The sequence below is a fragment of the Mustelus asterias genome, chromosome 2 (genome assembly GCF_964213995.1).
Source record: "Mustelus asterias chromosome 2, sMusAst1.hap1.1, whole genome shotgun sequence".
NCBI classification, from domain to species: Eukaryota; Metazoa; Chordata; class Chondrichthyes; order Carcharhiniformes; family Triakidae; genus Mustelus; species Mustelus asterias.
In genome coordinates this window covers 75,496,284-75,551,659 of record NC_135802.1, presented here as the reverse complement: position 1 = coordinate 75,551,659, position 55,376 = coordinate 75,496,284, and the positions used below count along the sequence as shown (strand labels likewise).

At 42.8% G+C, this 55,376-nt stretch overlaps 1 protein-coding gene across 1 annotated transcript; it reads left to right on the top strand.

Annotated features, from left to right (window-relative positions):
- Positions 1-32,231: 32,231 nt before the first annotated feature.
- On the top strand, positions 32,232-54,467 carry LOC144509126 (charged multivesicular body protein 5). Its single transcript, XM_078237508.1, has 8 exons — positions 32,232-32,425; positions 46,343-46,447; positions 47,303-47,349; positions 47,445-47,538; positions 47,756-47,827; positions 50,075-50,183; positions 51,938-52,053; positions 53,928-54,467. Exons 1-8 carry the CDS (start codon positions 32,357-32,359, stop codon positions 53,976-53,978), a joined length of 663 nt encoding a protein of 220 aa, XP_078093634.1. The 5' UTR covers positions 32,232-32,356; the 3' UTR covers positions 53,979-54,467.
- The last annotated feature ends 909 nt before the right edge of the window (positions 54,468-55,376 follow it).

Below are 55,376 nucleotides of genomic sequence, written 5' to 3'. Positions count from 1 at the left end.
TTTCTGCAGTTGGTCCAGGCTGGGCTTTGCTGCTTGTAAAAAGCTTTGTGCTTTTAATGTTACAAGTTCTACATTTGTACCTGCCGCGGATGTCCCTGGAAAAGTTGTTACATCCAAGCTCGATGGAGCTAATGGTATTGTTTTATCTACACTTTGTGGAAGACTTGTACCAGATATCTGCAGATGGTTCAGCAATGCCTCATAGTTTCTTTTTGTTCCTGAGATTGTTGTTTCACCTCTCCTGGTTGAATCCAGATGATGGTCCTGTTTCTTTTCTGTAGGATGTGCAATGTCCTCTACTTTAAGTGTCATAGGGTGAAAATTATTCTCAACAGTGGTCATCTCTGTCAATGCCGTATTGTCTAATCTTGACACCATACTTTGTGAAGATGGCAGGTGCGTACTGGCTGTCAGAAAAGCCTTTTCCAAAATCTTGTTCTCTTTGGTACTAACTGTATCTAGTTGACCTGTTTCCCCCCCAGTATAATATCCCTCTATTTGAATAGTAAAATCTGATTGGTCAGTTTTGCTAATTTCTGTAATGGACTTCTCCAGGTTTGACAACGAATGTGTATTGTTAATTGCATCAACATGCTTATTCTTCCAATCTAGATTGCTTGAGTTTGGTAAAGAGAACTGGCCTAATGTGTTCAAAAGGTTCCCATTGGGTTTTGTGACAGATTGACGATGTGGATCCTTTGTGCCATTGATGCCATTCTCTAAAGGTAGCCCTGATGTTACAGTGCTAACAACAGATGAAGATGTCTCAGTTTCAAATGTATTTGTCCCTGGTTTTCTTAATTGTTCATCAGCTTCTATTGAGCCTCTTTTAACTGATGGTAGTTGAGCTGGAGATTTTTGTTTTCCTGTCACCAAATGCATGTTCGGCTGCACAGTTTGACTTGTTATCGCAGAGTTGGCTGCATATTTAGCAGATTCAAGAGTCACCAATGAGATATTACCCACCATAAAATCTTGCTGGTCTTCATAAACTGATGAAGAATGTTTTAATATTGGTTTGGTAAATTCTGTGGATGTCAATTCATTCAAATTATCATATTTGCCTTCAAATATGGATTTATTCTTCTTATCCGTGAGTAAAAATGCATTTGTTAAGTCTGAAAGATTATAGCTTTTGTTTGAAAGATCTGGACTTCCTAGATATGCCTCTGTCATATTAACTTTACTCGGGTGAGTATGATTAGGGAGTTGATGTCTAGCAGTTGTCACTTCATGCTGATACAATGTATTCATAAAGGGAATACCTCCTCTATCAGAGCTGTTTTCGTATTTAAATGAAGCATTTAAGTCTTCATGCCTTGAATCATTTTCTCTTTCAGAAGTTTTTAGAGGTTCATCAACAGTTGCAGTCCAAATCTGTAACATCTCTGCTGTTATTTCAGAGGGAATCACAGTTGAATTGCTTGTCACTTTAGAAGAGTATTCTTCTTTGGCTTCATTGCTCAGGTTATTCATTATTTCAAATTTGGACCAATTTACATCTGATCGAGAAGCTGCAATAATTGTATCTCTTCCTTCTGCTTGTAATGGATACTTACTATTTGAACTTTTATTATTGTTCTCAGTCAAAAACAATTCCACTAATTCCTTAACATTGTATTTTTCTGAACTGTTGATGGAGGAGACAGTTGAATTTTCTACAAAGGTGGCATAAGCTGAAATTAAAGTTTCAGAGTTATGTAGATCTTTAGTATTTTTGCTGTGATAGCTGGATATTACTGCATTTGGGAATGGAGTTGTTTTGTTTTGGATCTGGGTCAGATTTGCTTCGGCAATTTCTTGTTTCTTGGAAACATTCTTCCAAGAAGGCATTCTTGTTCCCACTAACAGATTGATTGATTTGCTGTTAGAAGTTTTGTCTTCCAATTGTAGTGATTTATTATAAGCAGAACAGTCATCATCAAGTTTATAACAATACACATCCCATTTTTCCAGAAGGTTCTTCTTGACTCCATATGATATAATGCCGACTCTGTTTTGGCCACAGTTCCAGTTTCTGTGTATCCTGGGATAAGCTACTTCTCTGGAAGAAATCCAACCTGCTCTGCATCCCTCCAGCCCAGCAAGGTAGGCGGTGTAAAGTTGTTTCCTGGTTGCCACCGCAGCTCCAAAGTCCCGCTCACAAGCCAGTTTAGCAGCAGGGAAAGTAAGTGAATATCGAAGTTGTTGATCATAATGAAAAACACCACTTAGGCGCCCTACAGAAAAGAAAGCATCTGGTTTAAAAATATTAAGGCTGAGAAATTGTTCTAGTTTGGCACATCTCGAGGGGGCATTTACTGTCACAAGATTTTCATGATTGTGTTTTACAGTTAAGTCTTGTCAAGGTCCTGATTGTCTTGTTACACGCATAACTGGGTTTCAACATTAGCAATGAGGAAACCAAGGAAAAAGTCAAATGATGTATAATAAATACACATCTTTAAATAATAGACACATAATTAGAAATACTGTTCTTCTTACAGAGCCATACTGATGTAAAAGACATATAGGATTCTTGTTCTTGTATTTAGCTCAGGATAAGTAACAGTTTAAAACTCATGAGTTGCACAATTGTAAAGCAGTTCATGACAATCTTGTTCCAATGTGTGAGATAGAACATAGAACATAGAACAGTACAGCACAGAACAGGCCCTTCGGCCCACGATATTGTGCCGAGCTTTATCTGAAACCAAGATCAAGCTATCCCACTCCCTATCATCCTGGTGTGCTCCATGTGCCTATCCAATAACCGCTTAAATGTTCCTAAAGTGTCTGACTCCACTATCACTGCAGGCAGTCCATTCCACACCCCAACCACTCTCTGCGTAAAGAACCTACCTCTGATATCCTTCCTGTATCTCCCACCACGAACCCTATAGTTATGCCCCCTTATAATAGCTCCATCCACCCGAGGAAATAGTCTTTGAACGTTCACTCTATCTATCCCCTTCATCATTTTATAAACCTCTATTAAGTCTCCCCTCAGCCTCCTCCGCTCCAGAGAGAACAGCCCTAGCTCCCTCAACCTTTGATGGCAGTGTTAAACACAAAGTGTTCAATTTATATTATTCAATGGTAATATTTTTTAGTATTTAATTCCCCACAGTTCTGCCTTTGCTTTTCAAAAATAGAATGAGTGCATTAATACCTTATGGGATGTCAGGGTATATTTTGTTGAGATGAGACCTGGGGATTCTTGTCATACTTTTATCACATCAACCTGAGTAAGAAATCTATTACAAATTAGGTAAGTTCACTCAAAGGGCTGGATTTTCCTGAAAGGCAGAAGTCCATCGCTGAGGATGAAAGCAGGAAGCAACACCACTTTGGTCCCATAATGGGACACAGAGAGCCACTTTGCCAATGGCAACCAATTAAGAGGCCACTGCTGGACCGACCATCCAATTAAGGATAGCAACCTGTCCCAAGAACTTCTAGCCCAATCAGAAAGCTGGAAGCTATGCATGCATCATCACTAGTGGTAGCCATTGCTGAGGCTGCATCTGCAGGGAGAGGATGTCAATGGCCAAGTGCCTCAAAGAGGGGTAAGCATTGTTGCTTACCCCTCTTTGGCACCTGGTTTCACTGGATGGTCTCCCCACATGACAGCAGACCCACTCACATGGGCAAAATGCCCACAGAGGTGGGAAGTGGCCCCTAATTGACCACTTAAGAAGCTCAATTGGGCTCCTAGAAGGGAGCCAATCTGCCAACTTTTTCACCGCTGGCAATATGGCATGGTGGCAGTAAGTTGTTGGGCAGCCACACCTCATCCCCCAAAACCTTCCATGGCCATTTTCCCAGCCTCCCACCTCCATCCCCAAAGGGCTCAGTAAATTCTGACCTTTGCACCATATATAGATAGGAAAATAATAATTGCATTGGTTAATAAATTACTTGTTAATTAATAATTTGATAAATTGATGAGGCTAAATGCTAAACTTAGATTGTCACAGATGGCAGTGTAATAATTCTTAGGGTGAGGCATTGTCAAGTAAAGATTTGTTTAGCATCAAAGAATGTATTACGTCTCTTGTTTTCTTTAATTTAGTTGTAATCGCTGAGATCTCCAATGCCCTAAAAATACACAAATCTTTCACTAAGTAGCATCTATTTACATTCTTTTCTGTCCAATTCTAATTATACAATAGAATCTGGGAAATTACTATTCCATTATAGACTAAAGAAGCGCAATGCAGTTATAATTTTAACTTTAATGCCAGCTGTTCTGCAGACACCAAAGGGTTTTATTTTTATGAAGGCATGTTGGGTTTGGAATTTTTGAATTACATAGCAACAGCTACAATATTGAAAGGAAAACATTCAAGTAAAAAGATCATGAAATAAAATTAAAGGTCAACATAACTCAATACATAATATCTATTTGATCTTTGCTTTCCAAATACACCTGTCACTTCCTGTCTCCTCAGTGATGGATTTTGGGTCGTACCCCAAAGATTTGCTGGGGAATGCCTTTCAGAAGTTTCAGGTTAGCATTTGCATTATAATTGTCCAGAGCACTAACATCCTCTGGACAATTGCACTAATCTGGGAACCATCCGACAAAGCAATCATAACTTCAGATGGTTCAGCTAGTATTACGCTAATGGTTACTCTGAAAAAGAAATAAAACTACTTCTAACTTCAGTGTTGTTATTTTAAATACCCAGATCGATTCTCGCACTGGACTCTCCCCACATTCCTGACCCCACAGGGGATTCCTGCTCCCTCCAAAAAAGAAGAATCCCCCACAATATTCCCCACCTCCACCCTTTATCTCCACTGGATTCCCCACCCTTGCCCCGACCTAACCACCCAATCCGGTTAGATTCCACCTCCCTTGACCAACCCAACCTACCCCCCCCAACCTGACCCCAATCTCCCCCTACCCAGCCTGACCCTCTGTCCTGAGCTGGCAATGAGCTCCTACATGTACAATTCAACAAATCTGATTAGCAGTAGTCTCAGGCCCAGGCCCAGTGTTAGCTGCTAACCTGGCTTGTGCCACTCTGTCAACTGTTCTAAATAGCCAAACCAAGCGGTTATATCTATCAGAAAGCAATGGCACCCATAATTCTCAGGCTGCTGTTTTTAGTTATGCACCTTTCATAAAATGTGATGTTTGGTGTATGAATCATAGAATCCCTACAGTACAGAAGGAGGCCATTCAGCCCATCGAGTCTGTACAGACCAGAATCCCACCCAGGCCCCATTCCCACAACCCCACACATTTACCCTTCTAATCCCCCTGACACTAGGGTCAATTTATCATGGCCAATCAATCTAACCTGCACATCTTTGGATTGTGGGAGGAAACCAGAGCACCCGGAAGAAACCCAAGCGAACACAGGGAGAATGTGCAAACTCCACACAGACAGTGACCGGAGGCCGGAATTGAACCCAGGTGCCTGGCGCAGTGAGGCAGCAGTGCTAACCACTGTGCCATCGTGCTGTCCTAATTTTTAAAAATGTATTTTATATATTTCAACACTTCTATTAGGAGTTAGGCCAAAATGACCTCACTGAATATCAAAGCAATGTGAGATTTCACAGAGTATCTCATTCCTTTACAGGAAATTACTTTTCCTTTTCCCAGGAGATTACTTTTTCATCTAACACAGAACTCCTCACTCATTATATACACTAACGCCAGAAGGAAAAAAAACAGTTTAGAATTGTCAAATTCCAGTAAGAATCAGTAATACTGGAGTTCTACTTTAAAGTGGAGTGGACCAGTTTACTAGTATCCTTCGTTTTCAAGTTTTACTATTTTTCTTTTAAGAACTTCTAGTCGTACTTGCATTCTTTTAGAATTAATTCGTGGCTATAATTGTAACAACAACTTAGGCACTAATGTGACCACACACATTGAGGGGAGGGGAGGATGGATAAATAAAAAATATTTTCCATTTGAAAAACCATGGTGTATCCCGAAAACGGGCTTGGAGTGAAGCTACTTACTGCTGAGGTAGAAAGCACAGTTCAGCTCCAGGGGGGAAACGCAGCAAGTGAGGAACGGCAGCACCCACACAGCCAGGAAGAGCAACATTTCTAGTGGAGGAGAGCAGTTGAATTAGTGACCGGCCACAACGTGCGGGAACATCAGAGATCATTCCTTTTCACTGTCTGTATCTTGAACAGATGCTCTTTCTTTAAGAAATGTGAAGCGGCAAAGGTAGACTCCTGAAATAGTACTGACCTGAACAATTATTGTGTACAGGGTCAATGTCCGGAGAAACAATCGCCAACAGCTCGGACTCCACTCATTCACAACCGTGCTGAACTGAAGGAAGGAAGAGGCAGACCCCCTCAATACAGGATCATCATCCTGATATGAACTCGGGAGTTAATGCGCTGTATTCTGCGAGCAGGAAACAGCCCTCAACTTGAACTGACACTCACTCGCTGCACAAAATCAAATATGATACCAAGGAGAGCAGGGGGGTAGTAAACTATCCCAGCCACAATAATTAAGACTTTTTTTTAGAGCAGAAGAAATTGAAAATATTCCTTCAGAATTGTATTGGTTTGTTTAGAATAATAGTGACAAAGGAACTATGGACATGGTTCCTGTTGCAGTTTCCTATAAACTCTAACCCTGGAGGCAATCCCCTCCAACCCTCATCTAAAAACGGAGCAAGGTCCCAGCAGCTAAATCCATACCCATGTCCTGTGTGTTCTGCTTAATTGGCTTTGTTTCACGAATTGATAACTCATCAAAGGTCCTGAAGCAATTTTTCAAAGGAGATGGTAGACTGTGTCATCGCTGTGGTGCCCTCAATGTTCAATGGCCTTGGACCCAGCAGTTATCGGGGCAATTGTTGGGATATAGCCCGGATTCAGTGGCTTCTGCCCTGTTTAAATTCCTCTGTGGATTCTGCCAGAAGTGAAGATGAAAGGAAGCCAGACCCAATCTTTCAAATTAAAAGGTTAGAGCCGAATGGTATAATTTTTCCTAAATGCCATCATTTACACCTTAGTAATTATTGATGTAAGATGTTAAGGGCCTCTTAGAACGGCAGCTGGCAAAAGTGTATACCAAATTTTAAATAGTCCATGTTTTATTGTGGTGTTGGAAAGTTATTAATTTTGAATTTTAGAGTCTCTTTGCATGGTATTTTTGAAGGCCCTACATTCATTTAGGTAATCTCTCCTCAGACTAGGTTTTTTTGGGTGAAATTTGCATACAGTATTTGTCAGAGCTGTGGTATAACTTTCCCAATGGGAATTCCTCTCTTTATGATATGTATGTTGCAGGAAGGGGAGGAAGAATAACAGAAAAAAAGAAAAGTCTAGCTCATACATCATCAGCACAAGAGACCCAGACCTCTCCTGCAGATACCCAATTACTCAGGCGTATCGGCCAAACGATCTTATTTGAAAATATTCTGGAGATGTACAGAAGCAGCTCCGGAAAAGGGAGATTTGGAAACCTTCCCAAGAACCATGACAGTGCTTACCGTGGCTCATAAATTGATACATCACTTATTTTCCTGGCCAATAGACCATTTCTTGGGAAATCAGTTTCTGCTCGGTCACTCAATTTACTATTAATTTTTAAGCAGTAAGGGAATCGGGATTATGGGGATAAAGCAGGAAAGTGGAGTTGACAATTATCATATCAGACCAGTCATGATCTCATTGAATGGCAGAGCAGACTCGATGGGCCAACTTAGCTCCTGCATCTTATGGGCTATCGTCTGTTAGCTGAGAGCACAAGTCGTGCCCCAGGATGAAGTGCATTGCTCCTGAATGTCAACAGCAGGGATTACATAGAGTTACAAAAGATTTATAACAGAGACCCAGGACATTCAGCCCAACTGGCCATATCAGTTTTTATGTTCCCAAGTACCTCCTCCCACCCTCCTTTATCTAGTTCCAGCAGCATATTCTTCCATTTCTTTCTCCGTCATATACTTAGCTAGCTTCCCCTGAAATGTATTTGTGCTATTCACCCAAACTTCTCCTCGTGGTAATGAGTTCCACATTTTAATCACTCTGGGTAAACAAGCTGTTTTGAATTCCTCATTGGATTTATTAGTGACTATCCTATATTTATAATGCGTTTTCTTTTCAGTTCAATTCCTCTCACATTGAATTCCATTGATTTGCTTTTTTTTGGCCTTGTTGATCTTTGTTACGACTCTTAACACCTTGTGAATCTATACTCTAGATTCCTTTGCTCCTCCATCCTATTTAGACTCACAAATAAAGACAGAAGATGCTGGAAATATTCAGGTCAGGCTGCATCTGTGGAGAGAGGAGCAGAATTAAGGTCTCAGGTTGATAACTTCTTAATCAAAACTGGAAAAATAGGGGTCACAGGTTTTAAGCAAATACCAAGACAGGGAAAGGGGGAAGGGAAGAAAGAACAAAACAAAAGATCTGCCTTAGGGTGGAAGGCAAAAGAGATTAAATGTCTAAAGGAATGATGGTGAAATGCAGAAGAAAATATTAATGGGAAAAATAAAGAAACAAAGGATAGTGCAATTGGGTGGCACAGTAGCACAGCGGTTAGTACTGCTGCTTCACAGCTCCAGGGACCTGGGTTCGATTCCCGGCTTGGGTCACTGTCTGTGTGGAGTTTGCACATTCTCCTCGTGTCTGCGTGGGTTTCCTCCGAGTGCTCCCGTTTCCTCCCACAGTCCAAAGATGTGCGGGTTAGGTTGATTGGCCGTGCTAAAATTGCCCCTTAGTGTCCTGCGTTGTGTAGGTTAGAGGGATTAGTGGGCAAAATATGTAGGGATATGGGGGTAGGGCCTGGGTGGGATTGTGGTCAGTGCAGACTCGATGGGCCGAATGGCCCCTTTCTGTACTGTAGGGTTTCTATGATTTCTATGATGACTATCAGAATCTTTGCCAACAACTGCTCTCTGACAAAATAGGGACAGAAGATATCATCTGAATTTGTTGAACTCAATGTTGAATCCAAAGATTGAAAGTGCTGTTTCTCAATCTTATATTGAACTTCATTGGAACAGGAAGATCAGAGTGGGAGTGAAGCAGAGGATTAAAATGGGGGGATTTTAACATGGTTGGGATTGTGTCTGAATGGAGGATTAAATGAACAAAAAATTCCAAGTGCATCAGCAAGCCGGATCCGACCTCTGCTCCAAGGCAGGGCAAGAAATGGGCAGTCAACTTGCTCCAAGAAAGCAAGTTAGCATTTGACAATTCCAGTGACGCTGACAGTCTCTTCCCAGCTTCATCCACAAATCTTTTGACGCCCTCCATCACTTCAACTATTTCAACTTTCCTGTTCCTGTCCCTTTCCTTTCACCATGGCCAGAAAACCATGGGTGGAATTCTCCCAAAAAAATTCTAAGTGCCGAATTCGCGTAAAAACTGGAGTAAATCCCGCTGCTTTTTTCAGCTGGATTTTCAAAATGAATTTCCCACACTCTGTACATCACAGAGAGCCCTATCGTGAATCATCCCAAAAATCAATGGGCAGGGCCTTTTCCTGCAGGAGAGGCCGGCAGCATAGCGCTGAGCAGGCCACTGCGTATGTGCTGATCTGTCAGCGCAGAGATCAGCGTATGCACAGCAGCCCGCACTGTCAGCCTCCCAATTGCTGGCCAACTCAATTGCTAGCCAGCAGAGCAACTCGCCATCGCTGGTCATGTGACCCCCCTCCCCCCCACTTCCTGAACGCTGTCTTCTTGGATGTGTCCGGGCCAGCCCTGATAACCCCCCCCCCCACACACCCCCACACACCCCCACCACCCTCCCAGCTGCCTCGATCTCCCCAAGCATGCCCCCCCCCCCACAGCCCCCCCTTACAGTCCCAATCTCCTAATCCCCCACCCCTAGCAGTCCTGACCACACCCCCCCACCCCCCAGCACAGGCCCCCCCCGGCAGGCCAAAGCCCCCCAACGCCCACCCCGATGGCTAGCTCTGATCACTGGCCTCCCTCCCTCTTTCATCAATCGGGAATGCAGAGTGGAGCGGGACCCCTCACCCCCACTGATCACCCCAAAAGGTTCCGCCCCCTCTGGCCCGGCCACCTAAGCACTGCCTGTTGCCCGGTGGGCAGTGCCAGGGAACCAGGCTGGCACTGCCAAGTTGGCAATGCTGAGGGGGCACCCCCCACTTACCCCCAACCTATTGGGGGGCATCCATGGCCTCCCTTCAGTCCACCGAGGTTGGGCCTCTAGCTCCCTGTTAGTGGGGTGCTGCTGTAAACCCCGCTGGAGTGAAACACTCCTAGCAGGTTGTATGTTGGGGGGGGGGGGGGGGGGGGGCGGTGGAGGGAGGCTAGCAGGCCTGGAGGCTTCAGTCCTGGGCCCGCTAATGATATTAAAATTAGATTTTAAATATTTAAATCAGCTCTGCACCAATTTCTGGCGTGGAGCTGACGATGCCGGAAATCCGGCAGACGAAGACGCGTGGAGGCCATGGCGCCCAGCGGGAAGCGCAGCTGGCTGGGAGAATCGCCCTCCCCATATACTTTATCACAAGACCCAACCAGAATCTCCATCCACCACTCCTAGTTCCACCTGGATGAACTTGTTCTATTATTGAACAACTTCTCTTTTACGTCCAAGCACTTCCCCCAAGTAAAAGATTTTCCTTGGAAACCTATTTGTTTCCTAGCTATGCATGCCTATTTTCATGAGATATGTGGAACATTATTTGTTCCAGGTCCTCTTCCTCACCTCTTTTGTCGGTACGTTGATGACTCCGTTGGTGCAGTTCTGATTCCAAACTGCAAAATTTCATCGACTTTGTACCAAATTTCCAACTATCCCATACTTCACATCATCTATCTTTAACTATTTCCTTCCCTTTCTTGATTTTTCTGCCTCCATTTCTGTGGATGGGCTATCAACTAATAATCCCATATGGTTACCTGAACTACATTCCTTCCTACTCCACTCCTTGCAAAATCATTATTCCGTTTTCCTGGTTTCTCAGTCTCCATCACATCTTTCCTAACAATGTTGCCTCCCATACAGGCATTTCAATATGTCTTCCTTTTTCCTCAACCTGGGATTCCCCTCCACTCAGGTTGATAAAATCCTCAACTCTGTCCACTCCATTTCCCGCACTTTTCATCCCTTACCCCTCTTCCAGAATCATGATAGGGTTTCTGAAGCAAAAACAGAAAAGGCTGCAAAATCTCAGCAGGTCTGACAGCATCTGTGCAGAGAGAATAGGGCCAACGTTTCAAGTCTAGATGACCCTTCATCAGAGCTAAGAGCAAAGAAAATCAGCAGAGGTTTATACTATGAGGGTGTCGGGTGGCTGGAATTGGACAAAGGGAATGTAAATGAGAATGAAGAAGGTTGAAAAAGGTGCTAAAAGTGTCCATTGGGTGATCAGAATGGTAGAACAGAGGTACAGATGGGACTGCCTGGGGATTATGGCAGTTGCCCTGAAAGGGCAAAGAGGGAGGGGGGCAAGAAGGAAAACTGGAATAGGGTTTCTGTTGCTCTCAGACCAGTGTCCACAAACACAGGAGTTGCAATTGAGTTACCTCAATTGAGTTACCAACTTCCAGGGCCCCAAGTTTCAAGTGAAACAATTTCTTTGTACTTTTAAAAATTCAATTCAATGTTCATGATGTGGCGTCCTCTACACCGGGGAAACCAAATACAGACTGAGTAATCTTATGGTTTAGTCCACAAGTGACCTCAAGCCTCCAATAGCCTATCATTTTAATTCTCCAACCCACTCCCGCTCTGACCTCCCTGTTGTTGGCCTCTTACACTGCTTCAATAAACCTCAATGTAAGCTCAGGAATGAGCACCTCATGTTTTGATTAGCCATTTAGAGTCTTCTGATCGCAACAATATAGTACTTGCCTCCATTATTTTGGATGGCAGCTGTTGGTAATGTTAGAATTTTATAAGTTTCTATGAGATCCCCTCTCACTCTTCTAAATTCCAGTGAATATGTGTCGTCCACATACTATATTGGATCCTTGGCATCTGCCTGGTTAGTGTGGTTCATTAGTTTTGGTGCAGGGTTAAAACATATGGGCCATTAGGTTTTTTTTGTCAGATTTCTGGCTTCCTGCAAAGGTTTCGAGCAATAGATTTTTCTCATGAACCTCTAAATCAACCTGAACCAATATGTCACATACAGCTGCAATGTGTGAATGCAACCATTGGTTACTCATGTCTGCACTCAAACTAAAACAGAATAAGCCCAGGTAATGCTGAAGGAAGAAGTTTTTACTGTTGGTTAGATGGGTTTGATTTGGCTCCTTCTATATCTTCTGAGCGTTGCTTCAGAAACAGGTGAGGTTTGCTTCATGGATTCCACTCTTCAGAGAGGCTTGGGAATTGAGATTCTTCAGAAGATAAAGGAGACAGGAGCTGAATCCCCTGGGACAGAGAAACATAGACATGAGGAAGACACAGCAAGGTCACAGACTCCTGCTGAAAGACCAGGAGGCAAACTCATCAGACAGGCTTTCAGTAATGTCTGATGATTCAGTGGCTAAGCACCAACTATAATAACCAGGAGGCTTCACATCATTTAAATCTATAACCCTTCATCAATGAAAGCAGATGTTCTGAGTTCACAAATATCTTTTTCAGCCCAGTGAAAAGTCATATTTTCAACTAAGAAACCTATGAACATTCCAAAAAAAATGTTGGCAACAGGAATTATCAGAAAGTTTCTGAAAATTTATAACTGCAAAATTGATTAGACTCTGTATACTTCCCTTCTGACTTTTTGAGACTTCTATTTTAACACTTCTTTTATCGAAGGTGCAGGGTCTTCGTTATGGTCAATGTACAGTCATGAATCTCTCAGCCCTTGGGCAGCATGATGGCACAGTGGTTAGCACTGCTGCCTCACAGTGCCGGGGACCCAGGTTCGATTTGGGTCACTGTCTGTGCGGAGGGGGTTTCCTCCGGGTGCTCTAGTTTCCTCCCACAGTCCAAAAGACGTGCTGGTTAGATGCATCGGCCATGCTAAATTCTCCCTCAGTGTACCCGGAACGTGGCAACTACGGCATTTTCACAGTAACTTCATTGCAGTGTTAATGTACACCTACTTGTGACACTAATAAATAAACTTCCAACTCCTTATCTGTACTGACCGCTTGCAGATTAATCCAACACGTTATATCCATGGGCTTGAACTCTCCAAAGCACAGCGGTAACATGGCCCTTTGTGAACCCAATGTTTTTATCTTCTTCTGATTAGTTAATCCACCGTGATTTTCCTCATGCTCTGCTTTTTACTGTATGTATATATTTTTATTTAAAGAATATCTTTCTCTATTATTTCATTATTTATCATGCTGTGTGGATCTACAAAGAACAAAGAACAATACAGCACAGGAACAGGCCCTTCGGCCCTCCAAGCCCGCGCCGCTCCCTGGTCCAAACTAGACCATTCTTTTGTATCCCTCCATTCCCACTCCGTTCATGTGGCTATCTAGGTAAGTCTTAAACGTTCCCAGTGTGTCCACCTCCACCATGCCCGGCAGCGCATTCCAGGCCCCCACCACCCTCGGTGTAAAATACGTCCTTCTAATATCCGTGTTAAACCTCCCCCCCTTCACCTTGAACCTATGACCCCTCGTGAACATCACCACCGACCTGGGAAAAAGCTTCCCCCTGTTCACCCTATCTATGCCTTTTATAATTTTATACACCTCTATTAGGTCACCCCTCATCCTCCGTCTTTCCAGCGAGAACAACCCCAGTTTACCCAATCTCTCCTCATACCAGGCAACATCCTGGTAAACCTCCTCTGCACTCTCTCTAAAGCCTCCATGTCCTTCTGGTAGTGTGGCGACCAGAACTGGGCGCAGTATTCCAAATGCGGCCGAACCAACGTTCCATACAACTGCAACATCAGACCCCAACTTTTATACTCTATGCCCCGTCCTATAAAGGCAAGCATGCCATATGCCTTATTCACTACCTTCTCCACCTGTGACATCACCTTCAAGGATCTGTGGACTTGCACACCCAGGTCCCTCTGCGTATCTACACCCTTTATGGTTCTGCCATTTATCGTATAGCTCCCCCCTACGTTAGTTCTACCAAAATGCATCACTTCGCATTTATCAGGATTGAACTCCATCTGCCATTTCTTTGCCCAAATTTCCAGCCAATCTATATCCTTCTGTAGCCTCTGACAATCATAGAAACTCTACAGTGCAGAAGGAGGCCATTCAGCCCATCGAGTCTGCACTGACCACAATCCCACCCAGGCCCTACCCCCATAACCCTACCCGCTAATCCCTCTAACCTACACATCTCAGGACACTAAGGGGCAATTTTTTTAGCATGGCCAATCAACCTAACCCACACATCTTTGGACTGTGGGAGGAAACCGGAGCACCCAGAGGAAACCCACGCAGACACGAGGAAAATGTGCAAACTCCACACAGACAGTGACCCAAGCCGGGAATCGAACCCAGGTCCCTGGAGCTGTGAAGCAGCAGTGCTCACCACTGTGCTACCGTGCTGCCCTATAATGTTCCTCACTATCTGCAAGTCCAGCCATTTTCGTGTCGTACGCAAACTTACTGATCACCCCAGTTACACCTTCTTCCAGATCGTTTATATAAATCACAAACAGCAGAGGTCCCAATACAGAGCTCTGCGGAACACCACTAGTCACAGGCATCCAGCCGGAAAAAAACCCTTCCACTACCACCCTCTGTCTTCTGTGACCAAGCCAGTTCTCCACCCATCTAGCCACCTCCCCCTTTATCCCATGAGATCCAACCTTTTTCACCAGCCTACCATGAGGGACTTTGTCAAACGCTTTACTAAAGTCCATATAGACGACATCCACAGCCCTTCCCTCGTCAACCATTCTGGTCACTTCTTCAAAAAACTCCACCAGGTTATTGAGGCATGACCTCCCTCTCACAAAACCATGCTGACTATCGTTAATGAGTTTATTCCTTTCTAAATGCGCATACATCCTATCTCTAAGAATCTTCTCCAACAACTTCCCTACACGGACGTCAAGCTCACCGGCCTATAATTTCCGGGTTATCCTTCCTACCCTTCTTAAATAACGGGACCACATTAGCTATCCTCCAATCCCCTGGGACCTCACCTGTGTCCAGTGACGAGACAAAGGTTTGCGTCAGAGGCCCAGCGATTTCATCTCTCGTCTCCCTGAGCAGCCTTGGATAGATTCCATCAAGCCCTGGGGATTTGTCAGTCTTTATATTCCCTAAAAAACCTAACACTTCCTCCCTTGTAATGGAGATTTTCTCTAACTGGTCAACACTCCCCTCCGGGACACACTATCCCTTGTTCTTCCAGTCCTCCCCCCTCCTATTTACACGTTTGCTTGTTTTTTCTATAATTGGTCATTATATTACTGACTATCTTCTGTATCCATTTCCTTTCCCCTCATCACAATCCACCTCTTGTCCCTTTTATTTTTCTGTTCCCCAAGAACAGGAATCCTCCCAGCCAGAGAAGGAAAAGGAAAAAGACAACTATGATAAAGAAACACCATCATACACTAGCAACCACCAGTTCAGGTGCTGATACTGTGCGCATTTAGAAGCTTAGATAGAGAAGGGATCTGCACATGGAGAACCTGGGTTGCACAGGAGACATGGCCGGTGTGTGTGTGTGGGGGGGCGGAGGGGGGGGGAGCATCATTCCAACATGCTGGAGTGTGAGGTCACACACTGCTTCTGCTGCAGAGGGCTCAGCTGAAGACTTCAGTGGTCCAGGCTACAGAGGAAAACTGATGGATGTACACAACCAAATGGTTTTTGTAAAAGAAACCCTGTCAAAATACCTGTTGTCATTGTCAAAAAGAATGAAGGAGTCCAGTGCCAACTTGTCACATGGTTTTGTGCAGAACTTGGGGCCCATCCTTTCTAACATTGAACTGATGCCCACCTTGTTAGGAATCCCGACTTATCTGATTCCTGAATGGAGACCGGAAATTACAAGTCTCATCATGCCCTGGAAATTTCCCTACATGCACGGATTAGGAGTGGGCTGCACCTGTGCAGTCCAGCATTTTAAAGATCTTTGGACAGGGGTCAAGCGTCCAAGGCACTTGTGTGATAAAATGGTTGAAAACCCAATCTTTGGACCCAAGCTACTTTAAATATATAAAAGGGAAGAGAGGGGTCAAAGTGAACATAGGCCCCTCAGAAAATGGGGAGATAGTTATGGGGAACAAGGGAATGGCAGAACAAGGGAATCTCACATAACAGAATAACTAAGTAAAGTTAAAGCACATGGAATTGTAGGTAATGTCTTGAAATGGATAGAAAGCTGTTTAGCAGATAGGAAGCAAAGAGTTGGCATAAATGGATATTTTTCTGATTGGCAGTCAGTGACTGGTGGGGTTCTGCAGGGATCTGTGCTAGGACCCCAACTGTTCACATTATGTATTAATGATTTGGAAGAGGGAATTAAATATATTATCTCCAAATTTGCAGATGATACAAAGTTAGGTGGGAGGGTGAGCTGTGAGGAGGATGCAGAGATGCTTCAGCGTGATTTGGACAGGCTGAGTGTGTGGGTATCTGCATGGCAGATGCAATATAATGTGGATAAATATGAAGTTATCCACTGTGGTAGCAATAATAGGAAGGCAAATTATTATTCAAATGGGTGTAAATTGAGACAGGTGGATACTCAACGAGACCTTGGAGTCCACGTGCATCGGTCGCTGAAAGTAAGCGCACAGGTACAGCAGGCAGTAAAGAAGGCAAATGGTATGTTGGCCTTCATGGTGAGAGGACTTGGGTATAGGGATAGGGATGTTTTGCTGCAATTGTGTAGAGCGTTGGTGCGGCCGCATCTGGAGTATTGTGTCCAGTTTTGGTGTCCTTATCTGAGGAGGGATCTCTTTGCTATAGAGGGAGTAGATCATAGATAGATCATAGATCATAGATACCCTACAGTGCAGAAAGAGGCCATTTGGCCCATCGGGTCTGCACCGACCACAATCCCACCAGGCCCAACCCCCATATCCCTACATATTTACCCACTAATCCCTCTAATTTACACATCTCAGAACACTAAGAGCCAATTTTAGCATGGCCAATCAACCTAACCCGCACATCTTTGGACTGTGGAAGGAAACCGGAGTACCCGGAGGAAACCCACGCAGACACGAGGAGAATGTGCAAACTCCACACAGACAGTGACCCAAACCGGGAATCGAACCCAGGTCCCTGGAGCTGTGAAGTAGCAGTGCTAACCACTGTGCTACCGTGCCGCCTCACAGTACAGAGAAGGTTTACCAGGCTGATTCCTGGGATGGCAGGTCTGTCAAATGAAGAGAGACTAATTCGATTAGGATTATATTTACTAGATTTTAGAAGAGTGAGAGGGGATCTCATAGAAACTTATAAAATTCTAACAGGGTTAGACAGGGTAGATTCAGAAAGAATGTTCCCAATGGTGGGGGAGTCCAGAACTAGGGGTCATAGTTGAGGATAAGGAGTAAACCTTTTAGAACTGAGGTGAGGAGAAATTTCTTCATCGAGAAGGTGGTGAATGTGTGGAATTCACTACCACAGAATGTAGTTGAATATTGTCGGATTTCAAGAAAATATTAAATATTGCTTTAGGGGCTAAAGAGATCAAGGGATATGGGGGAAAGGGGGTACAGGATATTGAATTCGATGATCAGCCATGATCAAAATGAATGGTGGAGCAGGCTTGAAGGGCCGAATGGCCTACTCCTGTTTCTAGTTTCTATGTTTAATTGGTCAGTGAGATGGTTTGGTGGGTAGTGCCTGCCTGCACCTCTGCTGACACTCAGTAAATGAGCCACATGAAGCCCTCATTTAAAGTTGTGGTTGTGTTCCTGAAAATCACGACTGTAAGTGAAGTGAAACATTGGTTTCCATAAGAATCAATGTTAAAACTGTCGCTTGGTTCTGTAGGACCTCCCTTATCAGAAAATAACAAATATTAAACCATCATATGGTGGCGCAGTGGTTAGCACTGCTGCGTCACAGCGCCAGGGACCCAGGTTCAATTCTAGCCTCGGGTCACTGCCTGTGTGGAGTCTGCATGTTCTCCCCATGTCTGCGTGGGTTTCCTCTGGATGCTCCAGTTTCCTCCCACAGTCCAAAGATGTGCAGGTTAGGTGAATTGGCCATGCTAAATTGCCCCTGGTGTCAGGGAGATTAGCAGGGTAAATGTGGGTTACAGGAATAGGGCCTAGGTGGGATTGTGGTTGGGCCAAATGGCCTCCTTCTGTACTGTAGGGAATCTATGATTCTATACCCTCTAAGTTGTAATATTTTACATTGCTAAATTCCTACATTGCTGAATGAAATAACTTTTAAAAATAAGTTGAAGAATATAAAAAATGTAACATTCTGTTCACAGTCTCTCCTGCTGGCCACAGATCCTGCTTCCCGAACATCCTGCTCCCTGGTCACCGCAGGTCCTCCCTCTCCTCATCCCTCTGGGTTGTGGTGCCTCTCCTCTCCCTGACTTCAGAGTTGTGGCTTACCCGCCTCACCAACCCATCCTCTCGCCAAACCTCCCATTCCCTGACTCACCCTCCTGCCCCTCCCTCTCCTGGACATGTGGTCCTGTTGAAGATCCAGATCTGATCTGAAGCCAGAGCTCCAATGTTTTGGAAGTGCAAATCCCGACGGTGCAGAAATGCTGGGTTAGGACTGGTACCTTGAGCGAAGCAGAAGGAAGTGAAAAAAACATGGATTGTCACAGCCCCAGTTAGACACTTCAATACCATCAGAATTTGCGTTTCCACAACATCGGAGTTATGGCTTCAGATTGGACCTGGGTCTTCAATGGGAACACCTGTCCAGAAAAGGAAAGTGGAGAGAGGGTGAATCGGAAGTGGGAGGTTCAGTGAGAGTGAATCAGGGAGAGGTAAATCTATGGAAGGGTGGTGAATCTGTGGAATTCATTGCCACAAAGGGCTGTGGAGGCCAGGTCACTGAGTGTCTTTAAGACAGAGATAGATAGGTTCTTGATCAACAAGAGGAGAAGGTAGGAGAATGGGGATGAGAATAATTTCTGCCATGATTGAATGGCGGAGTAGACTCGATGGGCTGAATGACCTAATTCTGCTCCTATATCTTATGGTCTTATGCGTTAAGGCCACAGAGGTCAGGATGGGGAGAGACCGCAACCCAAAGTTGGGAAGGGGAGGGGCTGAAACTCAGGGAGAGACCACAATTCTCAGGCTGGCAGGGTGGGGCACAACTCAGAGATTGGGGAGCAGGCGGGACCGCTCCAAATCCACACTGATCAGATCACATGGGAAACAACGTTCAAGTGCTCAACTAGATTACGGACTGCATTAACTTACCAAGGTTAAAGCAAACAATATTCAATGGGGGCAATGTTAAAAAGGAACTTGGTGTATTTTAAAACTTTATTGTAATATTCTGGCATTGAGTGTATCAAGTATAACCGTTTTTTGGAATAATTGTGCACAAATGGTTGAAATGTTATCTCACGGAACTGTGCCAAATAATTAATCCTATGTGAGATGCTTTGGAGCATTGAAAAGTCAAGGGAGAGTGCTGAATAGCTGCAAATCTATTTTGTTCTTAGGGGAGTCAGCAATGGTGCAAACTACAGAAAATGAATGGCCTTTTCTTAATACATGTTCTCGCAAGCAGGTAGAATTCTTCTAAGAAAGGCGATATCTGACCAGCTGAGTGCAAAAGGCTCAGGATCAATATGTAAATGTGGTGAGATGGGGATGACATGAGAGGGATGGTATGGGCTGAGGATGGCATAAGTGGGATAGAATGGCACAAAGAGGTGCAATGGGGAATTGCTGTCGAAGATCTTTCACAGTAAGAGTTTTAACAACACCAGGTTAAAATCCAACAGGTTTATTTGGTAGCAAATTTGCTACCAAATAAACCTGTTGGACTTTAACCTGGTGTTGTTAAAACTCTTACTGTGTTTACCCCAGTCCAACGCCGGCATCTCCACATTATAAGATCTTTCAGCCATAGTACACCAAGAGGATTGAAATAATACAGAACCCCTTAAGCTGTATGACTGATACTGAATATATACAGTGAATATTACATGAATCAAAATTGTATTGAAGTACCTCAGAGTGCAACTTGCTCTATGTAGAAAATCTGGATATCATTGCACTTTCTATGTTGGCCATTTTGAAATGTTTGTAATGTTCTTTCAGATATTTTATGAATAAAATAGAGGGCAATTCTCCCAGCCCATTGTGTTGGTTTTGTAGCGCAGCGGGCCGGAAGACTTGAGGGGAGGCCATTTCGCGGGCTCCCCGCTGCGCGCCACGGCCTCTGCGCGTCTCCGGTAGCCGGATTTCTGGCACCATCAGCTCCACGTGAGCAGTGGCACTGGAATGATAGGATGCATGGGATGGTGATGGCATGACAGAGATGAAATGAGAAGGATGGAATAACACAGGATGGGGATGGCATGCAAGGGAGACAATGGCACTGGGGGGATGGATGAAATGACTAAATTAGCATCCTAATTTGAATCAAATATTTGCAGTTTCTGCTAGTTTATTATAAATGTTTCGGCAAATGTGGGTTCATTAACAAAAACCAGCAGGAATTTGTTAAAAGCAAATTGTGTTTAATTAATGTGCCTCAGATATTTGATGAGGTAAAAGAGAAGGTTGATGAGGGAAGTGCTGTCAATATGGTGCACATGGAATTAAAAAAACAGTTGATAAAGTGCCACACAGCAGACATGTGGGTAAAGTTATAGCTCATGGAATACTCACCTGATGAAGGGGCAATGCTCCAAAAGCTCGTGCTACCAAATAAACCTGTTGGACTTTAACCTGGTGTTGTGAGACTACTTACTATGGAATAAAAGAGACAGTAGCAATATAGACACAAAATTGGTTGAGTGACAGAAAACAGGGGGGTTAATGGATGATTTTTGGACAGGAGAAAGGAAGTGATGTTAAACTTCTACAGAACACTGGTTTGGCCTCAACTGGAGGATTGTGTCCAGTTCTGAGCATCACACTTAAGGAAAGATGTAAAGGCTTTAGAGAAAGTGCGGAAAAGATTCACAGGAATGGTTCCAGGGACAAGAAACTTCAGTTACGGAGATAGATAGTGGGATTGGTTTTCCCGGTGAAGGAAAAATTGAGAGGAAATATATTAGAGGTATTCAAAATCATGAGAGATTTGGGAAGAGTAGATAAGGAAAAGCTTCTCATTAGTGGAAGGATTGAGAATAAGAAGACACAGATTTAAGGAAATTGGTAAAAGAAGCAATGGAGAAATGAAGTGAAACATTTTCATGAAGCAAGTGGTAATGCATGGTGAGAGTGTGGTGGAGGCAGGTTCAATTAACATTGGATTGGAGAGGAAATTGGATTGTTATCTTGAAAAGGAAAAATGTGCAGGGTCATGGGAGAAAATAGCCGGAGTGACACTTGGTGAATTGCTCCCACAGTGAACCGATGCAAGCATGGTGGACTGAATTACCTTCCTCTGTGCTGTAACAATTCTGCGATTCTGTGCTCTTCACCATGCGTTATGGCAGACACACATGTACTTTCTCATGGAGCAGAGCTGACACAAATATGAATTGATGATGTTAAACTTGTGGTAAAAAGTTGGGTCACAGGGGTGCATATGCACATGATATCTTTGTGCTGTGGCTAGCCACCCACTGCTGCTGTCACCAACCACTGTTAGCCACATGTGCGTTACACACCCCGATCTTCCATGTGCCTCTGTGTGCCAGGCTTCACCCAGTCAGTCAACCCACCGACCAAATAGAACAGTGCAGACTTACTAAAACTGTTGTTGTTGTTATTATAGATTGATTATTTTGACAAAAACTATTGTGAATGCTCTTGAATTTAAGTGTCTTTTAGGAAAAGAGATTAATACAGTGATGCATGATCAGTTTGTGCAGCAAAAGCCCTCTGGACTTTTAATCAAATCTGAACTAATGATTTAAGATATAATAGGGACAGACCTCATATAAATGAACAAATTAATTTCAAACATTAATAAAAGTGGAACTTGATTGGCTAATACCATTGATGCCTGGGCACTAGATCGTGGTGAGTCCAGCCACAATAATAAACTGCAATCTCAGATCGAAATGCTTTTCTCTGCAAGACAGAGTCTGAACCACTGAGACTCAAAAGAGCCTCTATATTCAAGGAGCAGCTATCGAATAGCAGGTGAAACCAAGACGGATCCCATGGATCTCAGCAACCAACCCAGAGGCAGTATCCGCTATGAGTTACACAAACTCTGTCTGCCTCATGAGGGATTACAACTACTCACTTTTGAAGGTTAAGGCCAGAATTTTACCAGCCCGCCTGCCACAGGAATCGGAATGGGCGAGGGGCGGAGCATGGAAAGGTCCATTGACCTTGAGTGGGGTTTTACAGTTTTGGGACAAGCAAGGCCATAAAATCCCGCCCATAATCTCTGAATTTCCTCAGAGCCACTCCAACTCAGACTGCCTCAGTGACTGCTCATCTCCCATGATTTCAATATCATCTCCCAGGACTACGTTCCCCTGGATTCCCGAGTCTGCACTCAACCACCAACACGGTTCTACTGCCATGCTGAGCAGGGCACCTGTGTTCCAAAAGATTACCTTTGCTCCAATGGCCGGCAGTATGGAGTCACCAACTTTCCATTGCCTTTTTAGCTCTCCAGGGCTTCTCCCATGCCCTCATTACTCGGAGCCTGTCAACCAAAACCCTTTTACAGCTTCTCCCTGGTGGTTCCTACCAGTAGTCTCCTCCTCTTGGTAGGTCGTTCCCTGCGACTCCTCTCCCTGGGGCTCTTTTCCCTGGGACAAGTCACTAACCTGAAAAGAACCCCATATCCGCACTCACTGTTTCCTGTCATTAGCCTATTCTCTATTCATGCCAATATACTCCCTCCAACACCAAGGGCTCTTATCTTATGACAACCTTTTGTGAGGTACCTTGTCAAACACCTTCTAGAAGTCCAAATACAACACATCCACTGGTTCCCCTCTATCCACTCAGGTTGAAATGTCCTCAAAAAACTCTAATTAGTCACAATTTCACTTTCATGAAGTTGACTCTGTTGATTAGATTCTGATTTTCCAAAAGTGCTGCGATTATTTCCTTAATAATTGATTCCTACATTTTTCCAACAATAGATTTCAGGCTAATTGGCCGATAGTTATCTGCTTTCTCCCTTCCTCCCTTTTTGAATAGGGGTATCACATTGACGGTTTTCCAATCCTCCAGTACTTCTCCAGAATCCAAGGATGTTTGGAAAATTACAACTTTTGTATCCACTATCTCTGTAGCTATTTATTTAGGATCTTAGGTTGCAAGCCAGCAGGGCTAGAATAACCTATCTGCCTTTAGCCCCATTAGTTTGTCTCATACTACTTCTGTAGTGATGATGATAGTACTTAAGTCCTCCCCGTATTCTTTAGTTTTAATGGAATGTTCAAAATATCTTTCACCATAAACACTGATACAAAATATCTGTTTAACTCCTTTGAATGGCAGAATCCATTGGTTCTCCTCAGGCAACTCTATTAGTTACATCCTCAAAAAATTCAAATAGATTTGTCATGTATGATTTCCTTTCTGTAAATTCATGCTGACTTTGAACTATACCACTGCCTTCCAAATGCCGAGTTATGAAATCCTTGATAATAGACTTTAGAAACTTCCCCAGTACTGACGTTCGACTCATTGGTCTATAGTTCCCTGTTTTCTCTCTACTTCCCTTTTTGAATAGCGGGCTTACGTTAGCTCCCTTCCAATCTGTAGGAACTATAAGATGAAGCGTGTCAATCACCGGCTCTAACACACCCCTCCCTGATGAACTCAATGCATTCTACGCCCGTTTTGAGCAAGAGGTCAGCGAGAGCTTTCCCTCCACTGTGGAAGCCCTGGATGAAACTGTATCTGGGGTCACCATTGCAGATGTCAGAGCAGCTTTCTCAAAGGTCAACCCATGGAAAGTGACTGGCCCAGATGGGGTACCCGGACGAGCACTCAGATCCTGCGTGGATCAGCTGGTGGGGGTATTCACAGACATCTTCAACCTCTCTTTACAACAATCTGAGATCCCTATCTGCTTCAAGAAGACGACCATCATCCTGGTACCTTAGAAAAACCAAGCAGCGTGCCTTAATGACTATTGGCACGCTGACGGTGGCTCTGACATTCACCATTATGAAGTGCTTCGAAAGGCTAGTCATGGCACGAATCAATTCCAGCCTCCCGGACTATCTGGATCCACTACAATTTGCCTACCACCGCAACAGGTCCACAGCAGACGCCATCTCCCTGGCCCTGCACTCAACCCTGGAACACCTAGATAACAAGGACACCTATGTCAGACTCCTATTTATTGACTAGAGCTCAGCCTTCAACACCATTATTCCCAAGAAACTCATCTCCAAACTCCGTGGCCTGGGCCTCGACACCTCCGTCTGCGACTGGATCCTGAACTTCCTAACTCACAGACTATAATCAGTAAGGATAGGCAACAACACCACGATCATCCTCAACACCAGTGCCCCACAAGGCTGTGTTCTCAGCCCCCTACTGTACTCCTTATACACCGATGACTGTGTGGCCAAATTCCCCTCCAATTCGATTTTCAAGTTTGCTGACGAAACCACCGTAGTGGGTCGGATCTCAAACAATGATGAGACAGAGTACAGGAATGAGATAGAGAATCTGGTGAACTGGTGCGGCAACAATAATCTCTCCCTCAATGTCAACAAAACAAAGGAGATTGTCATCGACTTCAGGAAGCGTAAAGGAGAACATGCCCCTGTCCACATCAATGGGGATGAAGTAGAAAGGGAGGAGAGCTTCAAGTTTTTAGGTGTCCAGATCACCAACAACCTGTCCTCGTCCCCCCATGCCGACACTATAGTTAAGAAAGCCCACCAATGCCTCTGCTTTCTCAGAAGACTAAGGAAATTTGGCATGTCAGCTACGACTCTCACCTACTTTTACAGGTGCACCATTGAAAGCATTCTTCCTGGTTGCATCACAGCTTGGTATGGCTCCTGCTCTGCCAAAGACTGCAAGGAACTACAAGGTCGTGAATGTAGCCCAATCCATCACGCAAACCTGCCTCCCATCCATTGACTCTGTCTACACTTCCCGCTGCTTCGGCAAAGCAGCCAGCATAATTAAGTACCCCACGCACCCCGGACATTCTCTCTTTCACCTTCTTCTGTCGGGAAAAAGATACAAAAGTCTGAGGTCATGTACCAACCGACTCAAGAACAGCTTCTTCCCTGCTGCCATCAGACGTTTGAATGGATTTACCTTGCATTAAGTTGATCTTTCTCTACACTCTGGCTATGACTGTAACACTACATTCTGCACTCTCTCATTTCCTTCTCTATGAATTATATGTTTTGTCTGTATAGCACGCAAGAAATACTTTTCACTGTATGTTAATACATGTGACAATAATAAATCAAATCAAATCAAAACTATTCCAGAGTCAAAAGAATTTTGGAAAATAATCACCAATGGATTTACTATTTCCAGGGCCACTCCCTTAAGTACTCTGGGATGAAGATTACCAGGACTTGGGGATTTATCCACCTTCAATCCCATCAGTTTCCCCAAAACCATTTCTCTACTAATGCTGATTTCCTTCATCTCCTCACTAAAATATGTTTCTCTCAGCACTTCTGGTTTATTATTCATGTCTTCCTTTGTGAAGAATGAAGCAAAGTACGAATTTAATTCATCAGCCATTTCTTTATTCCCCTTAAGAGTAGGGAAGGTGGTAAAAGAGGTGGTGGAGTAGCATTGTTAATCAAGGATAGTTTAACGGCTGCAGAAAGGCAGTTCGAGAGGAATCTGCCTACTGAGGTAATATGGGCTGAAGTTAGAACTGGGAAAGGAGCAGTCACGTTGTTAGGAGTTGTCTATAGGCCCCCAAATAGTAATAGAGATGTGGAGGAAGAAATTGCAAAGCAGATTATGGATAGGTGTGGAGGTCGCAGGGTCGTTGTCATGAGTGACTTTAACTTTCCAAATATTGATTGGAACCTTTATAGGTCGAATAGTTCGGATGGGGCAGTTTTTGTACAGTGTGTGCAGGAGGATTTCCTGACACAATATGTGGATAGGCCGACAAAAGGTGGGGCCACATTGGATTTGGTACTGGGAAATGAACCAGGCCAAGTGTTAGATTTGGTTGTAGGAGAGCACTTTGGAGATAGCGACCACAATTCGGTGTCTTTCGTTATTGCAATGGAGAGGGATAGGGCCGTACGGCAGGGCAAGGTTTATAATTGGGGGAGAGGTAATTATGATGTGATTAGGCAAGAATTAGGGGGCATAAAATGGGAACAGAAACTGTCAGGGAAAGGCACAAATGAAGAGTGGTGCTTGTTCAAGGAACAAATACTGCGTGTCCTTGATAGGTATGTCCCTGTCAGGCAGGGAGGAAATGGCCGAGTGAGGGAACCATGGTTCACAAAAGAGGTTGAATGTCTTGTCAAGAGGAAGAAGGAAGCGTATGTAAGGATGAGAAAACAAGGTTCAGTTGGGTCCATTGAGGGTTACAAGTTAGCAAGGAATGAGCTGAAAAAACGGCTTAGGAGAGCTAGGAGGGAGCATGAGAAGTCCTTGGCGGGTCGGATCAAGGAAAACCCCAAGGCTTTTTACTCTTATGTGAGGAATAAAAGAATGACCAGGGTGAGGTTAGGGCTGGTCAAGGACAGTAGTGGGAACTTGTGCATGGAGTCAGAAGAGATGAGAGGCGATGAATGAATACTTTTCTTTAGTGTTCACCAAGGAGAGGGGCCATGTTTTTGAGGATGAGAGTGTGATACAGGCTGATAGGCTGGAGGAGGCAGATGTTCTGAGGGAAGATGTATTAGCAATTTTGAAAAACCTGAAGGTCGATAAGTCCCCTGGGCCAGATGAGATATATGAGGATTCTTTGGGAGGCAAGGGATGAGATTGCAGAGCCTTTGGCTTTGATCTTTGGGTCCTCACTGTCCACGGGGATAGTGCCAGAAGACTGGAGAGTGGCGAATGTTGTTCCTCTGTTCAAGAAAGGAAATAGGAATGACCCTGGTAATTATAGGCCAGTTAGTCTTACTTCGGTGGTCGGTAAGTTAATGGAAAAGGTCCCGAGGGATAGGATTTACGATCATTTAGAAAGATGCAGCTTAATCCGGGATAGTCAACACGGATTCGTGAAGGGTAAGTCTTGCCTCACAAATTTGATTGAATTTTTTGAGGAGATAACAAAGTGTGTCGATGAAGGTAGAGCAGTTGATGTAATATACATGGATTTTAGTAAGGCGTTTGATAAGGTCCCCCATGGTCAGCTCATGAAGAAAGTAAGGAGGTGTGGGATCGAGGGAAATTTGGCCGATTGGATAAGTAACTGGCTATCTCATTGAAGACAGAGGGTGGTGGTGGATGGAAAGTTTTCAGACTGGAGACCAGTTACCAGCGGTGTACCACAAGGATCAGTACTGGGTCCTCTGCTATTTGTGATTTTTATAAATGACTTGGAGGAGGGGGCTGAAGGGTGGATCAGTAAATTTGCGGATGACACCAAGATTGGTGGAGTAGTGGATGAGGTGGAGGGCTGTTGTAGGCTGCAAAGAGACATTGATAGGATGCAGAGCTGGGCCGAAAAATGGCAGATGGAGTTTAACCCTGATAAGTGCGAGGTGATTCATTTTGGTAGGACAAATTTGAATGCGGATTACAGGGTCAACGGTAGGGTTCTGAGGAATGTGGAGGAACAGAGAGATCTTGGGGTTCATATCCACAGATCTCTGAAGGTTGCCCCTCAAGTGGATAGAGCCGTGAAGAAGGCCGATAGTGTGTTAGCGTTTATTAACAGGGGGTTTGAGTTTAAGAGCCGTGGGGTTATGCTGCAACTGTACAGGACCTTGGTGAGACCACATTGGAATATTGTGTGCAGTTCTGGTCACCTCACTATAAGAAGGATGTGGAAGCACTGGAAAGAGTGCAAAGGAGATTTACCAGAATGCTGCCTGGTTTGGAGGGTAGGTCTTATGAGGAAAGGTTGAGGGAGCTAGGGCTTTTCTCTTTACAGCGGTGGAGGTTGAGAGGTGACTTAATAGAGGTTTATAAGATGATGAGGGGGATAGATTGAGTGGACATTCAGAGACTATTTCCTCGGGTGGATGTAGCTGTTACTAGGGGGCATAACTATAAGGTTCGTGGTGGAAGATATAGGAGGGATGTACGAGGTAGGTTCCTTTCTCAGAGAGTGGTTGGGGTGTGGAATGGACTGCCTGCTGTGATAGTGGAGTCGGACACTTTAGGAACTTTCAAGCGGTTATTGGATAGGCACATGGAGCACACCAGAATGATAGGGAGTGGGATAGCTTGATCTTGGTTTTGGAAGCGGTTCGGCACAACATCGTGGGCCGAAGGGCCTGTACTGTGCTGTACTGTTCTATGTTCTATGTTATGAATTCTCCCGTTTCTGACTGTAAGGAACCGACATTCATTTTTGTCAATCTTTTTCTCTTTGCATATCTATAGAAACTTTTACAGTGTTTATGTTCCCCGCTAGCTTACTTTCATAATCTATTTTTCCCTTCTTAATCAATCCCTTGGCCCTCCTTTGCTGAATTTTAAACTGCTCCCAATCCTCAAGCCTTTTGTTTTCTCTTGCCAATTTGTATGCTTCTTCCTTGAATCTGATACCATCTCTAATTTCCCTTGTAAGCCATGGTTTGGCCATGATTCCCTTGCAACTCTTGTGCCAAACAGGAATAAATGACTTCTGGAGTTCACCATGTCTTACCCATACCCTCCGACCTTCCCCTCTCTGAGGCTGAGCGTGGTGTTCTCAGCAAGGGACTCAGTTTCGTACCCTTACGTCCCCACCTCAATGAATTCCGGGCTCAACATGATGTTGAACTCTTCTTCCGTCGCCTTCGTCTCCTTGCCCACTTCTTTGGGCAAGAGTCCTCCCCTTGTTCCACAGATCCTTTCACGTGCCTCCAACATTCTGCCTTCAAATGGACACCCCCACTGGGACAATTACCTGCCCTCGATCAGGAACTGTCGATGGGACATTGGCCGTCTCAATTTTTCTGCTCCCCTCACCTATTCCAACTTCTCTCCTTCTGAACTTTCCACCCTTCGCTCCCTCAGGCCCAACCCTGACATTGTCATCAAACCTGCCGACAAAGTGGGTGCTGTTGTTGTCAGGCGGACTGACCTCTACCTCGCAGAGGCTGAGCGCCAACTCTCAGATACTTCCTCCTACCTCCCCCTGGATCATGACCACACCACTGAACATCAAGCCATTATCTCCAACACCGTCACTGACCTCATTTCCTCCGGATGCCTTCCCCCCACAGATTCCAACCTCATAATCTCCCAACCCCAGATAGCCCGCTTCTACCTACTTCCCAAAATCCACAAAAAGGACTGTCCTGGTAGGCCCATTGTGTCAGCATGCTCCTGCCTCACTGAACTTATTTCCTCTCACCTTGACTCCATCCTCACTCCCCTGGTCCATTCCCTCCCCACTTACATCCGGGATTCCTCTGATGCCCTGCATCATACTGACAGCTTCCAGTTCGCAGGCTCTAACTGCCTCCTATTCACCATGGATGTGCAATCTCTCTACATCTCCATCCCACACCAGGACCGCCTAAGAGCGCTTTGCTTCTTTCTTGAAAAGAGGCCTGAACAATTTCCATCCACCACCACTCTCCTCCGCCTGACTGAACTCGTTCTATCTCTCAACAACTTCTCCTTTAACTCACCCCACTTTCTCCAAATCAAAGGAGTAGCAATGGGTACCCGCATGGGCCCCAGCTACGCTTGTCTTTTCATGGGGTATGTGGAACATTCCTTGTTCCAAGCCTACCCAGATCCCCTCCCACAACTCCTTTACTGGTACATCGATAACTATTTTGTTGTTGCTTCATGCTCTCATCCAGACCTCGAAAATTTCATCAACTTCACTTACAGTTTCCACCCCTCCATCGCCTTCACCTGGTCCATCTCAGATACTTCCCTTCCCTTCCTTGACCTTTCTGTCTCCATTTCCAGTAATAGGCTATCTACCAATATCCACTACAAGCCCACTGACTCCCACAGCTATCTGGACTACAGCTCTTCACACCCTACATCCTATAAGGACTCCATTCCTTTCTCTCAACTCCTTCACCTCTGTCACATTTGTTCCGATGATGCCACTTTCCAAAGTGGTGCTTCTAATATGTGCTCCTTTTTCCTCAGCCGTGGATTCCCATCTACAGTTGTCAACAGGGCCCTGAACAGCGTGCGGTCCATCTCCCGTGCCACGACCCTCACCCCCTCCCCTCCCTCTCAGAACAAGGAAAGAGTCCCCCTTGTTCTCACATTTCACCCCATCAGCCTCTGCATGCAAAGCATAATCCTCCGCCATTTTCACCAACTCCAGCGTGATGCCACCACCAAACACATCTTCCCTTCACTCCCTCTGTCAGCATTCCGCAGAGACCGTTCCCTCCGGGATAACCTAGTCCACTCCTCCACTGTATCCAACACCTCTCCCATCACTCATGGCACTTTCCCCTGCAATCGCAGAAGGTGTAACACCTGCCCCTTTACCTCTTCTACGCTCACCATCCAAGGTCCAAAACACTCATTCCAGGTTAAGCAGCGTTTCACTTGCACCTCTTTCAATTTGGTGTATTACATTCGCTGCTCGCAATGTGGTCTCCTCTATATTGGAGAAACCAAGTGTAGATTGAGTGATCGCTTTGCTGAGCACCTTCGGTCTGTGCGGAATCAGGATCCTGACCTTCCGGTTGCTTGCCATTTTAACACACGATCCTGCTCCCATGCCCACCTGTCTGTCCTTGGCTTGCTGCAATGTTCCAGTGAAGCTCAACGCAAACTGGAGGAACAGCATCTCATCTTCCGGCTAGGCACTTTACATCCTTCCGGTCTCAACCTTGAATTCAACAACTTCAGATGATTTTCTCAACCCCACCTCGATCCCTTTGTTTTCATTCTATTTTATTTAATTTTTTACTGTTCTCTACCTTTTATTTCTTTATTGTCTTTCTTCATTTTTCTTTTCCCCCCCCCTCTTTTCCCTTACTTTACCGCCTCTTTTCTCCCCCTTTGCTTCTCCTTTTCTAAATCTTACCTCTGTCCCATCCATTTTCCTCCCCCCACCCTTCCCCCAACATCTTCATTTTAGCTTCTCTGCCGTTTGGCCATTCACACACGTGGGTGACATGGTAGCACAGTGGTTAGCACTGCTGCTTCACAGCTCCAGGGACCTGGGTTCGATTCCCAGCTTGGGTCACTGTCTGTGTGGAGCTTGATGTGGAGATGCTGGCGTTGGACTGGGGTAAACACAGCAAGGAGTCTAACAACACCAGGTTAAAGTTCAACAGGTTTATTTGGTAGCAAATGCCACTAGCTTTTGGAGCGCTGCTCCTTCGTCAGGAGTTTGCACATTCTCCTCGTGTCTGCTTGGGTTTCCTCTGGGTGCTTTGGTTTCCTCCCACAGTCCAAAGATGTGCGCGTTAGGTTGATTGGCTATGCTAAAATTGCCCCTTAGTGTCCTGAGATGTGTCGGTTAGAGGGATTAGTGGGTAAATGTGTGGAGATATGGGGGTAGTGCCTGGGTGGGATTGTGGTCGGTGCAGACTTGATGGGCCAGATGGCTTCTTTCTGCACTGTAGGGTTTCTATGATTCTACACCCTTTATTCTCTCTGTGGACAGCTATTAGCTAGTCTCCCTGGTTTCTGTGGCTATGACTCATCTTTCATTCCCTCCCCCTGCAGTATAAATATCTCCCACTTTCTATGCCTTTTAGCTTTGACAAAGGGTCGTCTGAACTCGAAATGTCAGCTTCTTTCTCTCCTTACAGATGCTGCCAGAGCTGCTGAAATTTTCCAGCATTTTCTCTTTTGGTTTCTGGAGTTCATCCACTGGTTCTTTAAATGTCTGCCGTTGCCTATCCACTGTCTTCCCTTTCAGTAACGTTTCCCAGTCCATCATGACCAATTCACGCCTCATACCATCAGTATAAAACAGTGCAGACAGACAAAACCACATATTATTACAGGTTGTTTCCACTCAGAGGACGATTAGTCTGCTGTGCAGTTTCAGCATTTTATAAAATGCTCTCGTTGAGCTCTCCTGAATGAAAGGCCATGCAGTTCACCCACTGGAGACCTCATCAGAACCCATCAATGCAATGCTGCTCTTTACTGCCCCCTGCTGCACCATATGCGATACTGCAGCCACTCCTCACCGCTGACACGTCATGACGGTTACTCCTTGACCGAAGCTGGTCTTCCGGGCGCTTGGCGTCATTAATCACGTGTGTCGAGGGCCCGCCCACACTTGTGACGTCGGCGCCGCCGGGTCGGGTGGATTTTATTTTGTGATTTTTTTTTTGTTTTGTCGCTGTCGCCATGAACCGGCTGTTCGGACGGGCCAAACCCAAGGCCCCGCCGCCCAACCTGACGGACTGTATCGGGAATGTGAGTGCTGGGAGCCCCGGGGAGGGAAGAGTGAGAGGGAGGAGAGGGAGAGCGGTCCTGGGCCCGGAATCCGGAACCCGGAACAAGCGGCCTCTGTTTCCAATGGAGCCGGGCTGGGCTCTGGGACAGGAGCCTCTGTGAGGACTGTGGCCTGGGCTTGGTGAGGACGGTCAACTTTCAGTACAGCCCCTTGTGTTCACACAACAAAGCAAAGTTTTACATTACTGGAGCATCTTTCAATACTCCAGTGTCCCCCAACCAGTCAGCCAGGTTTAAAGGTTCACCAGTGGGAATCACAGCACCCAGTTCACCCTCAGCAACATCCTACAAAGAGCAGAAATAAATAACTAGCTCATCAGTGTGTAGGTGTTGGCCAGGACACTCCCCTACTCTTCTGTCAGGTAGTGCCATGGGATCTTTCACACCCACCTGAGAGAGCAGAAGCTGCTCCTGGAGTGTTGTGTACAGTTTCGTTCCCTTATTTCAGGAAGGATGTAGTTACATTAGAGGCAGTTCAGAGGATGTCCACTAGATTGATTCCAGTGATGAGGGATTGAGCAGTTTAGCCCCATATTCTCTAGAGTTTAGAAGAACGAGCGGCGATCTAATTGAGCTATATACAAGATGCTAAAAAGTATTGACAAAGTAGACGTAGAGTGGATGCTTCCACTTGTGGGGCAATCTAAAGTTTATTAGTATCACTAGTAGGCTTACATTAACACTGCAATGAAGTCACTGTGAAAATCCCCACACTCTGGCGCCTGTTCAGGTACACTGAGGGAGAATTTAGCATAGCCAATGCACCTAACCAGCACGGCTTTCAGACTGTGGGAGGAAACAGGAGCACCCGGAGGACACTCACGCAGACATGGGGAGAATGTGCAGACTCCGCGTAGACAGCGACCCAAGCTGGGAATCGAACCCGGGTCCATGTGCTGTGAGGTAGCAGTGCTAACCACTGTGCCGCCCCTAACAAGAGGTCATAGTTTTAGGATAAGGAGTAGCAGATTTAAAACAGAGATGAGGAGAATGGACCTACCATACATTAAGTTGATCTTGCTCTACACCCTAGCTATGATTGTAACACTACATTCTGCACCCTCTCCTTTCCTTCTCCCCATGAACAGTATGCTCTGTCTGTATAGCGAGCAAGAAACAATACTTTTCATTGTATCCCAATACATATGACAATAATAAATCCAATCAATTTGTGAATCTGTGGAATTCACTATCCCAGAGTGGGGTGGATGCCGGAGGAGATGGACAGATTTATTGGTTGAAGAGTTATGGAGAGCGGGCAGACAAGTGAAGTTGAGGCTGAGATGAGATCAGCCATGATCGTATTGAATGGTGGCGAAGTCTTGAGGGGCTGAATTGCCTACTCCGGCTCCTAGTTCTTATGCCTCACCCTCCACATAATGTCACCACCCAAAAGGTGATACCTCCAACACTGCACTTCCTCAGTACTGTACTGGAATGCTAGGTTAGATTAATAGAGATGATGCAGAGAGAGAGTGAGTTGGGGCCTTTGCAGGATGCAGGAGAGGTTAGTGACAAAGGAATGATGGATTCCAGGAGTGTTGTATGACTGGAAGAAGTTTCGAAGATGAAAATTGGCGAGACCATGAAGGAATTCAATTGCGAGGATGAGATTTCAATCACATACAGCACAGAAATGGGACATCCTGTCCAACTATTGCATGGTGTTGTTTCTAATCCACTTGAGCCTCCGCTCAGCCATCCTCTGTTATCAGCATAACCCTTTATTTCCTCCTGACTCATGCTTTTCTAATGTTCCCATTAAACACACCTCCATTAATCACCCTGTGGTAGAGTTCTATGTTCTCACCACTCTGGGTAAAGATGTTTCTTTGGAGTTCACTATTTAATTTTTTTGGTGGCTACCTTATATTGATGTCCCTCTTATTTTGCGCATCCCCATAAGTGGAAATACTTGCTTTGTGTCTCCTCTATCAAAACTAAAGAATCTCTTTTTTAAAAAAATCTCCCAGTGCCTTTTTTCAAGAAACCCAATTTTTCTTTATGGGTATAACCTTGCATTTCTGAAATCATCCTTGTAATTCTTCTGCAGTGCTCCTATATCTTTATATAATATGATAACTAGAACTGTGCACAGTACTTCACGTGTGGTACACTGCCAGGGTTCAATGAAAGTTTAGCACAACTCTACTTTTCAGTACTATGCTCTCTAGAAATAAACTCGAGTTTGCTTTTATGTGGTCCATTGACCTATGTCACAGCTTTTAGTAATTTGTAGAACCCTTAAGATTATTGATAGGTAGAGGGATCTGGATGTACAGGTACACAGGCCACTGAAAGTGGCAATGCAGGTGGAGAAGGTAATCAAGAAGGCATACAGCATGCTTGCCTTCATCGGCTGGGGCATTGAATTTAAAAATTGGCAAGTCATGTTGCAGCTTTATAGAACCTTAGTTAGGCCGCACTTGGAATATAGTGTTCAATTCTGGTCGCCGCAGTACTAGAAGGATGTGGAGACTTTGGAGAGGGTACAGAAAAGATTTACCAGGATGTTGCCTGGTATGGAGGGCATTATCTATGAGGAGAGATTGGAGAAACCTGGTTTGTTCTCACTGGAACGACGGAGGTTGAGGGGCGACCTGATAGAAGTCTACAAGATTATGAGGGGCATGGACAGATTGGATAGTCAGAAGCATTTTCCCAGGGTGGAAGAGTCAATTACTAGGGGGCATAGGTTTAAGGTGCGAGGGGTAAGGTTTAAAGGAGATGTATGAGGCAAGTTTTTTTACACAGAGGGTGGTGGGTGCCTGGAACTCGCTGCCGGGGGAGGTAGTGGATACGATAGTGACTTTTAAGGGACGTCTGGACAAATACATGAATAGGATGGGAATAGAGGGATATGGTCCCCAGAAGGGTAGGGGGTTTTAGTTCAGTCAGGCAGCATGGTCGGTGCAGGCTTGGCGGGCCGAAGGGCCTGTTCCTGTGCTGTAATTTTCTTTGTATGTTTGATCACTTTGCTCCTTGACCCCAATTAGATTCTTACTTTCCCAGTAATATGTGACCTCCTTATTTTTCTTACTGAAATTCATTTTTCAATTATGTTCCCCTTCTGTAATTTTATTGAGGAATTTGGGGGCAGTAACATAGGTCAGCCATGTCACGGGTGTTAGATGAGCTGAACTTGGTGTAGGTTAGGATAGAGAGAGAGTATTGAATGTGCGTTAGTGGAGTATGGAAGCCCAACTGGGTGACCCTCTGGTCAAGTGTTCTTGAACGTTGGGCTGTCTTGTTAGTGTTTTTAATGTCCTACAGTGTTTTCTATGTAATTGTTAGAAGTGCCTTTGAACAACTTATACTTACTGTATGTACATGAATAGAGAAGATCAAGAATATGAAGTCCATACTAATAAGACTTACTCATTCACTGTGCATTTGAGTAAGCTCAATGTTTTCTATGCATGAGGAAAATTTCAGAAGTGGATTAAAATACATTTTGTTGTTTCCAGAAGTTCAGGTACAAACCCACTTAAATGCATTGAGGTTGAGTTTTTAGCAAAAACAGGCTAATCCACCCTGCAGCCCGTGGGTCTGATGCAGCCTCAGAGCCACTGTTCCAAATGGCAGTATGACAGATAAGTGAAGTTGTAGATACTGCAAGAGGCTGTTCCAATCACAGGCTGTTCCTTCTGATAGGCTCACTATTGGAGAGCAACATGCACTCGCTTACAAAATGGGTGAGGGTGAATGAATGAGTGGGCACTAAGACTAGAAGTGAACCAGATGTACACACATTGACCCCTCCTCTCTATGGTCATTTTTAATTACTAATTTTTAAATAAATTATTGCTTTGACGTTTTTACTTTTGCTCAGCAAGTTGTTTCTTTTCGTTGTGGCTCAACTTTTTTGAAATTCATGTTTAATGTTGCGTCAAATCTTATCTTTCCAAAATTTCCTCATGTCTCCTTGAGTGAGAGAAAAAGAATGCAAAAGGCCCAACCTCCCCCTCCAAAAATAACCCTGGCCCAGTCTGAGCGGAGAACTAATACAGACAGCTGATGAAATAATACTCAAGCATACATGTTTGAGATTGAAGAAACTGGAAAAACTGATTCTATTTATTCGATCTGGGTATTTCCTTTTCCTTTCCAAAAGGCAACAACAGTTGTCAATGCTGGGCATTTTCCCACCTGTTTATCTAGTGGTTTCTGCTTCTAAATATGTTGCATTTGTTTCTGATGTTTGGTTGCTGTAAACTAGAAACAGAAACCAAAGTTGTTGTTAAACACTCAGCAGGTCAGAGAGTATCTGTGGCAAATTAACAGACACATTAACTTGTCAGGTATGGATCCTATGTCTGAACATGAGGATATTGCAGATGAGTAGCATTTTAAATAAAGAAACAGAATAAAATGAACGTGGAAGGGAAAATTCATGTGAAAAAAGAACCAAAGTGATCAATAAAAATTCAGTAAAATACTGAAATGGAAAATGAACGATGACTAGACAAGTAATATTAGCATGAGCCAGTAGGGAACATCAGGGAGTAACTGATGACATTTACAAGGCAGCACACATGTGAATAGCTGAAGAGGTGGTGGATGATGCAGGTAAAAATGGCACAAGAAATGGAGGTGCAGAATGTGCATTAGGAAGAGTAGGTTGACACAATAGGTACAGTTTTGTTTTGTCAACAAAGGATTCCAACCCAAGCACCAGCCCATTCCCAATATCCATTTCTGGAAAGACCACACCATTCGAGATTGGCATCACTTACTGTTTTTATTCATTTGTTAGTTTTCTATTCATTCATGTGATGTGGACAGCACTGACAAGGCCAGCATTTATTGCCCACCTCCAACTGCCCTTGAACTGAGCGGCTTGCTCGGCCGTTTCATGCTTTTATGTTTTCCTTTACTTTTTCTTTGTTTCTTTAAATCATGTCTTTCTTGCTTTATTTTGATTTCTATGCATAATTTTGCATTGAACGAAATATTCTAACAGGACTTCATAATTTAGACTCTCCATGGCTCAATAAGGATTCTTGGTCTGATTGAAGAAACAGGCTACAGCTTGCTCTTTACATTGATTCCAGAACCCCTGTATAGAGGACCATGCTGAAAATCAGCATTCACAGCACAGAAGGAGACCATTCGGCCATCAAGTCCATGCTGGCTCTCCAAGGGCAATTTAGCTAGTGCCACTTCTCTGCCTTTACCCTGAACATGTTTTTTCCAAGTGTTTATGCATTTCCGTTTTGGAAGTTGCAATTGAATCTGCCTCTCCCACACTCAAGCAGTGCATTCCAAACCTCAGCTGCTCACTGTGTAAATAAATGCTTCTCATGTTGCCATTTGTTATTTTGCCAATCGCCTTATTTCAGTGTTCTCTTGTTCCTGGCCCCTTTGCCAAAGTGATCTCCAATTATTCTGTCCAGACCTCTCCTGATTTTGGTCAACTGTATCAAATATCTTCTCAACCTTCTCTCAGGAGAAAATTAGAAAAAGGTTTCTAATTACTGTTGGTTGCTGCACAAAAGCCCACAAAGTGTGTCAAATGCTGTAAGCATTGTGAACAAAGTGTTATTCATTTGCTGATGACTGTAGAATCCAGACTCATTTAGCATTTAGTAAAAAGACTGGGGAGGGGATCGAAGACTGGAAGGAGGTTACCAGATGGATCAGGAAGACTGAAGAGGCCTCCCTCCCTCCCTCCCCTCGCCCCCCATTCCCACTCCCAGCTTCCCGTGCTCTTGTCTCCAATGTAACGGATTTTCCCATGAATCTTCAGTGTTCTATACTCTGGTTGGTGGGGGGGGGGGAGAGCTCCACATTGTTATCAGGCATGCTGACGAAGGCGGTAGGACCCCTATTTAACCAGAACTATGGAAACTTCTAAAATGCTGTATCCCTCGAACGCTAACTTCACTTCTGAACATCAAACCATCATTTTTCAGATTATTACAGATATTTAAGTTAGGTTAAATTCATTTGCTTTGTTGTTATGTCTTGTCTTGTTTTAATATCATTGCTGCTATTTATCATTGTTTAATGTAAGTGAAGTCTTTCTATTTCTGTTTTTTCATGTTGATGTTTCTTCCCCCTCCCTCCTCTTTATTCTGCTCCTCAAGCTGTAAAAGGAGCTTCAGCTGTAAAAATTCAGATGTTCAAATGAAAGCTCCTTTCCTTAATGTTGTCTGAGCTCTCCTCAGATGTGATCTGACCTTTCAGCATTTTCTGTTTTTGGTTCTGATTTCTCGCATCTGGTATGTTCTGCTATTTCTTTACCTCAGATTTGAATTTTTGAACTATTTTAAGCTTAGTGCGTAGAGACCATTAGATAATATTGCCCTTGAAAGCAAACAGAGGCACACAAAGAAAAGATTCCTAATGTTGTATCAGGAACTTTAAACATGTAGGGAAGTTGAGCTTAGCCTTTTCGTGAAAAATATGATTTTGAGGAAATCTAATTGACGTTCAGGGTAATGAAGGCAACTAACAAAATTCACTCAAGTGGCTAAAGGTTTTGAAGCAGGTGGTAATATTTAAGAGGGAAGGTATCAAGGGATATGGAAAAGCAAGTAGCTGAGGCTGAACGAATGATTGGCTTGTTTGAGGCTTAATGGCTGTTATTGTTTTTCTAAAATTTATAAGTTTTGCATATGGTGCGCTGCACGGTTTGAATGTGCCTGTAGCACAAAAAAGTGTTTCTGATTGACTCTGAGAAATCTAGCAATTTTTAAAAATGCAATGAAGCATCTTGGATAAATTACGACCTGAAGTGTTTTCATGTCTATAATAAAAGCAAAATACTGCGGATGCTAGAATCTGAAACAAAATACAGAAAATGCTGGAAAATCTCAGCAGGTCTGACAGCATCTGTGGAGAGTATCGAGCCAACGTTTTGAGTCTAGACGAATTCGAGTCTTTTGAGTCTAGAGAATCGAGTCAACGTTTCGCAGCTCTGACAAGGGGTCATCTAGATTCAAAACATTGGCTTTATTCTCTCCCCACAGATGCTGTCAGAGATTTTCCAGCATTTTCTGCATTTGTGTTTTCATGTCTTCAGTTATTAACACGGAGATCTATACTTGTATAACTGGCAGTGTAGAAGAAGTCAGGATAGTGCTTAGGCTTAGAACAAGTTTACCTTGTGCGTAATGAGGACATATCCAAAGTTAATGTTGCTCCCTTTGAAATTTGATATTCTTGTATTTGTTCTGATGAGTGCAAGCAGAAGGGCTTTGACAGCATATATTTTTTCCAGCATAAATTGGTCCCAGTTGAAAGTTACTTTGGGTTATGTTCTGTAATTTTTGTGATTAAACTCTGGGTTGCTAAGTGTTGACTATTTTTGAGAGTTAATCTTTTGAAGAGAAGTGGGCCATTCTGGGCTGTACTTTGTTCAAATGGCTTGAGAGTGGGATTGAGAGTGGAGAATGATGCAATATAGGCTTAAAGGAAGAAAGTAACAATTATAAGGGCGAGGAATTGGGGGTGTGGGTTTCTGCAGGAGAGTGCTTAGGCTAAGAACAAGCCTACCTTGTGCCTACTAAGGACATATCCAAAGTTAATGTTGCTCCTTTTGAAATTTAAAAATCATATGGATATTTGAATATAAAATGTGTCCATTTCAGCCTTTTCTACATGGGGAGAAATCCTACACCTTTGTATTGTTGAACGTTTTCTGTAAGGTGTGTATTAAATGAATTTCACTTGATTGTAAGCCAGTCCAGATCTTCCCAGTAACTTACCTGCAAGAAGAAAAGGACCTGTAGTTAGTAATTCATTGCTCTCAGTTACCAATAATTTATAGGTAACGTAGGTGCATAAATCAATTAGCTCCTCTTAAAATTGTGTGTAAACCAATTAGCTCCTTTTAATAAATCACCTCAATTAACACACGCCAATGCCCTGCAATCATCAATCCTTAACTCTGTGCTGTTTCCAAGTTTAATAGGACAAAACCTGTCATTGTATTGCTGGATATTTTTCACAATTCGCTTTCATGTAACATGCAAAATCTCACAATCCACTCACTGTTATATTTTATTGAAACCCCAGTGACTACACTGGTACAATTCTCTGTACCCTGGAACAATATAGTATGCTGTTTGGGCACAGAGTCTTATTGTTGAGTTTCTTTTCTTTGTGTGACTAATGGTAACTTAGTTGGTGAAGTACCAAACTACACACGGCAGACATACCAAATGATGGTAATTGGTTTCTGAAGCAAAGTTTCTATTACAATTCCATCCAGTCTTGAGGCTCTGATAGCATCTATTTGGGTGCATGATCAGAGATACAGATATTTGAAATGTTCCTCCCCTGGTTAACCACTATTTCAAACAAAATCAGGAACAAAACTATTCTGTGAATGTTTTCATTTTCAAATGGACAGACAGATTGAGGCTTCAAATATGCCAAACACCAGGAAAACCACCCAATAAAGAAAGTAAGATAAACAGGAAATAGTCTGCAAACCAGGCAGCCCATCTGTTGAAAGAGAAACTAGAAACTTTTCAGGTTAGTGACCTTTTGTCAAATTGGAAAGAATGAAAGAGTTGCCATTTCATAGAATCTCTACAGTGCAGAAGGAGGCCACTCGGCCCATCCAGCCTGCAACAACAACAATCTCATCCAGCCCTATCTCCGTAACTCCACGTATTTACCCTGCCAGTGTCCCTGACACTAAGGGGCAATTTATCATGGCCAGTCAACCTAACCTGCATTTATATCTTTGGATGGGAGGAAACTGGAGCACCCGGAGAAAACCCACGCAGACACAGGGAGAACATCCACTCGTTTAATTTTTCTAAATCACCTTGAAGCATTTTGTGCTCCACCACTCATATTCCCTCCAAGTTTTGTGTCGTCAGCAAACTTGGAAATATTACACTTGGTTCCTTCATCCAAATCATTTATTTATTGTGAATAGCTGGGGCCCAAGCACTGAGCCTTGCTAGACCCCACTAGTCATCACCTGTCACCTGAAAATATCCATTTATTCCTATTCTCTCTTTCCTGACTAACCAATTCTCAATCCATGGCAATATATTATTCCCAATCCCATGTGTTTTAATTTTGCACAGTAATCTCTTATGTGGGACATTATCAAAGGTTTTCTGAAAATCCAAATGCACAACATCTACTGGTTCACCCTTATCTATTTTACTAGTTACAAACTCAAAAAGCTGCAGTAAATTTGTCAAATAGATTAGATCAATGTTGACTTTGTTTAATTCCCTTGATATTTTCCACGTGTCCTGTTATCACATTCTTTATAAAAGATTCTAGCATTTTCCTTATTATTGATGTTAGGCTAACCAGACTTGGACAGCATTCATGCTTGGGCTGATGAGCAGCAAGTAACATTCCACACAAGTACCAGTCTCCTGTTTTAAACAAGAGAGAAACAAACTATCTCCCTGTGACATTCAATAATATTACTATTGTCGAATCCTCCACCATCAATATATTGTGGGCGTTACCAATAATTAGAAACTTAACTGGACTAGCCATCAATGGTAAAATTTCCATAGTGCCAGATGACTATAGTCTGCTCTCCCCATTGAGGGGAGAGAGCTGGCTGGTGGTGATAAAATCTGAGGTGAGGGACAATGTTGAGAAAGTGAGCTTTCATGAAAACCTCAGCCCGTATGGGAATTCAACCTACACTGTTGGAGTCGCTCCACATCACTAACCAGCTGTCCAGATAAACAGAGCCCCACTGTGGCTACAAGAGCAAGTCAAAGACTGGGAATTCGGAAGCAAGTAACTCGCCTCCTGTGAGTTACTATCTACAAGACACAAGTCAGGGGTGTGGTGGAATGCTTTCCCCTTGCCTGGATGGGTGCAGCTCTGACAACATTGAAGCTTTGCACCATTCAAGACGAGCAGCTGATCCACACCTTCAGCATTCATTACAGTGGTAGCAATGTGTTCTACCTACAAGATGCACTATAGCAGCTTGCCAACGCTCCTTCAACAGCAAGTTCCAAACTTGCACCCCCTACCAAAACAAACAACAGTGGATGCATGGGACATCATCATCTGCAAGTCCGTCTCCAAGTCGCCCACCATCATGACTTGAAACTATCACTGTTACTTCACTGCTGCTGGGTCACAATACCAGCACTCCCTTACACCACATGAACTGCAGCAGGAAGGTGGCTCCCCATAATCTTCTCAAGGGCAGCTCAGGATGTACAATAATCACTCACATCCTAAGAGCAAATAAAATGTACTTTGCTACTGTTATTTAAGGAAACGTGACAGCCAGTTTATGCACACTAAGCTTCCACAAACAGCAATGTGATAAATGAAACAGCTAGCTCATGTACTTTATTGAAATAGTGCGCTGGGATCTTCTATATCCACCTGACAGGACAGGCAGGTTTGACATCTCATCCAGAAGACTGCACGTCCAAAAGTGTAGCACCCCTTTGTAGATGTTTACTGTTTATTTGAGGCAATGTAATCACCATTTTACATTTATGGACTACACTTTGCCCTCCCTGCACCTCAAAATCTGGTTTGTGATACTACCTTGTACCCTTTACTTATACCAAAGATTGGAAAAAGTTTCAAGGGTCACATGAAGCGACACGGAACAAAACTTGCAGTCCTGCCACTTGAGATTTCAACTGTACTTTTGTTCTGCTGTGGTAACTTTTTGGTTCTGTGATTTCCATTCCTCTTTGTCGACTTTGCTACCCACTTGTCTTTCTTTCTATCTTTTATTTCTATAGAAGAATAAAAAACAAACTGTAATATACTTTTCAAGGCAAGTAACAATAGAATAATACAATACAAAATGATGCTACATGGCCCATAATATCTGTGCTGGCTCTGTAAAAATGCTATTCAATTAGTCCCATTCCTTTGCCCTTTCCCCATCCTCCTGCAAATATTTTCCTTTGGGTAATTGTTCAGTCCCATTTTGAAAGTTATTAAGTTTACTTCTACCATCCTTTCAGGAAGGGCATTTCAGATCAGGACTTATTTATTCTGTTAAAATTCTTCATGATTTTGAACACATCAAATCTCACCCTTCACTTTCTCTGCTATAAAGAGAACAACTATAGTTTCTTGAGTTTCCCTAAATAAGTGAAGTTTATCATCCCAGGTAGTGTTATCTGGCCAAGCCAGGTTCTTGGCTTGTTTCTCCACACTTCATAATCTTGCACTTTCTTCAGTTACTCGCTGGAGCCTTCGATTTTCAATTTCAAGTTACCTATCATCATTTTCTTTTTCCCTCTTGGTCTTCATCTCTCTAATCTTCCTTCAGTAGCTCCTTCAGCAGCTTCCCATGCCTGAGAATATGGCCAGCCCAAACTACTTGCCTTTTCTTGATATTCTCAAACAATCTTTCCTCATCCACCATTCTCAGAACTTCTTCATTGTTCTTGTGTTCTCTGCAACTTATCTGCTCCATCCTTCTCCACAATTACGTTTCCCAACTTCCTACTTTCGGACATCTGCTTTTCTCAAGATCCACTTTCCAGCCTTGTATAACAAGACGCTCCAAATCACAGTCTTGATCATTCTTTTAAGATCTCCATTAATTCCAGTGCTGACAATTCTTTGTTTGGAGAATGCATTTTCCTTGCAATTGTGATCCTAGCTCTGATTTCTTTATGGCAGTAACCATCTTCTGACAAGATGCTTCCCAGGTACTTAAATTGTGGTACCTGTTCCAGCTGGTGACTACCTATCTTGACCTCTACTCTCCCAACATTATTTCTTCCAACCTTCGTAATTGTTTTGTCTTTTTGAGATTAATTTTCATTCCATAGGTTTTCACCACTTCATTCATTCTATGCATTAGTATCAAGATCATCTGCTGTGCGAGTCATTAGGGCTTGGTCATCTCCAAATCTCACTATCTTCACCAATTGACCTCGGACTTGACACCTTTCTGTACTACTTACAGTGCATCTTTTATCATGGTTTCCGCATAGATGTTAAAAAGCAACGGTGATTTTAGACAGCTTTGTCTCACCCACTTCTGATTACGCCAGGTTCAGTTCCCCCAAATCCTGTCCTGATAGTATCTCTGTACATGAGGCAAATGTCTACCATCATTCTTTTATCCTTCCAATCAACTCTAATCCTCTCCAGCACTTGCAATAGCATTTGCCAGTTTACCCAATAGAATTTGTTTCATAATCCACGAAGCAGGTGTACACCTGGTATCCTATACTTAACACACACATTTCTGCTATAGCAGATTTCAAACAAATGCTATTGCAGCAGAATGGGTGTTTCTGTGATGCAGAGGTCAACATTGTTTTGGGTTCATTGAAGTAGTTTCTATGTAGAGTATGTTTCTTTTTCTTGCGTTTCACCCCCCTACAACCCTTCCCAATTCTAACGTTTGATGTTGGTTGGTTTTAGCGTTTTAAAGATTACAGCTGTCCTATTTAATGCTGTATGTTGTTTAATTGTATGTTGAATCAACTCAGCAAATTCTTTTCTGTGGGGATAGAAGACTTGCTCCAGAATGGATATCTGAGGCTTTTAAACACCAGCAATACTTCGTAATAAAGCAGAAAATGTTGGGAAAACTCAGCAGGTCTGGCAGCATCTGTGGAGAGACAAACAGTTAAATTTTTGAGTCCATATGATTCTTCAGAGCAGCAGTATTCTCGGGGCTGAATTGTCTGATGGTCATGGCCATTCATTTTTTGCTTTCATGGAAAAATACGAAATCTCTTGTGCAAAATCTTGTGTCATAAAATGGACATGACTTATTGTCAAACAAACATTAGGCTTTTATAGAGAATAATAATTTTCATCTTGTACATAAAGTCTCTATTTTTCATTTTTACCTACAAGCATGTGGAAGTGACAGCTTTTATCCCACAACACCTGGAAAAAAACTTTGCTGTTCCATGTAGGGATTCTAATGGTGAGACGAAAGCAATTCAGAAAGTGTTCTGTTTCTCTCTTGTATTAAGAGCTGGATTCTCATTTAATTCACATTTGTAGTATTTAGGCCATCATACAGAATGTGCAGATTGGTTCAATCTAATTTGAAATCTTAGGTTTGCGTTACCCTTTAATGTAGGCCCACCTGCTGCAGAAACTCATCCCTGAAATCCAATTTGCCAAATTAGCCAGCTAGATTATAAAATGGACCAGAATATTGTGTCAAAAGCAGTAAGTCAGTAACCACACTCCATGTCAAAGTTAAAAGTGTCAATTTTTACCTGCAGCATCTTCTATTCCTGGAAGTGATAGCAATGGGACACCTTTACAATATATAAAGTAATATCACATATAGAATCCAAAAAGCAATATTAATATTTTGAATATCAGGAAACGGTTCCATTGTGAAACCACTTTTTGGCCACAGATAAATTTATGCGCCATTATCCTGCTGACTTTAGGTTGAAGATTGAATTATGTGCAGTCCTAATCAAAAGTTTTGCAAATCTATAAAGTGCACTGGAAATGTCTGTGAGTGAATTTGTAGCAAGACAGTAATTGGAAAAGGTGAAGAGAGATACAAATTTAGTAAATATATATGTCTAAGTGTCCCTTCCGGAATGTCCTGCTTGGAAGACATGCCTTTACTATAGTCCCATCAACAACACATCCAGCCATACTGCACCCTATTGTGAGCACCCTCCTCCATCTCTCTCAATTCATCCTCCACAGATTTAGATCTACCCCACGAGGAGAATTCTCCAAACTTCTGAAAGGTTGGATTGAATCTGCTTCCACTTTCTTTCAGGCAGCGTATTGTAAGGTGGAACGAATTGCCGTGTAAAGAAATTGATAAAAGAGGGATTTCCTATATTCTCATTGGCGTATTACTGAAAACTGTTATTCCTTTTCTATTTCCACCTCCTTTTCTGTCAGTACCATTTGAAGGAATGGCAAAACTTAGAAACATTTGGTCTTTTTGTTCAGGTCGATGGCAGAGCAGAATCAATCGATAAGAAAATTGCTAGGCTTGATGTTGAATTGGCCAAATACAAAGACCAAATGAAGAAAATGAGAGATGGCGCATCTAAGGTTAGTATTTAATAAATGTTTGTGGTTAAAATATATGAAAGACAGAACCTTGCTTTTTGCCATATATTTTTATATGCGATGAAAATCAATGCAATTTATTTAAAGCACTGATAATTCAGGAAAATAAAGTACTATTCCTTACATGAATAATGAAATCAAATTGTAGCCAGATGCATGTTCGGACTCTGCATAAGTTCTGACACGTGTACCCCTCATAGGAATTGTCCAGGAAGGTTTGACTTCCAATGAGTAATAACTCTGCTCCCTGGACCCCCTGCCAATGTCTCTGACTTGGGCATTGGAGACTTCGGAAAATTCCAGTGTATTTACCTAGATGGTTACCCAGGAAATATTAGATTAAAAACTAGTTTAACTCCTGAGTAATACAGAACTGATCTCCCAATCGCTTTCATTGATGCCCTGACTTCCCATAACCCCAACCCCTGACTACCCCCGACCTGACTACACCCTGACCTGCCAACATTCAGAGCGGACCACTAAACATATTATATGGCAGGTAGTGCCATTAAAAGGGAGTGTGTCCTGTCTTTTCCCTCTGACTACATTATTTGCGATGGAGCTCCCCGCGGGACAATGTGTTCCATGTTTCTGGGAAAGCCAGGCCTGGAACACGTGGTAAGAAATGCGGAGAGGCGTCAAGGCGAGGAAAAGGTCCAAGTGGAGCAACAATCTGATGATGACTGCTGCTCCTTGGAAGATCTGGACCATTATTTATTGGAAGATTTAGTTAAATGCTCCACCTCTTTTTAGGAGATTTATCTTTTTACTAAAGACAAGTGGTTGTGTACTCTTGATGACATTTTAGTAAAAAATACAACTTTTTTTGCTTTCTAGAACATGGTAAAGCAAAAAGCAATGCGAGTTTTGAAGCAGAAGAGAATGTGAGTTTTTTTTCCTGTGGTTAATCTTGATTGCAGTGTACTCAAAATAATTTAAACAGTAAACATTTTTGAATGTATTTGATGTTCAACGATAGGTATGAACAACAGAGGGACAATCTAATGCAGCAGTCGTTCAACATGGAACAAGCCAATTATACTATACAAACACTGAAAGACACAAAGACTACAGTAAGATGAAATAGCATATCTGCAGTACTAAGCGTAAAATTGTTAATATACAATTAATGTGAAGAAGTAAAAGTGAGATCTTCACAGTATTTGGAATAATGTTGCAAATGCTCATGTTATATTATGAAACTGGCACCATTTACTAAATAGAGTAAATTATTCTAAACTAAACTTGAATTGTGCAGCGTTATTCTGATTTTTTTAATTTGTTGTGTAGGTGGATGCAATGAAAACTGGTGTCAAGGAAATGAAGAAAGCTTACAAACAAGTCAAGATCGATCAAATTGAGGTAAAGTAATATCCCATGTTTTGTAAGTGCTATGATTTTTAACTGAAATTGGTCAACTGACAAAGAGCAGGATAATTACTTCAGACATTTGTAAAGTTATAAAACTGATTTCTACAACAAATGAAATGTTCATATCAGAGCAGAGTTAGGCCTATAGAGCTTGTTTCACCATTCATTGAGATCATGGCTGATCTGAATCTTAACTCCATTCACCTGCCTTGGCTTCATATCCTTTTATGTCTTTGTCGAGCAAAGGTCTCTCTATCAGATTTTAAAATATTGATTGAATTAAGTCTACTACTTTTTGTGGAAAGAGTTGCATACTTCTATCATTCTTTTTAATTATTTCCATATTTATTATTTATATTTTATCCTAGCTTTTTCCTATTTGATTCTTAATCTTGTTGGTGAGTTGTATTTCTTCTTCTCTCAGTTCCCACCATTTCTGAGCTAGATACGTGCTTCACTGAATCAAACAGCCAGTTTTCAAATCATTACTATTGCTGTTTCAAGCAGGTTGCTGGGACACGAGTGCTCTGGGATAAGATTTAGCAGTTGGTGATCAGTATGCTGCCAGTTATAATTTACTGGTTCTTCCACTTTCCTTATGTACTTGGATATTAAGAATTATTTTGAAATGCAATGACTTAGTAAGCAGTTGCTGTAGCCATATTACTTCCAGCAGTCAGTTTTTTTACATGGTGTTTGAGGAGGAATATTGACCACGAAAACATCCTCTTCTTTGAAAATTGCCCTGTGATTTTTAATGTCTACATGAGCCATTGGAACAAAAAGATGCTGCACTAGTTTAGCATTATCCAAAGGGCATAGCACCTCTTACAGTGCTCAGTGCCGTGATACATATGAAAGTCTGGTTATAATAATCACAGACTTATACACAGCACAGTAGGAGGCTACTGGCCCCATAATTTCTATGAAAAGCTATCCAATTAATGCAACACTCCACTTTTTTTCCGCAAATTACCCTGCATTTCTCCACCCCCCTGCCCTTGAAGTATTAATTTCCTTTTAAAAGTTATTATTGAATCTGTTTCCACTACCTTTCAGGCATTGCATTTCCAAAAATAACAAGTGTCTCCTCATCTTGCCTCTGATTCTTTTGCCAATTACTTAAATCTGTTGTTCTCTGCCCACTGTCCCTTCTGCCACTGGAAACTGTTTTTCCTTATTTTTTCTATCAAAACCTTTCATGATTTGTAATCTGGAATCTCCATGTAACTTGAAACCCCCCCCCCCCCCCACCTTTTTGTCAACCGTATCAAGCTGATCGTGTATCCATTTATTTGTCTAATATTTACAAATTTTGTGGCTTGTTTAAATTTGCACACAAGTTTTTTCTGAGCTAGAAACTGTTGAGAGATGCAATCTCTGCACCAAAATCAAATGCTTTGTATACATGCTATTTGCGTAACCAGCTAACCCAAGTTATAAATTTCAATGTGGTTAATTGGAGTCCAACTGAAAATGAGTCTGAATAAATTCATGGAAATGTGTTCAGTCAAGACTGGCTAAAGTGACAGAAAGAGCTCAATTGTGATTAATTGCAGACCATTTTATCATGTCAGTTGACTATTATCTGAACCCATGACTGTTCTCCGTACCAAAGGCAGTGGCGACAAGCCCAGTGGTGTGTTTCAGACTGTCCACGATTGCTGTTCCATTGATGTGTTGCATACTACAGCTGCATCATGGCTTGTGAGCTGTAGATGCTGTTGGCTAACACACAGCTTAACTCATCTTATTTTTGAGGACATCCCTAAATCAAGGTTTCCACTCGCTGCCTGTAAGTGTTCATCTGCTCAGTGGAATTGGCATTTTCTTGAAGTGACCTGATTATTTAACTGCTGCCATCCAGCTATCCATGTCATTATGGAGCTGGTTTTAATATATGATTTGATGTTTTGTAATTCTAAAACAAAACTTGAGAAATCATTTTGCAGATTTGTAATGGAAAGTACTTCTAGAATGTTTAACATGTTGTCATCCAAGCTGTGATTGGCAGTTAAGATACTTTGCTAATGTTGGCATGTATGCATGGACAACCAATCAACAAATAAGTGAAAGCAAGATTACTGTTATTTGGATTGCACCTTTCCAGTGCTACATGAAGGGGTACTTATAGGAACTTTGTTACCAGTTAGGCCAACAATGAACTTTGCAAGAATGTCCTCCATACTGTACATTAATGTAGCTACATTATGATTTAACCATTATTGGTCTTCACAGAACATACAAGATCAACTGGAAGACATGATGGAAGAAGCAAATGATGTGCAGGAAGCCTTGAGTCGCAGTTATGGAACACCAGAGATTGATGAGGATGATCTGGAAGCTGGTGAGAATGAAGTCTTCATTATTTACAACTATAAACGATGCAAGGTTATAATGTTATGAGATTCCTCTACCAAAGTGGATCTCAGAGTTTGGTGCTAAGGACTTATTTATAAGCTATGCTTAAATGCAGCAAGGTTCTGTGCTGGTAACAAAGGTTCACAAAGTTACCCTCAATATATTTTATTGCTTGCAATTTTGTCACAATGGCAATGTTTCCAAAATATTAGATACATGTATCATACAATTTCTGTCAGTGTTGCGCATCGGAGCAATTATTATTTTGGTTGGTAGAACAGTAATAAGACATAGTTGTCGCAAGATATTTGTGGTTCTTGGAGGCCAGTTACCTCAGGATATTGCTGGAGGAGTTCCTCAAGGTGATGTCCTAAGCTCTCACACATCTTCAGCTACCATAAGGTCAGAAGTGGGCACATTTGATGATGGCTGCATGGTCCATTTGAAACTCCTGAGATAGTGAGCAGGTTATGTCCACGTGCAGCAAAGCCTCCACAATATCCAGACTTGGATTGTTAAGTGGCAAGTAACATTTGTGCGATATAACTATCTCACCTTAACATTATCATTGTTGAATTTCTCACTATCAACATCCTGGGTGTGTCACCATGAACCAGAAACAAAACTAGACCAGATGCATACAAACCTTGCTATAAGAGCAACTCGAAGACTCGATATTGTGTGGCATGTAACATACCATCTGACTCTGCAAAGCCTTTCCACCATTTATAAGACATTTATAAGGAGTGTGAATGACTTGCTTGGATGAGTGCAGCTCCAAAAAGCAAGACACCATGCACAACCATGTAGCTTACTTGATTGACACCCCATCCACCACCTTAAACATTGACTCCTTCCACAACTGGCACACAGTCTGCAGTGTATACCATCTACAAAATGCACAGTAGCAATTCACCAAGGTTTCTTCAGCTGCATCTCAAACTTGTGAACGCATCCACCTAGAATAAGAATTCCCAAACTGGAATCTGTGAAGGGTCTCTCGGGGGTCCGTGAAGCTGGCAGCCGCCATGTGACTGGTAATGCCAATCTAAACATGCAATATTTAAGAAGAATTAGAGAAATCAAATGGGCCAATCGGAACAAGACCTCTTTGAGCATTGGATGCTGATAGACTGACTATCAGAGAGAGAGAGAGACGCAAGTGTGAATGAGGCAGCTCATTCTCACCACATCCTCCTCAATGGAAGTTAGGGATGAGCAACAAATACTTGATGAATACATCCCATGAATGAATGAATGAATGAAGAAAAATGTAGTTGTTACGAACAATTTGTCTAGTTTATTTGGCAAGTTTATGCATGAGACTATTCTGTGTATTTAGGTATTCCTGAAAGTTTGACAGGAAAGTGACATAAATGCAACTTATTGCAAATTATTTTACTTGACTTTGTTTCACTTCATAAAATTAGTTATGTGAAATGTTAATCTGAGGCAGTCCCATTGGTCATTGTGTTGATCTATAGGTGTGTGTGTGTGTATCTTGATTCCATACATAGTATATTCAAAATCTTTTCTTCAATTGTGTCTGACAACATAGAAGGGAACGCTAGTACCCAAGTCACTGTGAGACACTTGCTCTAAGTGATTTGTTGTAAAGTATTGCAGAAAAGGATTTAGTTATGCGGATGTTTACCTTAGCCAAAGATCAGCACATTGATTAGGCGAGTGTTAGAAAATCTGCATTTATTTACACTGAATTACCTTGTTTTATACATTCAGAGCTGGATGCATTGGGTGATGAGCTTCTAGCTGATGAGGACTCATCCTATCTAGATGATGCTGCATCTGCACCATCTATTCCTGAAGGTGTTCCCACTGACGCAAAAACCAACAAGGTATGTTTCATAACATTCTGTGTAAACCCTATCTTCAAACATGTTCTCATTGGATTCAAGCATTTATGTAGTAGGTATATTTTACTGAAAAAAAAATATATAGTGGCTGTTTGTTGCTAATCTGTCCAACATATACATTAGCATCATTGATTGTTGATTACAAAAGTTATTGCACCTGATCCCTTCGACCTACAATACTATCAAGTGGTGGAAAAGCTGCCTGTCTCTTCAGAATTTATGGCGATCAACAGTGACGTATTTTAAGAGCCATAAGCATTTCTAATTGTGCAGTATGTAATGCCTGCTATTTTGATAAGTTGACATTCAGTAGCATCTCCCGCTTTGCTATCTGAAGATTGCAATTAATAGAACCTCAGAATCATACATTGCAGAAGAGGCCCTTCAGCCCATCAAGTCTGCACTGACACATGAGAACCACTTAACTTACCTACCTATCAAATCCCATTTACCAGCACCTGGCCCATAGCCATGAATGTTACAACATGCCAAGTGCTCATCCAGGGGATGTGAGGCAACCCGCCTCTACCACCCTCCTGGACAGCATATTCTAGATGATCGCCACCCTCTGGGTCAAAAGGTTTTTCCTCACATTCCCCCTAAACCACCTACCCCTCACCTTGAACTTGTGTCCTCTTGTGACTGACCCTTCAATTAGGGGGAACAGCTGTTCCCTATCCACCCTGTCTATGTCCTTCATAATCTTGTGCACCTTGATCAAGTCATCCCTCAATCTTCTTTGCTCCAATGAAAACAACCGAGGTCTATCCAACCTCTCTTCATAACTTAAATGTTCCATCCCGGGCAACATCCTGGTGAATCTCCTCTGCACCCCCTCCAGTGAAATCACATCCTTCCGCTAATGTGGCGACCAGAACTGCACACAGTACTCTAGCTGTGGCCTCAGCAAAGTTCTATACAATGCTAACATGACTTCCCTGCCTTTGTAATCTATGCCTCAGTTGGTAAAGGCAGGTGTCCCATATGCATTTTTCACCATTCCACTGACGTGCCTTTCTGCCTTCAGAGATCAATGGACAAACACGCCGAGGTCCCTTTGTTCCTCAGAACTTCCTAGTGTCATGCTGTTCATTGAATACTTCCGAGACTACCTTGACCAGGTCCTGCCTTACTTTATTAAACTCCACTCTCCCCAAATCCAAACTACTTTTTGCAACTTGTCTATTTGTCCATAACAAGCTTAAATGTACCATGTTGTAGTCGCTTTCACTAAAATGCTTCCCATTACCACCTCAACCACCTGTCCAGCTTCATTCCCCAGAATTAGGCCCAGCACTGCACTGTCCCTTGTTGGACCCTCTACATATTTACCTAAAAGGTTCTCCAATAAGCATTTCAAGAAATCCACTCCATCCAAGCCCATCTATCCCAGTTAATCTTGGGGAAGTTGAAATCACCTAATGTAATTACCTTATTGGTATTGTTTTTATACACATCCGTGGATTGTGCACATATTTGCCCCACAATTTCCCGCTGACAATCTGGGAGTCTATAATAAACTCCTAGCAATGTGGCTGCCCCTTTTATTATTTCTAAGTTCTACCCGCAAAGTTTCATTCGATGTCCCCTCCAAAATATCATCTCTCCTTACAACAGTAACTAACTCCTTAACTAATAATGCAATGCCTCCTCCTCTTTTACCTCCCCCTCTGTCTCTCCTGAAGATTCTATATCCTGGAATGTTGAGCTGCCAATCCTGCCCCTCCCTCAACAATATTGTTAGGTTTTTTTTGGCCCACTCCAATTCAACACTTGTCTCTACATGGACAGTATCTAAATATTATCAGTAGCAAAGCTATTATCAAGCTAACAACCAATACTTGTTTGTTTTTTAGGATGGTGTATTGGTGGACGAATTTGGGTTGCCTCAGATTCCTGCTACTTAACACGTGCTTTCAAGCAAATTTGTAATTAAACAATTTTTTTGTATGTATATTGTTATTTGCTAAGAATATATTCCAGCATCAAAACCTGGACTAATCATAACCTTGGTCACTACATTATGGAATTGTGCTTGAAAGAATCATACATCTTAATGATTACTGCAGATGGGCTTTTAAGTTTCCATTTAACTCCTTTAAATAATGTGCAAGAAACATCTTATAGAATTTTGACTTATGGTATGCCCCTAACATCCTGTGAACTTGCGATGATTACTTGTACTCATCTAATATTTTAATTTGCAATGGACCCCAAGCATGATAACACAGGAAACGAGTGTGTGGAAAATATTGTATGGGATTTGGTTGACCTGATGTACTTTAATAAACTTGCTGCATGGGCAGGCTATTTAAGCTCTGTAAATCTCTTTTCTTACTATTGCAATAAATGTTCACATGATTGCAATCTTCTAATTAAAATCCATTTCTATGTAATATGTAACTGAAGAATTGACTCCTCACTTTTTTGCTGAATTGAAGAAAACTTCATACATAAAATATTAAAACTTGAATTTGTGTGGTTGAAATAAATGCCTTTAATGTACAGGCTGGAATCTAGGCCAGGTGGGTAGGATGACGGTCCTCTCTCTCACTTGAGGTTGTCAAATTAGTTTTGGCAAAAGCGACCGAGTCCACAATAAGCAAACATTGACAATAATGCTTTTCATACAATCATGGAGTGTTACAGCACAAGAACATTAGAGCCCAGGGACATCATTACTGTTTATTTCTCACATGAAACCCCTAGTCTGATTTGACTCCCACATTTACACTCCATATTTAAATAGTTTTTTCATGCAGTGGTTTAATTGTAGAGGTGTTTTGAGAGGAAATTAGACCTGTTGTCAGGTCAAAACCAAGGACTTGATTTTGCACATGACTTGTATTATCAAATTTGGACTAACTCCCTATTTCCCAGCAATAACTCCTGTCTTAACAAGCATTTCTATCACGAACATTTCCACAGTTTCACAATTTTAGTTTTCCTAAAATGACTACCAAAAGTGCAGACATTAAGGAAATAAGACCCCACATAGCACCTTCGCTGAAAGCACTGAAGGGCAGCATGTCGATGAGGAAGAGAAAAGAACCCATGATAGACGCTTGGGAACTCCAAAGTTGGAGATACACAGGCTACATGTTTATGTTGGAGTACAATTAATCAATAACAATGCTCCACAGTCGTTCACTGCAAGAGAGAGGCATTGGTAGAGGGAACATGTTAACTATCACTGCAGGGAGATTTAAAAGTGATAAAACAAAATAACGCTTCACAGAGGGAGGTCATTCATGATTTAACTAAGGCCATTATGTGGCAAAAGGTGGACAGGAGGGATTCAAATG

Excerpts from the sequence above, each read along its gene's own strand:
- LOC144509126 (XM_078237508.1), top strand. The coding sequence starts at position 32,357 with ATGAACCGGCTGTTCGGACGGGCCAAACCCAAGGCCCCGCCGCCCAAC. Across the intron at positions 46,448-47,302 it reads TGAGAGATGGCGCATCTAAG|AACATGGTAAAGCAAAAAGC; the intron begins GTTAGTATTTAA and ends TTTGCTTTCTAG. Across the intron at positions 47,350-47,444 it reads GTTTTGAAGCAGAAGAGAAT|GTATGAACAACAGAGGGACA; the intron begins GTGAGTTTTTTT and ends GTTCAACGATAG.